The sequence below is a fragment of the Euprymna scolopes genome, chromosome 46 (genome assembly GCF_053919585.1).
Source record: "Euprymna scolopes isolate OS-2025 chromosome 46, ASM5391958v1, whole genome shotgun sequence".
NCBI classification, from domain to species: domain Eukaryota; kingdom Metazoa; phylum Mollusca; class Cephalopoda; order Sepiida; family Sepiolidae; genus Euprymna; species Euprymna scolopes.
The window spans coordinates 70,535,558-70,607,646 of NC_136527.1; the positions used below are offsets into that span (position 1 = coordinate 70,535,558).

Consider the following 72,089-nt stretch of genomic DNA (forward strand, 5'->3'; position numbering starts at 1 on the left):
TAGGCTCAACACCTTAAATATACATTTGCTGGCAAAGAACATTTAAAAAAATCAACATGTTTACATAGGCTCAACATCTTAAATATACATTTGCTTGCAAAGAACATTTAAAAAAATCAACATGTTTACATAGGCTCAACATCTTAAATATACATTTGCTTGCAAAGAACATTTAAAAAAATCAACATGTTTACATAGGCTCAACATCTTAAATATACATTTGCTTGCAAAGAACATTTAAAAAAATCAACATGTTTACATAGGCTCAACATCTTAAATATACATTTGCTTGCAAAGAACATTTAAAAAAATCAACATGTTTACATAGTCTCAACATCTTAAATATACATTTGCTTGCAAAGAACATTTAAAAAAATCAACATGTTTACATAGTCTCAACATCTTAAATATACATTTGCTTGCAAAGAACATTTAAAAAAATCAACATGTTTACATAGGCTCAACATCTTAAATATACATTTGCTTGCAAAGAACATTTAAAAAAATCAACATGTTTACATAGTCTCAACATCTTAAATATACATTTGCTTGCAAAGAACATTTAAAAAAATCAACATGTTTACATAGGCTCAACATCTTAAATATACATTTGCTTGCAAAGAACATTTAAAAAAATCAACATGTTTACATAGTCTCAACATCTTAAATATACATTTGCTTGCAAAGAACATTTAAAAAAATCAACATGTTTACATAGGCTCAACATCTTAAATATACATTTGCTTGCAAAGAACATTTAAAAAAAATCAACATGTTTACATAGGCTCAACATCTTAAATATACATTTGCTTGCAAAGAACATTTAAAAAAATCAACATGTTTACATAGGCTCAACATCTTAAATATACATTTGCTTGCAAAAGACATTTAAAAAAATCAACATGTTTACATTGGTTCAACATCTTAAATATACATTTGCTTGCAAAGAACATTTAAAAAAATCAACATGTTTACATAGTCTCAACATCTTAAATATACATTTGCTTGCAAAGAACATTTAAAAAAATCAACATGTTTACATAGGCTCAACATCTTAAATATACATTTGCTTGCAAAGAACATTTAAAAAAATCAACAAGTTTACATAGGCTCAACATCTTAAATATACATTTGCTGGCAAAGAACATTTAAAAAAATCAACATGTTTACATAGGCTCAACATCTTAAATATACATTTGCTGGCAAAGAACATTTAAAAAAATCAACAAGTTTACATAGGCTCAACATCTTAAATATACATTTGCTGGCAAAGAACATTTTAAAAAAATCAACATGTTTACATAGCCTCAACATCTTAAATATACATTTGCTGGCAAAGAACATTTAAAAAAATCAACATGTTTACATAGGCTCAACATCTTAAATATACATTTGCTTGCAAAGAACATTTAAAAAAATCAACATGTTTACATAGGCTCAACATCTTTAATATACATTTGCTTGCAAAGAACATTTAAAAAAATCAACATGTTTACATAGGCTCAACATCTTAAATATACATTTGCTTGCAAAGAACATTTAAAAAAATCAACATGTTTACATAGGCTCAACATCTTAAATATACATTTGCTTGCAAAGAACATTTAAAAAAAAATCAACATGTTTACATAGGCTCAACATCTTAAATATACATTTGCTGGCAAAGAACATTTAAAAAAATCAACATGTTTACATAGGCTCAACACCTTAAATATACATTTGCTTGCAAAGAACATTTAAAAAAATCAACATGTTTACATAGGCTCAACATCTTAAATATACATTTGCTTGCAAAGAACATTTAAAAAAATCAACATGTTTACATTGGCTCAACATCTTAAATATACATTTGCTGGCAAAGAACATTTAAAAAAATCAACATGTTTACATAGGTTCAACATCTTAAATATACATTTGCTGGCAAAGAACATTTAAAAAAATCAACATGTTTACATAGGCTCAACATCTTAAATATACATTTGCTTGCAAAGAACATTTAAAAAAATCAACATGTTTACATAGGCTCAACATCTTAAATATACATTTGCTTGCAAAGAACATTTAAAAAAATCAACATGTTTACATAGGCTCAACATCTTAAATATACATTTGCTTGCAAAGAACATTTAAAAAAATCAACATGTTTACATAGGCTCAACATCTTAAATATACATTTGCTTGCAAAGAACATTTAAAAAAATCAACATGTTTACATAGGCTCAACATCTTAAATATACATTTGCTGGCAAAGAACATTTAAAAAAATCAACATGTTTACATTGGCTCAACATCTTAAATATACATTTGCTGGCAAAGAACATTTAAAAAAATCAACATGTTTACATAGGCTCAACATCTTAAATATACATTTGCTGGCAAAGAACATTTAAAAAAATCAACATGTTTACATAGGCTCAACATCTTAAATATACATTTGCTTGCAAAGAACATTTAAAAAAATCAACAAGTTTACATAGGCTCAACATCTTAAATATACATTTGCTTGCAAAGAACATTTAAAAAAATCAACATGTTTACATAGGCTCAACATCTTAAATATACATTTGCTTGCAAAGAACATTTAAAAAAATCAACATGTTTACATAGGCTCAACATCTTAAATATACATTTGCTTGCAAAGAACATTTAAAAAAATCAACATGTTTACATAGGCTCAACATCTTAAATATACATTTGCTGGCAAAGAACATTTAAAAAAATCAACATGTTTACATTGGCTCAACATCTTAAATATACATTTGCTGGCAAAGAACATTTAAAAAAATCAACATGTTTACATAGGCTCAACATCTTAAATATACATTTGCTGGCAAAGAACATTTAAAAAAATCAACATGTTTACATAGGCTCAACATCTTAAATATACATTTGCTTGCAAAGAACATTTAAAAAAATCAACAAGTTTACATAGGCTCAACATCTTAAATATACATTTGCTTGCAAAGAACATTTAAAAAAATCAAAATGTTTACATAGGCTCAACATCTTAAATATACATTTGCTTGCAAAGAACATTAAAAAAAATCAACATGTTTACATAGGCTCAACATCTTAAATATACATTTGCTTGCAAAGAACATTTAAAAAAATCAACATGTTTACATAGGCTCAACATCCTTAATATACATTTGCTTGCAAAGAACATTTAAAAAAATCAACATGTTTACATAGGCTCAACATCTAAAATATGCATTTTCTTGCAAAGAACATTTAAAAAAATCAACAAGTTTACATAGGCTCAACATCTTAAATATACATTTGCTTGCAAAAGACATTTAAAAAAATCAACATGTTTACATAGGCTCAACATCTTAAATATACATTTGCTTGCAAAGAACATTTAAAAAAATCAACATGTTTACATTGGCTCAACATCTTAAATATACATTTTCTTGCAAAAGACATTTAAAAAAATCAACATGTTTACATAGGCTCAACATCTTAAATATACATTTGCTTGCAAAGAACATTTAAAAAAATCAACATGTTTACATTGGCTCAACATCTTAAATATACATTTGCTTGCAAAGAACATTTAAAAAAATCAACAAGTTTACATAGGCCCAACATCTTAAATATACATTTGCTTGCAAAGAACATTTAAAAAAATCAACATGTTTACATAGGCTCAACATCTTAAATATACATTTGCTTGCAAAGAACATTTAAAAAAATCAACATGTTTACATAGGCTCAACATCTTAAATATACATTTGCTTGCAAAGAACATTTAAAAAAATCAACATGTTTACATAGGCTCAACATCTTAAATATACATTTGCTTGCAAAGAACATTTAAAAAAATCAACAAGTTTACATTGGCTCAACATCTTAAATATACATTTGCTTGCAAAAGACATTTAAAAAAATCAACATGTTTACAAAAGCTCAACATCTTAAATATACATTTGCTGGCAAAGAACATTTAAAAAAATCAACAAGTTTACATTGGCTCAACATCTTAAATATACATTTGCTTGCAAAGAACATTTAAAAAAAATCAACATGTTTACATAGGCTCAACATCTTAAATATACATTTGCTTGCAAAGAACATTTAAAAAAATCAACAAGTTTACATTGGCTCAACATCTTAAATATACATTTGCTGGCAAAGAACATTTAAAAAAATCAACATGTTTACATTGGCTCAACATCTTAAATATACATTTGCTGGCAAAGAACATTTTAAAAAATCAACATGTTTACATAGGCTCAACATCTTAAATATACATTTGCTTGCAAAGAACATTTAAAAAAATCAACATGTTTACATAGGCTCAACATCTTAAATATACATTTGCTGGCAAAGAACATTTAAAAAAATCAACATGTTTACATAGGCTCAACATCTTAAATATACATTTGCTGGCAAAGAACATTTAAAAAAATCAACATGTTTACATAGGCTCAACATCTTAAATATACATTTGCTGGCAAAGAACATTTAAAAAAATCAACATGTTTACATTGGCTCAACATCTTAAATATACATTTGCTGGCAAAGAACATTTAAAAAAATCAACATGTTTACATAGGCTCAACATCTTAAATATACATTTGCTTGCAAAGAACATTTAAAAAAATCATCATGTTTACATAGGCTCAACATCTTAAATATACATTTGCTGGCAAAGAACATTTAAAAAAATCAACAAGTTTACATTGGCTCAACATCTTAAATATACATTTGCTTGCAAAGAACATTTAAAAAAATCAACAAGTTTACATAGGCTCAACATCTTAAATATACATTTGCTTGCAAAGGACATTTTAAAAAATCAACATGTTTACATTGGCTCAACATCTTAAATATACATTTGCTGGCAAAGAACATTTAAAAAAATCAACATGTTTACATAGGCTCAACATCTTAAATATACATTTGCTTGCAAAGAACATTTAAAAAAATCAACATGTTTACATAGGCTCAACATCTTAAATATACATTTGCTGGCAAAGAACATTTAAAAAAATCAACATGTTTACATAGGCTCAACATCTTAAATATACATTTGCTGGCAAAGAACATTTAAAAAAATCAACATGTTTACATAGGCTCAACATCTTAAATATACATTTGCTGGCAAAGAACATTTAAAAAAATCAACATGTTTACATAGGCTCAACATCTTAAATATACATTTGCTTGCAAAGAACATTTAAAAAAATCAACATGTTTACATAGGCTCAACATCTTAAATATACATTTGCTGGCAAAGAACATTTAAAAAAATCAACATGTTTACATAGTCTCAACATCTTAAATATACATTTGCTTGCAAAGAACATTTAAAAAAATCAACATGTTTACATAGTCTCAACATCTTAAATATACATTTGCTTGCAAAGAACATTTAAAAAAATCAACATGTTTACATAGTCTCAACATCTTAAATATACATTTGCTGGCAAAGAACATTTAAAAAAATCAACATGTTTACATAGTCTCAACATCTTAAATATACATTTGCTTGCAAAGAACATTTAAAAAAATCAACATGTTTACATAGGCTCAACATCTTAAATATACATTTGCTTGCAAAGAACATTTAAAAAAATCAACAAGTTTACATTGGCTCAACATCTTAAATATACATTTGCTTGCAAAGAACATTTAAAAAAAATCAACATGTTTACATAGGCTCAACATCTTAAATATACATTTGCTGGCAAAGAACATTTAAAAAAATCAACATGTTTACATAGGCTCAACATCTTAAATATACATTTGCTGGCAAAGAACATTTAAAAAAATCAACATGTTTACATAGGCTCAACATCTTAAATATACATTTGCTTGCAAAGAACATTTAAAAAAATCAACATGTTTACATAGGCTCAACATCTTAAATATACATTTACTTGCAAAGAACATTTAAAAAAATCAACATGTTTACATTGGCTCAACATCCTTAATATACATTTGCTTGCAAAGAACATTTAAAAAAATCAACATGTTTACATAGGCTCAACATCCTTAATATACATTTGCTTGCAAAGAACATTTAAAAAAATCAACATGTTTACATAGGCTCAACATCTTAAATATACATTTGCTTGCAAAGAACATTTAAAAAAATCAACATGTTTACATAGGCTCAACATCTTAAATATACATTTGCTGGCAAAGAACATTTAAAAAAATCAACATGTTTACATAGGCTCAACATCTTAAATATGCATTTGCTTGCAAAGAACATTTAAAAAAATCAACATGTTTACATTGGCTCAACATCTTAAATATACATTTGCTTGCAAAGAACATTTAAAAAAATCAACATGTTTACATAGGCTCAACATCTTAAATATGCATTTTCTTGCAAAGAACATTTAAAAAATCAACATGTTTACATAAGCTCAACATCTTAAATATACATTTGCTTGCAAAGAACATTTAAAAAATCAACAAGTTTACATAGGCTCAACATCTTAAATATACATTTGCTTGCAAAGAACATTTAAAAAAATCAACATGTTTACATTGGCTCAACATCTTAAATATACATTTGCTTGCAAAGAACATTTAAAAAAATCAACATGTTTACATAGGCTCAACATCTTAAATATACATTTGCTTGCAAAGAACATTTTAAAAAAATCAACATGTTTACATTGGCTCAACATCTTAAATATACATTTGCTTGCAAAGAACATTTAAAAAAATCAACATGTTTACATAGGCTCAACATCTTAAATATACATTTGCTTGCAAAGAACATTTTAAAAAAATCAACATGTTTACATAGGCTCAACATCTTAAATATACATTTGCTTGCAAAGAACATTTAAAAAAATCAACATGTTTACATAGGCTCAACATCTTAAATATACATTTGCTTGCAAAGAACATTTAAAAAAATCAACATGTTTACATAGGCTCAACATCTTAAATATACATTTGCTTGCAAAGAACATTTAAAAAAATCAACATGTTTACATTGGCTCAACATCTTAAATATGCATTTGCTTGCAAAGAACATTTAAAAAAATCAACATGTTTACATAGTCTCAACATCTTAAATATACATTTGCTTGCAAAGAACATTTAAAAAAATCAACATGTTTACATAGGCTCAACATCTTAAATATACATTTGCTTGCAAAGAACATTTAAAAAAATCAACAAGTTTACATAGGCTCAACATCTTAAATATACATTTGCTTGCAAAGAACATTTAAAAAAATCAACATGTTTACATAGGCTCAACATCTTAAATATACATTTGCTTGCAAAGAACATTTAAAAAAATCAACAAGTTTACATAGGCTCAACATCTTAAATATACATTTGCTTGCAAAGAACATTTAAAAAAATCAACATGTTTACATAGGCTCAACATCTTAAATATGCATTTGCTTGCAAAGAACATTTAAAAAAATCAACATGTTTACATAGGCTCAACATCTTAAATATACATTTGCTTGCAAAGAACATTTAAAAAAATCAACAAGTTTACATAGGCTCAACATCTTAAATACATTTGCTTGCAAAGAACATTTAAAAAAATCAACATGTTTACATAGGCTCAACATCTTAAATATACATTTGCTTGCAAAGAACATTTAAAAAAATCAACAAGTTTACATAGGCTCAACATCTTAAATATACATTTGCTTGCAAAGAACATTTAAAAAAATCAACATGTTTACATAGGCTCAACATCTTAAATATACATTTGCTTGCAAAGAACATTTAAAAAAATCAACATGTTTACATAGGCTCAACATCTTAAATATACATTTGCTTGCAAAGAACATTTAAAAAAATCAACAAGTTTACATAGGCTCAACATCTTAAATATACATTTGCTTGCAAAGAACATTTAAAAAAATCAACATGTTTACATAGGCTCAACATCTTAAATATACATTTGCTTGCAAAGAACATTTAAAAAAATCAACATGTTTACATAGGCTCAACATCTTAAATATACATTTGCTTGCAAAGAACATTTAAAAAAATCAACATGTTTACATAGGCTCAACATCTTAAATATACATTTGCTTGCAAAGAACATTTAAAAAAATCAACATGTTTACATAGGCTCAACATCTTAAATATACATTTGCTTGCAAAGAACATTTAAAAAAATCAACATGTTTACATAGGCTCAACATCTTAAATATACATTTGCTTGCAAAGAACATTTAAAAAAATCAACATGTTTACATAGGCTCAACATCTTAAATATACATTTGCTTGCAAAGAACATTTAAAAAAATCAACAAGTTTACATAGGCTCAACATCTTAAATATACATTTGCTTGCAAAGAACATTTAAAAAAATCAACATGTTTACATAGGCTCAACATCTTAAATATACATTTGCTTGCAAAGAACATTTAAAAAAATCAACATGTTTACATAGGCTCAACATCTTAAATATACATTTGCTTGCAAAGAACATTTAAAAAAATCAACATGTTTACATAGGCTCAACATCTTAAATATACATTTGCTTGCAAAGAACATTTAAAAAAATCAACATGTTTACATAGGCTCAACATCTTAAATATACATTTGCTTGCAAAGAACATTTAAAAAAATCAACATGTTTACATAGGCTCAACATCTTAAATATACATTTGCTGGCAAAGAACATTTAAAAAAATCAACATGTTTACATAGGCTCAACATCTTAAATATGCATTTGCTTGCAAAGAACATTTAAAAAAATCAACATGTTTACATAGGCTCAACATATTAAATATACATTTGCTTTCAAAAGACATTTAAAAAAATCAACATGTTTACATAGGCTCAACATCTTAAATATACATTTGCTGGCAAAGAACATTTAAAAAATCAACATGTTTACATAGGCTCAACATCTTAAATATACATTTGCTGGCCAAGAACATTTAAAAAAATCAACATGTTTACATAGGCTCAACATCTTAAATATACATTTGCTGGCAAAGAACATTTAAAAAAAATCAACATGTTTACATAGGCTCAAGATCTTAAATATACATTTACTTGTTAAGAACATTTAAAAAAATCAACATGTTTACATTGGCTCAACATCTTAAATATACATTTGCTTGCAAAGAACATTTAAAAAAATCAACATGTTTACATAGGCTCAACATCTTAAATATACATTTGCTTGCAAAGAACATTTAAAAAAATCAACATGTTTACATAGTCTCAACATCTTAAATATACATTTGCTTGCAAAGAACATTTAAAAAAATCAACATGTTTACATAGTCTCAACATCTTAAATATACACTTGCTTGCAAAGAATATTTATAACTATATCTCTTGGTTTGATTCTTCTATTTATAAACACTAATAATCAAGCATTATTATGATTGAATATGTATACGGTCCTTTAACTTTTTTGAGAATTAAAATTTTTACATTTATCTTGTTTGTATAAAAAGGCATTCCTGTTTTTCATGGAGAATTATTGGAATAAATACATAAAATAAGAATCCAATTAGGTAGAAAAGTAACTTATCTTGCCTTTGATGACATTTATCTTTTATATATTTGTTTTTTGAAAACTTTTTAGAATCGATTTGTACAGTAATACCAACCCAAAATTTATCTTGTTTAATATATGCTTCAATGGTATGATGAATAGAATGGGAGGTAGTTACTTGTGTCTTACGAAAAATATGAAATGTACAAGATAAAACTGAATGCTTTTACACTATATGTAGCATGATAATATGCTCGACTTAAAAAAAGCAAACAGTTCAGGTCAAATCTGCTCGGAAAAACTGATTTGTTTTTAATATTAAATAAAGAGCAATAAAAACTACTTGAAAACCAAAACAAATGTGCCAGGTAAATAATATTTATTATATATATATTTTTTTGACAACATCGGTTCAACATCTTAAATATGCATTTGCTTGCAAAGAAGATTTTGCAAAGAATATTTATCTGTTGGTCTGATTTTTCTCCTTGCAAAAACTCTAACATTATTAGGATTGAATATGTATACGGTCCTTTAACTTTTCTTGAGAATTAAATTTTTTACATTTTTCTTATTTGTATAAAAAGAATTCCTGTTTTTCATGAACATTGAAACAATTATATAAAATAAGTCATTAATTAATTTGGGTAATTTTTATAGAAGTATACATAACTTGAATTTTGTCTCATAGTTCAAAATGATAAAACCTATTTCTAATTTAAAAAATCAACATGTTAACACCAGCTCAATATATTAAATGTACATTTGTTTTCAACAAACATTTATAGAACATTTTGCAAAGAATACTTATACCAATATGTCTGTTGGTCTGATTTTTATATTTACAAAAACTCCAACAACCAAGCAATAATACATTATTACGATTGCATATGTCTACGGCCCTTCAACTTGTCTTGAGAATTCAAATTTTTACATTTTTTTCTTATTTGCAGAATATCGAACATTCATAGGAAACCAAAAATTATTGGATTGGAATTGATTTACCTTGGCTTAGTGATGTGAAAATGAAAATGTCCTAAGAGAATTACCTGTAACATGGAATACAAAACAAAATTGAAACAAAGAATGTGATTTGTTTTTATAATTCATACCTTTTTATGCACAATGTAAGAATCTAAACAAATTGTACTAAAATATAACGTATTTCAACTTCGAAAATGGACTATAAATCTGATCCTGGAGAGAGACCATATGTTTGTGAAGTATGTGGCTTGTCTTTTACAACAAAATCAAATGTTTTACGACATATGCGAACGCATACTGGAGAGAAGCCATATTCTTGTGAAGTATGTGGGTCTTGTTTTAAAATGAAACAACATATGATGCTACATATGCGAACACATACGGGAGAAAAACCATATTGTTGTAAAGTATGCGGCTCTTCTTTTACACAGAAACAACATATGCTACGACATATGCGAACACATACAGGAGAGAAACCATATTCTTGTGAAATATGTGGATCTTCTTTTACACAGAAACAGTATATAATCCAACATATGCGAACACATACTGGAGAAAAACCATATTCTTGTGAAATATGTGGTTCTATTTTTGCAAAGAGACAAGTCATGCTGCGACATATGCGAATACATACTGGAGAGAAACCATATTCTTGTGAAGTATGTGGTTGTTCTTTTACACAAAAACCACATTTGTTGAGACATATACTAACACACACTGGAGAGAAACCATATTCTTGTGAAGTATGTGGCTCTGCTTTTACAGAGAAAAGAGATATGTTGCAACATATGCAAACACATAACCCGACATTGTAATATGGGACAAGAAGGAGAAGGAAGCAACCTTGGTGGAAGTTAGTGTCCCGAATGATGCTGGGTTAAACAGAGCTGAGAGGGAAAAGATTACTAAATACCAGGGTCTTATGTATGACATGAAAAGAAACTGGAACCTTAAGAAGATCTCTATCATTCCAGTAATTATAGGAGCAACCGGACTTATGAAAAAGAATTTTACAAACTATCTTACAAATATACCAGGTAAACCAAGTGCAAAGGAGATTCAAACAATTGCACTTAAAGGGACGGTTAGAATCTTAAAACGATCTCTCGGTTGGAGTGTCTAAAATAGCAGGTGTATGTTTGGCATCTGGTAGGATGCCCCATCCCTGGCTTAAACAAAATGATAAGAAAAATGAAAAAATAGAGAGCAAACATATTCTTGTTAATGATATTACCTTCAATACATTGAATCCGAACACACTATAAAGAAAACAATTGTATTTTACACATATTATGTAAAACACCCAATCACACATTATATATAAACCATATTACTATGAAGTATATGGATCTTCAATTTCAGACAAATCTAGTTTTCTAATGTCTAAGAGACCCTATATTTTTATAGAGTATCTATTTCATTTAGAATGAAACAGTAAATTCTGCAACACATACATAAGTTATACTATGTGTGGCTCATTTACTGAGAGGACGTACATGGTGCATCATTAGCAAATACTTATTATTGATTAGCTATACTTTTATCTCTTACACAAATGAAGTAAATTATATTACACAAACATTCATGTGAGAATTAGTCAATTTCTTGTGAAATATGTGGTTTGTTTCAAAGAAATCCAAAATCTTGCAGCATATAATGAGATAGAAAATATTCTTGTGAAGTATATTTACACACAGATCTACTATGTCCATACAAAAGATAGAAACATAATGTGAAGTATCTTGCTTTTAGTGAAAAATATATACAAACAAAATATCATAAGCCTGTTCCGATATTAAAATTTAAAAAAATCGGGGGATACCCGGGTGTTTTGGGGTGCCGCTAAGAATAAGCGAAGTAAAAAAAAACCAAAAAAAAAACAGGAAAACGAACGTTACGTGAAAAATTGCTTAAATAACGCAGGGTTCAATATTTACATTTAAAAAATCGAAAAAAAAAATCTCACACCACGATTCGAACCCAAAACATTTAGATAATGAACAAACGCGCTAATCAACTGCACTAAAGCAACGTAGATGAAATGTGTTCGGTTTTTCAACTATTTCAAGTAAATCAGGTCATAACGTCATCTGACGCATGCGTAGAATCGGTCATCGTTACAAGAAACCCGTTTTTCTTGACCTCCCTTTCGAAAATTGTTGATTTCGGGGTGAAAAATTTAACGTTTTTGGCCAATATTTCTATATTTTTCAAGTGAAGGATGGGGCTTCGATATGATACCGAGTTTGAATTTTCGTCGCATCTCTCGAAAGAAACAGAATATCATTGTAAAGGATCAGTTTTATCTTACACAGAAGCAAGTTCGTTGCAACAGAGGATGATCAAGTTATCATGCAAGCAGAAAATTTGCACTGAACAAGCTTGCCACATGTATTGTGTATCAACAAGATTATAAACCATGATGCATAAACATGATCATTTCACCTGAACTGCAGAACACACATACATTCCTCAACATGCTTTCTTAGAACTGCACACTCTGGAACTGTCTTCTGTTTGCCTGCTTTCTAACTGACTACAATATGGTCGTCTTCAAGTCCAATGTAAACAAGTTCTTGATGAGCCTTTCTCCTTAAGTAATCCAATTTACCAAATTTACACTACTAACGATTACTATGATATTGTCCCATTGACTACTGTATATTTTTTACCCTTATTCTCGAGTTGCCTCTGGGTCTTGATAACATGTGGCTCCTATGTAAAAAAAATACATAAAAATTGATTCTGGAGTATCAAGCAAGACACTCTTAGCAAAAATATTCTGACAGATATATAGAGCATCACTAAATATCCTCTCAATTCTGTGACCCTGAACATATGTGAAACTCATTTCCTACAATAGCGACTGAATTTGATATCTTGGACATATCAGCTTTCCAAGCAAATATATGAACTCTAAATACAACATTTTATGTTGTAGAATAGTAGCAATTGCATCGTAGCGTTCCTAGCATGTGAAAAGTTGAAACCTTTAAAACATGTTAAACAACTGATTTAAAAATACCCCAATTAGTTTGATAGAATTATAAATTTTATCAAGACCGCCGAAGTCCTTCTAAAGAAAGAAGTACAACCGCCAAAGTCCTTCTAAAGAAAGAAGTACAACCGTTCATTGACAACCCACACAAATGCAGGATTCACCTAAAAGATTGAAGAAAGAAATTAACTGACTTTGCAAGGAAGATGTGCCCCGGAAAGTTGATGAACATACAGACTTACGCTCCAGTTTTAAACACGGTACAAAGAAAGGTAGTCTCTTCAAATACGCATGACTCAAGACATGTCCGCACAATATACCAAGGAAAGCGTTCTGCATCATTACATACCATACACCGCTGGTCAGAATATATGCTAAACCATTGCAGTCAGTATAACACTGGCTACTGCGGATGCCCTGAAGATACAGGGGTACTAATAGCAAGTACCATACAGATTAGACAGCGAAATGATCCTTGCCGACACCGTAAGTCAATTGCTTAGCCCCTGATACAATAAACCAATTGACCTAGATTAGACACTGAAGTTGATGATCAGTTCATATCAGCCATAAACTTCTCATGAGAAAAGGAGAAACACTACAAAATGAAATAATGAAGTATCAACCATGAATCTTCCTAAGAAAATCATATGGTAGATATATCCAGATAATATTTTTGAATTACCTACCGACATCCAATCATATTATGTACGGCGCAATCATGTTGACACACCGATTCTTGCCAGATCACCGAAGTTAACCAACGTTGAGCCTGGCCAGTACCAGATGGGTGACCATTTGGGAAGGCTAGGTGCTGTATATACCTTCTGGGAAGGTTGGGCATGGGGCCAGCACCCTCAGCCCGTAAAAAAGAACTTCGTCGCTACAAAAGCATCTACAAAGTTGTTAGGGGCTCAAGGCTATGGATGGATCCAATCATATTGGTAATTTTGCAGTAAACATGCTGTCAAATTCGAAAATATGTTCAAAGGTCACCAAGTACCTATCCCGATGTCATGAGTGCATAGATTCTATAACAGTTCCACGCAACTAATCAAAGCATAGAGAAACATGCAAAATTTAGCAAAATAAGGAAATTACCACCATTCTACCCAGATCAGTGTACATGGATACTAAATATACTCGATAATACATGAAGCCCTGAAACTATCGGTGAGAATGACGAATGACTAAGAAGCTACCTAATAGAGACTCCCAGTAGAACTAAACTCCACTGCAGTTGCATTCATTCTCACTCCATTACGTGGTACAATGGGGAAAGCAGTGGCTGGTAACTTTTAATACATCGAAAACCGAGCTTCTTTCTTTACATCATCTACATTCTTATACTCATCTGGCGTCAATTGAAATGAATGGTTCTTGTCTTGGTGAGGATCCATGTGTTAGCAAGCTTCTGGGCCTGAGTTTTACTTGTGATCTGAAATGAAACACGTACATCAAATCCGTTGCCAACGCCACTGGAAAAATGGTAGTATCTTTTTACTGTTCCAGTAGATATCTCACTCCTGATACAATTCTCTACCTATATAAAAGCCAGGTACAACCAATGATGGTGTACTGTTGCCATATCTGGGTAGGAGCTGCGGGAAGCAGCTTATCCTGCCTTGACATAATTCAAAATAGTCTTAGTAGGGGATGCCCTTTTCTCTTCCCTGCAACCTCTTTCTCACAGAAGAGATGTTGCGAGCCTGTTTCTACTTTTTTTCATGGCAATTCCTCATCTGAACCTCAATCTATAGTCCCCCCTCGCCACACTTTCACGAAAAACACTCGTCTAGCCAAAACAACTATCAATAATTTCCCACTTTTAATCCGTGCCTAAACCTAAACGTAAATTCCATGAACAAAGCTTCTTTCTTAGAACTGTATGCCTGTGGAACTCTCTTCGGTTTGCCTGCTTTCCAGCTGACTATAATTTGATGGTCTTCAATGTAAACAAGTTCTTGCTGAACAGTCGCCCTAAGTAATCCAATTTACAAAATTCCCACTACTTATGATTACTACGCTTAATCCCATTGACTAACATATACCCATTAACCCTTATCCTCGAGTGGCCACCGGGCCTTGATAAGTGGTGATTCCTTTGTAAAAAAAAATGTGAGGCAACAAGGTTCACCTACATATTCCTGAACCTGACACCATACAGAACAGAAATAAACCAAAGGAAATGACAAAACTCAACATCACCGGACATACATTGGACAAAACAAATATAGCTTAAAATAAAATAGGCATCAAGTGTGCTTGAAAGCCAAATCAGAATGTAATATTAGCAAGATAAACAAATATTTTATTTGTTTGAAATATATAACACAAATATTGGAGATAAACTCCATCCTCAGTATTTTGTTTTATTTCTTTTATTTCTTTTCTTCTTTCTTGCCATGCTGTAAAGTTGGAGAAAGAGAGGTCTGTTTGTAAAGAGACGCATGTTGTATCTCAGCAGTTGTATTTTGAAATGTTGGAACTGTGTGTAGTCAATGCGAGATTAACGTCAGGAGTGTGAGTTCCGTATAGAAACGTTCATTTAATTTGAATAAAATAAAATATGCATCAAGTGCGCTTGAAAGCCAAATCACAAAGTAATATTAGGAAAATAAACAACTATTTTACTTTATTAGTTGTTGTTTTTCCTCTTTTATTTGTTTGTTTATTCACAATGCAGTTAGGAGATTTGAAGTTCCTATCCGTTGCGGTTACCACTTGACGAAGGCCAGAGGAATTAGTTGGCCGAAATGTTGTGAATAAACAAACCAATAAAAGATGAAAAACAACAACTAGTAAAGATGAGACTAGTAGTCCGAAATAAAAATAAATTAATATATATAATGCTCATCTCAAAAAAATGAATTCCAATTAAGGAATAATATATATACCAATCGGTACGGACCCGACTATGGAAGATCAGATAATAAATAAAAGTGGATTTATAAGATCAAAGAATCCAACCTTGATCGCCCTTCGGGGCCCGTGGCGCAGTTGATAGAGACGTTAAATCTCTACGGTTCCAGATGAACATTGTCTGAAGATAGCAGTTTCAATCCCACCCAAAGCGTGCCAGAGGTTAATTGGCCAAAATGTGGTGAGACGACAACAACTACGGATGGCAGTGATGGCTGAGAATGCAGTTAGGAGATTCGAAGTTCCTATCCGTCGCGGTTACCACCTGACGAAGGCCAGTGGAATTAGTTGGCCGAAACGTTGTGAATAAACAATCCAATAAAAAAAAATGGAAAACAACAACTAATAAAGATGAGAATAGTGTGGCAATGAGACAACTGAATGGTGTAAAGCAGACATTGAAGCACATGTCCCTGCAAGGAAGTATTATAGCAAGCTAAGATAAGATAGAAACTTCATAACTGCATTCTCAGCAATCACTGCCATCCATAGTTGTTGTCGTCTCACCACGTTTTGGTCAAGTAAGCCTCTGGCTGACTTTGAGTAGGATTGAAACCCCAGATGAGCATTGTCTGAAGATAGCGGTTTCAATCCTATGCAACAACCACGGATGGCAGTGATTGCTGAGAATGCAGTTAGGAGATTCTAAGTTCCTATCTGTCATGGTTACCACCTGACGGAGGTCAGAGGAATAGTTGGCCGAAACACGTGAATAAACAAACCAATAAAAGATGAAAAACAACTAATAAAGATGAGACTAGTAGTCCGAAATAAAAATAAATTAATATATATAATGCTCATCTCAAAAAAATGAATTCCAATTAAGGAATAATATATAAACTATTTTACTTGTTTGAAATTTATAACCTAAATATATTTCAGAGCTAAACTCCATCATCAGTATGTTGTTTTCTTCCTTTTTTCTTTTCTTCTTTCTTGCCACGTTGAAAAGATGGAGAAAGAAGTCTGTTTGTAAAGAGCCGTACATTGTATCTCATCCAATTTTCTGAACTAAATTTTTTCACATCATAACACAGTTGCTGTATCCAATCATTTAACCATTAAACATGCATGATGTAAAGGTTTGTTACATAGTCGTGTGTATATATATCGAAGCATGTACATTGGGTGATGACAGATGGCGTAGGTGTATATCGTATGTTTATATAGGATGAGTGAATATCGAGTGGCTGAGACATTTATATTCTTTGTGTTATATCACATATCCCTCTATATTTACACGAATAAGTCACAAACCAGCAGGAACAGTGACGGTGATAATAATAGTGATGCTAAGACGCCCCCCCCCGTTCATCGATACATCATAAATGATCACACATGACAACATCAAAACCCATTTCTTTATATACACACATGAACGGAATAACTCGCAACTCACATCAACAAAGAAAACCGCCAGACGAAGCGGTACATTGAAAGAAAAATCAAAATACAAAACACAAACATCATAGCAGACACAACTCCAGTTACTTATAAACACAAATAATTATCCCATAAAACACTGTAACATTACAATTCCTGTGTAGAAGACTAGGATATATATACCCTAAACTCGCTACAAGAAAAAATAATGAAACAAATTGAATGAAGGAAACAAAGAACTCAAATGCTGGAATAAAATAAACATGTTGTTTATTTTATGTTGAGAAATGAAAGTCTTGGGTGTACACGTGTTCATTCAGCCGTTGACGACTACGTGCGTGGAAGGAAAGGGAATGCAATAGAGAAACGCAAAGTGGCAAGCCAACCTGTAGAAAGAGAGGGTTAAGCTCAGTAGAGAGTCGCGTACATGTCTGTATTGATGGACCAAGACGAAGGGGAGATAGAGTGAGAATGTCAATCCAGTTAATGGAGAGAGAAAGCGTATAAAGTGTACGTACGGTCTGTCAGCTTTTTGTCCCACATAGTAGCAAGTGGTGTGAGGCATGCGCACACATGCCAAAAAAGCACGCTGTCGGTCTGTAGACCGTCAAGCTAGGAGGCTGGTCTGAAAAAGGGGCTGGAAACAGCTTGTCTCTTCCTTTTATGGGTGTTTCCGGTGTGTCGTTTGTGCATGTGTGGATTTCCTTTGAAAGGCAAAGTGACGTCGTCCATCTGTGCATGTTAGCGTGTGTATGTATACACGTGAATGTGAGTGTATGTACGCGAACGTGAATATATGTATGTGTGTGGACGTGGGTGTGTATGTTTGTGTGCGTGTATGTATATGACAAGTAATATAGCTTGAAATGTGAATGCATGTTTTTGTGTGAGACTAGAAAAGGCTCGCGCACCTGCTAGAATATTCACAACTTTCTTAACAACATTGATACAACACACAAATATAAAGCTCAAAGAGATGACTTCCTACAGTACATTCAAACACAAATAAAAACGAAAACGACGACCAGCGCTGCAAGCCACCTTTGTCTATAACTACGTCCACAATATGAGTATAAATGCAACAGCTTTTTCGACAAGCAGGCAGATCGGCTCAGCATGTCAAGCTCTGAACTTCGTTGTGTCAGCAGCCAGTAGTTATTAAGCCCTTTGTCAGAGACAACAGCTATTAAGATTACTATGCTGCCACCACTGCTGCCACCCCACTCGAGATACCGGACAGCAGCCTTTAAGACTACCCCCTTTCGCCGCCGTCACCAGATCACCACAGCTCATCAGACAGCAAGATTTGTCCAGCCAGTAGCAGCAGTAGCTACCATCAACCCTCCATCAGCAACAGCAGCTATCAAGATTAGTCCTCTTCGGCTGTTGGTGACAACCCCTCTTGTGCTACTAAACAGCAGCCTTTAAGACCACTTCTCCTTCGCCATTGCCATAGTCGCCGCCACCGCACCCATATTCCAGACACCAGAACACTAAAGCCACATTCTCGTCACCTCTGCCTCCCCTTCCACAGACTGACAATAACACCACATCGTCGCCCAGCATTCATATGTAGAATCGTCTTTGTTATGTGTATAGATTTGTTTATGGTGTGCACGTAAAAACAATGGCCGCAAAGAATACAATGCATAATACATTTTTTTATATCTCGATAACTACTTATCTCTGCAAGATTTCAATGCGATTTCCGTATTTAGCATAGTAGAAAAATGATAAAAGTCGTCATTTAAAAGAAAATTGTGGAGGTGGACCTAATCTAAAAAAATACCAAAGCTTTTTTTTTTTATTATTCTGCTTGAAAGTCTTTTTTATAATAAAGCGGTCAACAGTAAGATTTAATGTGTCTATTGCTTCAGTAGTAACACTGGTGTCTTCGGGTTTGTATTACTGTACACATAGATTCGAAAAAGTTGTCAAAAAACAAATATATAACAAATAAATGCTATCAAAAGCAAGATAAGTTACTTTTCTACCAAACTGGATATATTTTTCGTGTTTTTATTCAATGTAACATGTTTATTCATCTCAAAAAACATAGTGTTTACCGATGTATTGGAAAATTCAAGATAGCGTCTGATTCTCTCTTTAACACGGTAAGTTTGGGAAAAGATGTTATAAATAAAAACCCAGATAAAATACTGTTAAAAACTCGCTCAATATATGTTACTGTGACATAGGTTGGTTTGCTCAGTAGGTTGTTATGTCCAAGCATCTCAAAAATACAGACAATTGCTATGTATTTTTCAGTCGCCCACACTGATGATTGAAGCTCCAACCTTCAGGAGAATATCACTTTTACAATTGATTTATCCCAGTACTCTAACCACTGTGCCATGGATCCTTGCAGATAATTCTAGTATGAATTTTAGGAGCTTTAAACCTACGTTTATCCATTCATGGCTGACGGAACAAGAACACGCTACCCTCGTGAAGTAAATAAAGGGTTCTGCTTGAAGTTCTGTCCAAAATTCCCAAGTTTGACCAGAAAGATTCCCAAGTTTGACATGGTACACCTGAAGAAGGTCGAAGATTATATCGACCAAAACGTTGTGAAAATCACTCAAGATGAGAACAGTAATCCGATAATTATTCAAATAACCAATCCTCATCTCAAAAATTCAGAAAAACCATAACTTGTTTTAAAAAAGATTTTAGATTGTGCATCTAATACTGGAAGACAAGTCACATCTAAGCTTCAGCCTCTGTCCCATCGATGAAACGTTGCATCCCTCTGCCTGTTCTACAAGTATTTTAATGGGGAATGCTCTGATGAACTCCAAGCACTTGTGCCCCCATGACGTGAACACCCTCGACAAACCCGGCTAGCTGCAAAATCCCACCCCCACACTGTAGAGATCCCTAGATGTAAAAGATCTTTCTACTCCAGTAGTTTCTTCCCCAGAACTGCTAGACTTTGGAATTCCATTCCAGGTCACTGCTTCCCCAACTCTACTGACGTGCAGAAGTCCAAGTGCAACGTGAACTAACATCTTGCTGCCAAAATCCCTACATAGTACCCCAGTAGATGTTTAGTATACCTATTTACTATGCCTCCCCACGGGACAGAGTTAGACACCAGGGTCGTTTTTTAACGTGGAGAAAAGGTACAAAAATAAAAATTGTTTCAGTCATGAAGGATTTCTCCTCCACCGAAAGAGAACAAGAAATAGAAATGAAGCATCTGAAGAACAGATACTACACTTTGATCTTAACCAAAAGGCCAAGTCTCCTTACACCAAAGTGGCAATGTGCCTTGTTTGGGGTGAAAATGTAATAAAAAAATTTAAAAAAACAAAACAAAAAATCCGAATAAAAGGTATGTAAATAATTATCTTTAACACAGACATGGAGCTCCGTTTATATTCACGTTTGAGACTATATAATGTAATTGCTGTGACAATTAAGGAGTAGAGTATCCTAATATTAATGAAAAAAAGGTCGAAAAATACATGGCTAGGGAAATATCTTTTACCAGTATTGTATAAATAATGCAAGAAAGACAACTCTAACAACATAAATAATTTCAACAAATAGGAATTTATTTGTATTGTTTTGGTTGTTCATGCAATTATTCTCATCTTGGGTGTTATAGGCATAACATTTCCATTGTTGAAAACTATGACCATCATCGAGTGTGAAATTCATTTCATTTTCAACAAAGAAAAAGAGGTTAGCTCAGCATTGCAAGATTTCAGACCGTGAGTTTGAGGGTGTGTCCGTAAATTATAAAACAAATGGGTAATGCTGAATAAAGGGAAACCCTAACTTTTAAACACCCCAGAAGTTGTCACCCGAACTGAACTATGGAAGCACGGAATCGATACAATTTTCAATTATATTTTATGTTTATGTTTTTCACGCCCTTCTAATAAAATATATAAAATACGTAAACTTTTTTTATCAATTTAAAAAAATTTTAATCGCGCAACTTTTCAAATAATTATGCTTATTTAAGTTAATATATTATATATTTTGTCGAACTATTTAGATATTTATAAAATATATTTATTTACAGAACATGAAAGAAAATTATGAATGTGTCATACTTTTTTACAGTTTTAAAGCATCTCTATTAAGTTGTAAATTGGGATCCATGTGCGTTTCTTTAGTGTCAGTCTTTCCCATACAAGCGTTAAAGTCCCTATTTACTATGCCTCTCCACGGGACAGAGTTAGACACCAGGGTTGTTTTTTAACGTGGAGAAAAGGAACAAAAATTTAAAATTGTCTCGGTCATGAAGGACTTCTCTTCCACTGACAGAAAACAAGAAATTGAAGTGCAGCATCTGAAGAACAGATACTACACTTTGATCTCGGTCCAAAGGCCAGATCATTAGAGTCTCATCAGTGGGGAATTTTGCGAATAGACTCTGAAATTGATGGGTTGGTTGGTTGTTTTTGTTTTACGGCATATCAACCCTTTTTAAGTCATTTAATGCCGATCCAGTGATTTTGAAGAAAACGTTTTTAATAGAATATTTTTATTTGTTTTTTAAGTTTCTATTTAACCCATAGTTGGGACCCGAACAGGTACTACCACTCTGGGTCAGAATGGACCTGGGAACAATGGCAATTAAGAGGTGGCTCCACACTCCCCAAAGCCCACAAGCTGGGGCCTCACCATCGGATATAGTTTAAGGTCATATCCAGGACCGTAATTGATGGGAGTATCGTTGATTTATCTCAATGAAATATGCTGAGTTCTGAAAGTATGATATGAATTTGCCCACAAATGGGGTTATTATCCTCACCAAGAATGGCATGCTGAGCCTCTGGCAATGTGTCTTAGTGCAATGCTGTCTTTATAGATCTTGAGTAGGCTGTATAGACGTTGTAGCCTGCTGTGGTGTAGAGTCAGTTCTCCATATTTTGCATGCGGCATTAGATGTCTGATCCTGCTAAGGGTCTGTTAGAGATTACTCTCCTGTTCATTTCAACAGTAGCATTACCTTTGTCAGTGGGCAGTATTATGATGTTATCATTACTGTGTAGTGACTTGATGGTTGATATTTCTTCTTTTCAGAAGTTGGGTTTGGGGGATTTTGATTTTTATAGTGCTTGTCTCACTTTCCATCTTAGTTCATCTCCTTGTGTCTTAGCTAAGTTCAGGGCTGCCTCCTCTATTGGAGCTATTATGTCCACGAATAGAATTCGTTTAGTGGTTATGGCGAAGTTGAGTCCTTTATTTAGCACTGATCCTTCAGGGATATAGGGTTAGGGTTATTTGTCGTTTAATTATGTTGCCAATGGCTCTTATTGATGGATGATGGACTTGGGATTTTTTATCATTAGCTTTTAAATTTTCCAGTTTTTTTTATTTGTCATAATTTGAACTTCTTAAATTCTTTCTTGTATGAAAGATCTAGTCAGAGATATATTTTTTAAGAGGGGTGTAAAGGTGTTTGAGACTTTTGCTTGTAACTGATACGTTCCACCGGCAGTTGTGGAATCTGTCTTATAAAAGTTTGTGTCTCACTTGACTTATGATCTTATGTATTCTCCTGGAGTTGGCTGTGAGTTTTAAAGTTAAGCCTGATGGTACTAGTTAAAGATCATGGCACCAGCAAATGAATGTTAAGTGCTTCCTCATTCTTGCTAGTTTTTGGTAAAGCTGTTCAAGTCTTTTAAATTTTTGTATTATTTTGGGGCCACATTGATTTTTAATGCAATTCTGAATTTTTGAGATGATGCTAAATAAGAATTTAGTTTCCATGCAGTATCTATTCAGGTCTGCAACATCATGGCATATTTGTGTAAAAGCTACACACAACGTAATTTACAGGAAAATCATTTTGCTGACAGTATGTTTGCATGAAATATATTTTAAAAAGCAAACATTTAATGAGAATATTGCTTCTTTGTCGTATGCATCTGCATATGTTGCAACATATGATATTTTCTTGTAAAAGCCGATTTACATACTTCACAAGAATATGGTTTCTCTCCAGTATGGGTCCGCACATGTCGCACCATAATTTGTTTGCTTGTAAAAGCAGATCCACATAATTCACAACAATATGGTTTCTCTCCAGTATGTTTTTTCATATGTTGGAACATCTCTTCTTTCCTTGTAAAAGAAGAGTCACATACTTCACAAGAATATGGTTTTTCTCCAGTATGTGTTCGCATATGTTGTAGCATATGATTTTTCTGTGTAAAAGAAGCGCCACATACTTCACAAGTATATGGTTTCTCTCCAGTATGTGTACGCATATGTACAAACATATGTTGCTTCATTGTAAAAGAAGAGCCACATAATTTACAAGAATATGGTTTTTCTCCAGTATGTGTACGCATATGTCGCAACACATCATGTTTCTGTGTAAAATGAGAGCCACAAACTACACAAGAATATGGTTTCTCTCTGGTATGTGTTTTCATATGTTGCAACATATGTTGTTTCCTTGTAAAAGAAGAGCCACAAACTTCACAGGAATATGGTTTTTCTCCAGTATGTGTTCGCACATGTTCCAACATATTATGTTTCCTTGAAAAAGAAGAGCCACATACTTCACAAGAATATGGTTTCTCTCCAGTATGTGTTCGCATATGTCGCAACATATAATCTTTCCTTGTAAAAGTAGAGTCACATACTTTACAAGAATATGGCTTTTCTCCAGTATGTGTTCGCATATGTTGTAACATAGCTTGTTTTATTGTAAAAGAGGAGCCACATATTTCACAAGAATATGGTTTCTCTCCAGTATGTATTCGCAAATGTTGTATCATATGTTGTTTCATAGCGAAAGAAGAGCCACATACTTCACAAGAATATGGTTTCTCTCCAGTATGAATTTTTATATGGCGCAACATAGTATGTTTGTGTGTAAAAGAAGAGCCACATACTTCACAAGAATATGGTTTCTCTTTGATATCAGATTCATAGTTCATTTTGGAAGTCAAAATATTTAAAATGTATCTTTCTCTGTACTTTTTCTTTACGTGCTTTTGTGCAAAATTTAAAGTTTCATTTATTTGTAATTTTTTATGTATCTAAAACTAGGTAAATCCTTGAGTAGTTAACTATCATAATGCATTGTTTTTAATTGTAAGTAATAATAATTTATATAAAAAATTATGGGTGTCATTTTGGTAAACTAGTACATGTCTGAATGTTAATTTAGTAATAATGATTTTCTATCCATGCAGTCTGATGAAAACAGATCACAAATGATATATTGAATTGATATTTATACATCTTATATAGATGATATTCAAAACACCACATAAATAACGATACATGGAGATTCTCAAATATCAGTCAAGTATCATTAATTTTCGACATATTTTAAGTGATGATTCTGAAAGACTGTTTTGCAATATTATATATAATTTCAGTTTTTACAATCAGCTGTATGTTTTACTTCAGTTTATTTTAAATGACTGGAATTAAAGGGCCTTCAAAAAGGTATGCATCATAATTGCAATTGTAAAATGTATTCTAGTAACATTTCTGATGAACAAAACTGAGAATAAATGACATATATTCACAATTAATAGGAAAACGTTTCTTTAAAAAATAACATGAAAAACGCAATGTATGATACATAATATTGTATAGTTTACGAGGTTATGTTGTCTCAAGTTTCCCTCGTTTAACTTTCCTCAATTTGCGTTTGTTTCCTGCAATGATTTCTGGATATTCTGTAAAATTAAAAAGAAGTAAATGTTAAATTTCAAGAAAATCTGGTCATTAATTAATACATGTTTATTGCAAACCAACTTATTTTTTTATGACGTTAAAGTGCAGAAACGTTTATTTTAATACAATAATTATAATGATACCGATTCTTACCCAACCACACCAGGGGTCTTTAACCTCGTCGGACTCAACCTGATGTGACAGTGTTCTTTTGATCGTACATTGTCCCGTTACAAGATTGTCCTTACCCGCTGTGTTTTCATGGTGGGGCGCTTTGCCTCTCGATTGAATCGTCTCCTACCCTGTGTAGGTAGTTTCCGGGTACATCAATCACTCTGCTGGTCCTTGAGGCTTGCTGCAAAATGAAGAGTCCTCACCACAAACAAACAGAACTCCGGTTTATGACAATAACAAACTATTTATTAATTTCATTACTTCATAACAGCTACTGTCCAAATTGAGGTGACTGACTATAGCAGTGAAACGATGCAAGACCAGACCAGTAAAGTCACAGATTTCCCATTAACACAGGCTAGTTAACATCTTGGAAGCTCCTGGCCAGCCTAGCCATTCCGTTTGCTGGCTATGACTCTTCTCTTTAGAACTCCTTTTTCTAAATCCAACCCTTTTTCCCACCTCTTCTTCAGAGAGCGATTACAAATACCCTTTCTTTCTTCCTCTTAGAGCTTACCTTTCGTCTTGTCCACTCAGCACCTCTCTCTCTTTTATCCTATTAATTTGTACTCCTTTTTTCTTTTCTTTCTTTTGAACCTATCTCTCCCAAACCTCAACCCCCCACCTGCACCGAGGCCTTCACTTATTATCAAATTAGGAGTGATTAGGCATTCCAAGTCGAACAATGCTTGGCGCCGATCTTTACCCTTGACCCTCATTCTAAGTTGTCAGCCTTAATCAGCCAAGGGTCTCGATCTCTTCAGACCTCTCAACAGAGGTTTTAAAAACAACATTTCATGTTAACAGATATATAACGACAATTATTCTTTGTTTTTTTACTCCTTTCTTGTCAAAATCCCATAGACATTTCTGCCCTGTCCCAATCAGACATCAACACCCCCTCTTCTGCCCTCTCTTCCTCTATCCCGTCCGGTCAAACGCCCCTCTCATCACAATATGCACCTCGCTGCGTGCATTCCTGACACCAATTAGCGCCATATAATTAGAAAAATAGGTTTAAGCATTGTATGTTGAAGATATCATGTGAAATTTAGGTTTGTTTTACGGTAGTGGTTGAATATATGCTTAAGTCCGAAATTGAATGAATCGAGACACATTCAAACCTCCACCACTAATTCCGTTCGCAACCAAATTTCAAACAGGTTATATAGTTGGATAGAACACCTCATTAGCTACATTTTGAAAAAAAAAATTTCGAAAATTGGTTCAGCAGAAAAAAAAGTTACAACAAAATATATGGGTTCACAAACAGGAGAGTAAGTACATAAGTGACTAACGCTTTTTTTATTTTGCATAACTTTTTTTGTATATAAATTTTTTTATTGCGATTTTGCCAATATGACATGTTAGTGTAACGGTTAGAGTAGCGGGGGTTGGTGGAAAGATTTTAGGTTCAATCCCGTGTATCGTTTTTTTTAATAATTAAAAAACCGAACTTTTTTTTAATAACTAATTTTTTTTAACTCTCCTTATGATTTTATAGCAAAAAATGGTGAATTTATCGATTAAAAATATTAGTGAATTCTATGATATACATATTCTTTGAATGAACTCAAATTTTTCATACTGTACAGACAGATTCGAAAAAGTAGTCAAAAAACAAATATATAACAAATAAATGTTATCAAAGACAAGATAAGTTACTTTTCTACTTAACTGGATGATTTTTATTCAATGTATCATGTTTATTCAGCTCGAAAAACATATAGTGTCTACCGATGTATTGGAAAATTCAAAATGGCGCCCGACTCTCTCTTTGACACGGTAAGTTTGGGAAAATGAGTAAAAAAAAACTATACAAAATACTGTTACAAACCCACCGAATATATGTTAGCCTATATCACAGTAACATATATTGAGTTAGTTTCTAACAATATTTTGTCTAGTTTTTGTATTTTTAACTCCTTTTCCCAAACTTACCATGTCAAAAAGAGCATCAGACGCTATTTAAAATTTTCTAATACATCGGTAAACACTGTATGTTTTTCTGAGCTGAATAAGCATGTTATACTAAATAAAAACACTAAAAACGTATCCAGTTAGGTAGAAAAGTAACTTATCTTTCCTTTGATTACATTTATTTGTTATATATTTGTTTTTGACAACTTTTTCGAAGCTATGTGTACAGTAATACAAACCCAAAATATTATTATGAAGTTCCTAAATTCATGCTTGATTTTAACAGCAATATAACAATTAATTAAATGTATTCTATTTCTATAGATAATATTTAACAAAGTTTTCACAGATCCTTCATTAATGAGATAAAAATGTAATAATTTTGAGACACATTTTTTTAGTGTACAAATGAAAGAAATTCCTTTTAATAATATTTCAGAACCATTTATTGATGATCTTTACAAAACTTATATTTTATTTGCAATACTGTTCAAATAATGTTTTTCAATGCAAGTAATAGAGAGTTCCCCAGGTGTGCAGTTCTAAGAAAGAAGCTTTGTTTATGGAATCTACATTTTCATTTAGGCACAGATAAAGAGTGGGAAAATTACTGACAGTGGTTTCAGCTAGACGGGTGTTTATCATGAAAGATTAGTGAGGGGGAAACCAGAAATTGGAGCTCAGACGAGCACCTGCCATGGAAATAATGATAAAAGAAAGATAGGCTCACAACGTCTCTCCTGTGGGAGAGAAGTTGCAGGGAAGAGAAAAGGGCATCCCCCACTAAACCACAAAGGCTATTTTGTACTCTGTCAAAGCAGGATAGGCTGGGTTTTTTTTTCATGGGGTCACCACTTATCAAAGCCCGGAGGCCACTCAGGGATAAGGGTTATTGCGTGTAAAGTAATCAATGGGATAGTATTGTAGTAATCATTAGTATTGGTGGTTTTGATAGACTGTCTTACTTAAGGGGTGGTTTGTCAGGACTTTGTTTATGTTGGACTTAAAGACGTCCAAGTTGTAGTCAGGTGGGAAACAGGCAAGCGGCAGAGAGTTCCACTGGCGTGCAGTTCTAAGAAAGAAGCTCTGCTCATGGAATCTACGTTTGGATTTAGGCACAGATAAAGAGTGGGGAAAATTATTGACAGTAGTTTCAGCCAGACGGGTGTTTCCCGTGAAAGATTGGCGAGGAGGGGGATGAGGGATTGGAGCTCAGACGAGCACATGCCATGGAAATAACAATAAAAAAAGACAGGATAGCAACGTCTCTTCTGTGGGAGAGAGGTTGCAGCGAAGAGAAAAGGGCATCCCTCACTAAACCGTGAAGTCTATATTGTACTCTGTCAAGGCAGGATAGGCTGTTTTTAGCAGCTTCTGCCCAGATGTGGCAGCAGTACTCCATCCTTGGACGTACTTGGCTTTTATACAGATAGAGAATTGCATCAGTAGTGAAACATCTTCTGGAGCGGTAGAAGGATCCCACCATTTTCCCAGCGTCCCTGGCAACAGATTTGATGTATGTGTTCCATTTCAGATCAGGAGTAAAGGTCAAACCCAGAAGCTTGTCAAAACATGGAGCCTCTCCAAGACGAGATCCATCTATTTCAATTGATGCCAGATGGGGATCAGAGCGTTGATGATGTAAAGATAGAAGCTTGGTTTTGGATGCATTAAAAGTGACCAGCCACCTCTTCCCCCCATAGTACCACACACTCAAAATCAGAGGAGAGAGAATTAGAGAGAACTTTGTCATTTATGACCTTTGATGTGTTGCCATAGATGGTCGTGTCATCAGCATAGATGTCAACAAATGATGTAAGTATGTGTTTTGGGAGATCATTGATGTAAATCAGGAAGAGAGTTGGGCCCAGGATGGAACCCTTGGGGGACTCCAGCATTAATACTGTGGGCCTCTGATTTCTGCCCATCAACCACTACTCTTATGAACCTATCTGAGAGAAATGATTTAATGATTGAGAAAACATTTCCAGTAATACCGTAGCTGGAAATCTTGTGAAGTAGGCCCTTATGCCATACCTTATTGAAGGCCTTCGATATGTCAAGAGCAATTGCCCTGGAATGGAAACCTTTGTCAAGAGATTCACTAATCATATGTGATATAACCGTTAGCACATCTGCTGTAGATCTTGCAGAGCGGAAACCATATTGCATGTCACTAAGAAGGTTGTTTCTGTTGAGGTGGTTGACTACTTCTTTATTTAATATGAATTCCAACAACTTACTCATGACACACAGGAGACTTATTGGTCTGTACTGAGAGGGAGATGACTTTTCACCTGAATTCTTAAATACAGGGCATACTGATGAGGTTTTCCAGGGTGTAGGAAAGCACTTCTCCTTAAGGCAACGCTTAAACAGTTTTGTAAGTATGGGAGCAAGTTCTGGTTGGAGCTTTTTCAGCATTATAACTGGAATGCCGTCAGGGCCAGTTGCCTTACTGGAATCAAGATTCTTGATTAGTTTGGCAACTTCATTCACAGATATTTGTATGTTGCATAGCGTGTTCTGTGTTATAGGAGGAAATATGGGGAGTTGATGGTCATTGTCGCATAGGGTAGAATTAGCTGCAAAGTTCTTGGCAAATAGTCTGGCCTTGTCTGATTCTGACAAGATGACCTCAGGTCCATTGATGATAGTTGGGATAGAATACACGCTTCTGTTCAAAATCCTATTTGCTATTTGCCAGAAATGGTGGGAACCAAGCTGTTGCTCAGCTGCTTTGGATTTAACAGACTGAGCTTATAGATCTCTTGCATCTTTTATTACTCTTTTACAGGGGTTGCTGGCAGTCCTGAAAGCAGCTTTAGTCTCAGTACATCTATTACGTTGGTAGCTATGGAAAAAGTGATTTCTGTGTGCATTCAGGGGAGAACCATGGCTAGCTCTTAGGTTTTTGTTGGAATTTTTTGGATGGTATGAATCGGTCTATGCCTACAATGAACCATTTGGTCAGGTCTGATACTATAGAGGACACATCCTTTTTAAACATTGAATGCAGATGTAGGTCAGATATGAATGTACGGAAGCTATCCCAGTCAGCCATAGAGTATCGATATACAGTACGGTGGCAGCTCCTGCCCAGATGTGGCAGCAGTATTCCATCCTTGGACGTACTTGGCTTTTATATAGATAGAGAATTGCATCAGTAGTGAGATATCTTCTGGAGCGGTAGAAGCGTCCCACCATTTTTCCAGCGACCTTGGCAACAGACTTGATGTACGTGTTCCATTTCAGATCAAGAGTAAAGGTCAAGCCCAAAAATTAATGTATGAAAATTTAAAGATGCAAGAAAATTAGAGAATATATATAAATCAACTAACATTACAACGAAGAGTTGATATGACATATAAATAAACAACTCTTCATTTTAACGCATATAGAATATTTCATTTCATATATATATATTTAAAATTTGACCCATTAACAGTTATTGTTTTGGGCTTAAATCAAATTAAAAAGTTTGATCCATGTCCAAATAACGTAAATCTAAAATTTTAAGTGCTTAGACCCAAAAATTGGCCGAGGGGTTTGGTAGAGTTTTTAAGGATCAAATCCTTGAATTTTCACCCCTTAACAGCAAAATTTCTGGTTGAAAACCGATTAAAAAGATTTTCCTTAATCTTAATATACGTTATGTCAAATATCAAGTCTTTAGACGGAAAATTGACAGAGTAGTTTGGTAGGAAAATGTACACAAACAGACACACAGACATTTTACTTTTTTATATATATTTTATATTTTATATACATTTGGATTAACAATTTTCCTCTTTCTTATTTTAAAGAAGATGTTTTAATACAGGATGACCAAAAAAAAAACAGAGGACATTTAATTGTTTTTCTGAGCATTTTACAGTCAACAGAGAAAAAAAGGCCAAAGACCCTAGTGTTTTTATGTGATGTTTTGAATATAATAAACTAGTTATGACCAACGTTTCATTTAATTCGGACAAAACACTAAGAAACGAGGCCTAAATAGAGTTGGGGCCCGTTTTTTTTTGTCGCCCTATATGTTTTTAAAAAGCCATGGTATAATGAATTAAGTACTGAGTAAATTTAAATTGCTAACCAGAATAAAATATTGAGTTTTCTCATTTTTCCCCCTGTTTAAGTGTAATATGAAAAATCAGACAGGATAACTTTATATATTAGATTTAATTATTTCTTATGCGATTACTTAATGAATCAAGGACAATGGTATTGTGGCGGAATCTAATTAACATCTGCTTTTGATTTGCGTTAACTCCTTCCCCACACCTCCCCCCTTTTTGTTCTGTTCTTTTCATTAATTCATCTCACACTTCGTTAGACGATTCTAATAGATTGTCTAATGGAACACAGACGCCCACGAATACAATAACATTAAAATACAAAAAAAAAAAAAGACAAAGAAAAAATTCGACCCTTAGCATGGATGATACTAAGAATACAATTGTGAATTTCTTAAGATACTAAATGATAAGGCAGAGGACAGAGGCATGAAATAAAAACTGCAGCATTCAAATCTAGTGACCAATATGACACGCATATAAACTGATTAAACATTAAAAATAAACGAAGATGACTGTACAAAATGTATAACAATTTTTTAAATTTTGACCCATTTTTAACCCCTTAATAACTATTTTAATTGGCTAAACACCCGTTAGTTTTACATTATTATTTTTTTTGGCTAAATAAAATTATAATTTTTTAATATACTAGCGGAGCGCGATTTCGCCTGGGCATAAAATACGCTTAAATATGATATTGTAATTTGTCCAGATTTGAATATATATTATTATAGAGTCGTGATTTCAAAAGTAAAAGAAGTATTTCGGTGTCATTAGCTAAAATCGAAACCAAAACAGTGGCATTCAAAGCTGGTGACGTTACCACTGTACCAATATGACACGCATATAAACTGATTAAACATTAAAAATAAACAAAGATGACTGTACAAAATGTATAACAATTTTTTAAATTTTGACCCATTTTTAACCCCTTAATAACTATTTTAATTGGCTAAACACCCGTTAGTTTTACATTATGATTTTTTTTGGCTAAATAAAATTATAATTTTTTAATATACTAGCGGAGCGCGATTTCGCCTGGGCATAAAATACGCTTAAATATGATATTGTAATTTGTCCAGATTTGAATATATATTATTATAGAGTCGTGATTTGAAAAGTAAAAGAAGTATTTCGGTGTCATTAGCTAAAATCGAAACCAAAACAGTGGCATTCAAAGCTGGTGACGTTACCACTGTACCAATATGACACGCATATAAACTGATTAAACATTAAAAATAAACAAAGATGACTGTACAAAATGTATAACAATTTTTTAAATTTTGACCCATTTTTAACCCCTTAATAACTATTTTAATTGGCTAAACACCCGTTAGTTTTACATTATGATTTTTTTTGGGCTAAATAAAATTATAATTTTTTAATATACTAGCGGAGCGCGATTTCGCCTGGGCATAAAATACGCTTGAATATGATATTGTAATTTGTCCAGATTTGAATATATATTATTATAGAGTCGTGATTTCAAAAGTAAAAGAAGTATTTCGGTGTCATTAGCTAAAATCGAAACCAAAACAGTGGCATTCAAAGCTGGTGACGTTACCACTGTACCAATATGACACGCATATAAACTGATTAAACATTAAAAATAAACAAAGATGACTGTACAAAATGTATAACAATTTTTTAAATTTTGACCCATTTTTAACCCCTTAATAACTATTTTAATTGGCTAAACACCCGTTAGTTTTACATTATGATTTTTTTTGGGCTAAATAAAATTATAATTTTTTAATATACTAGCGGAGCGCGATTTCGCCTGGGCATAAAATACGCTTGAATATGATATTGTAATTTGTCCAGATTTGAATATATATTATTATAGAGTCGTGATTTCAAAAGTAAAAGAAGTATTTCGGTGTCATTAGCTAAAATCGAAACCAAAACAGTGGCATTCAAAGCTGGTGACGTTACCACTGTACCAATATGACACGCATATAAACTGATTAAACATTAAAAATAAACAAAGATGACTGTACAAAATGTATAACAATTTTTTAAATTTTGACCCATTTTTAACCCCTTAATAACTATTTTAATTGGCTAAACACCCGTTAGTTTTACATTATGATTTTTTTTGGGCTAAATAAAATTATAATTTTTTAATATACTAGCGGAGCGCGATTTCGCCTGGGCATAAAATACGCTTGAATATGATATTGTAATTTGTCCAGATTTGAATATATATTATTATAGAGTCGTGATTTCAAAAGTAAAAGAAGTATTTCGGTGTCATTAGCTAAAATCGAAACCAAAACAGTGGCATTCAAAGCTGGTGACGTTACCACTGTACCAATATGACACGCATATAAACTGATTAAACATTAAAAATAAACGAAGATGACTGTACAAAATGTATAACAATTTTTAAAATTTTGACCCATTTTTAACCCCTTAATAACTATTTTAATTGGCTAAACACCCGTTAGTTTTACATTATGATATTTTTTGGCTAAATAAAATTATAATTTTTTAATATACTAGCAGAGCGCGATTTCGCCTGGGCATAAAATACGCTTAAATATGATATTGTAATTTGTCCAGATTTGAATATATATTATTATAGAGTCGTGATTTGAAAAGTAAAAGAAGTATTTCGGTGTCATTAGCTAAAATCGAAACCAAAACAGTGGCATTCAAAGCTGGTGACGTTACCACTGTACCAATATGACACGCATATAAACTGATTAAACATTAAAAATAAACGAAGATGACTGTACAAAATGTATAACAATTTTTTTAATTTTTGACCCATTTTTGACCCCTTAATAACTATTTTAATTGGCTAAACACCCGTTAGTTTTACATTATGATTTTTTATGGCTAATAAAATTATATGTGAATTTCTTAAGATACTAAATGATAAGACAGAGGACAGAGGCTATTCAATGCCTTAAATAAAGCATTGTATACGAAATTAAAATTTCCGAGTTTAACAGGAAGATACTCAAGTGCAACAACATACATCCAAAAAAAGTGATGGTAACATCTTCTGAAATGTTGCAAAAATAATATTCAAGATAAGTCCTAATAATAAAGATAATATGTATTGTCCCCATCTTAAAATTCAGAAACATAATGCTATTTGAAGTCCATATATTGTGTTTATCTAAAAAATGAGAAACATAATGCTATTTGAAGTACATATATTGTGCCCATCTAAAAAATAAAAAACATAATGCTATTTGAAGTACATATATTGTGCCCATCTCAAAAATAAAAAACATAATGCTATTTGAAGTACATATATTGTGCCCATCTCAAAAATCAGAAACACAATACTATTTGAAGTCAATATATGGTGCCCATCTTAAAAATGAGAAACATAATGCTATTTGAAGCCCACCTTAAAAATTAGAAACATGTTATTTGAAGTCCATATATTGTGCCCATCTCAAAAATTAAAAACATAATGCTATTTGAAGTCAATATATTGCACCCATCTTAAAAATCAGAAACATAATTCTATTTGAAGTACATAAATATTATTATTTTTATATAATTTTAAAGATAAGGTGCTTTTTGATAACATTAATGCATAATAAATCTATAAAAAAATTATCTTATTAAAATTTACAGTTTTTTCTCTTGAATTTCATAAATTCTATGGGCAATATTATTATTTCTTAGAACATTAATAAAAGTTGTAGTGTTCAAATTAATTGACGATTTTAGAAATAAAATAAACTTATACAATAACAATAATCCTTAAATAAATAATTAACATGAAACAGTTTTACATGTAGATATAATTACCTGTTATTCCAAAACTATTTCAACATCAGACCATCTTTTTTCTTAAACACACAAAGACAGAACAGAACTTGAATATAGCCAGGGGAAGCTGTGAGAAAAAGGTCTAGAAGGCTAGCATACTGACTGGAAGTATTGGACACTCGGGTGGGTTCGTGGACAATCTGGGTGAGGTCATATGCAATGGCAAAATCATGACAGAACCTCCCCTCATCATCTGTCTTGTTTGAGTGGGTCAGCCATTCCGCATTGTGGACATTGAAGTCACCACAAATGTGGATGTTAGCTGAAGGGTGAGTAGACAGGATGTGGTCAATTTTTTCAGATATGCTCTTAAGGATAGTAACTCCGCTATTGTGGGGGAGATAGAGGGTAAATAAAAATGCAGTGGTGTAAGCAAGTGTAACCTAGAAGCACATATAAGGTAAATTAGGGTCTTCTCTGGAGGATTTTGGTGATACACATATGCAGCTCGGATTTTCTGGTATGTCTGAAATCATAAATCAAATAACTTTACTTTTGCATTATAATTTTTTTAATTTCTTATGGTTAGGGTTAGGGTTCATGAAATTATAATTCGTTAATATACTAGTGGAGGGCGGTTTGCTCTGGATGTAAAATACACTTAAATATGATATTTTCATTTGTCCAGATTTCGTATATATTATTATAGAGTCGTGATTTCAAAAGTAAGTAGTATTTAAGTGTCATCAGCTAAAATCGAAATAAAAACTGCGGCATTCAAATCTAGTGACCAACGTGACATGCATATAAACTGATTAAACATTAAAAATAAACGAAATTATAATTCGTTAATATACTAGCGGAGGGCGGTTTTCCCGGGATGTAAAATAGACTTAAATTTGATATCTTAATTTGTTCAGATTTCGTATATATTATTATAGAGTCGTGATTTCAAAAGTAAGTAGTATTTAGGTGTCATCAGCCAGAATCGAAATAAAAACTGCAGCATTCAAATCTAGTGACCAATATTACACGCATATAAACTGATTAAACATTAAAAATAAACGAAATTATAATTCGTTAATATACTAGCGGAGGGCGGTTTTCCCGGGATGTAAAATAGACTTAAATATGATATTTTAATTTGTCCAGATTTCGTATATATTATTATAGAGTTATGATTTCAAAAGTAAGTAGTATTTAAGTGTCATCAGCTAAAATCGAAATAAAAACTGCGGCATTCAAATCTAGTGACCAACGTGACACGCATATAAACTGATTAAAAATTAAAAATAAACGAAGATGACTGTACAAAATGTATAACGATTTTTTTAATTTTGACCCATTTTTAACCCCTTAAAAACTATTTTAATTGGTTAAACACTCATTAGTTTTACATTATGATTTTTTATTGCTAAATATGTATTCATAAAGTTATAATTTTTAATATACTAATGGAGGGCGATTTTGCCTGGGCGTAAAATACGCTTAAATATGATATTTTAATTTGTCCAGATTTGCGTATATATTATTGTAGAGTCGTGATTTCAAAAGTAAAAAATGTATTTAGGTGTCATTAGCTAGAATCGAAACCAAAACAGTGGCATTCAAAGCTGGTGACGTTACCACTGTACAAACGTGACACGCATATGAACTGATTAAAATTTAAAAATAAAATAAGATGAATGTACAAAATGTATAGCAATTTTTTTTATTTTGACCCATTTTTACTCCTTAAAAACAATTTTAATCTGTTAAACACCCATAAAACCGACGAAAAAGGCATCATGTATGTTTGCATTATATTGTTTGCATATACACATCTCAGAAACTTCCCAAGCACCACTTAATTTAGAAATCAACCAGACTGCAAACATCTTGCCCTCCATCATCGACAGGTAATAAAAAGCTGAAATAGCTTCTAAATTTTGAATGTTTATTACTGTTGTAGTATTGGGAATCCCAGTTTAATTGCTGTCTAGGTAGTTTTCGAAATAGAAAGTTATATAAGCATATTTTGATCTCTCATCAGCGATTTAGCAGAGTCAGAAAGGTTGGGTTTGACAAGCATCAAACCCAAGTCACCTTGAACGACCTAAATTAGATGTACCAGAAATTAAGGGGTGACATGGAATTGTGGTCGTAGGTCTTCCGGTTGACGACCACATGGGCAGAGTTGGTCTTAGCAGCAGAGAAATGCAAACGGGAGATTTTGGGTCACTCCCAACAATTAGGGTCCGAGATGTTAGGCTTGCCTTGAATAAAAAAGATTGAAGCTTCAAATTCCATCTTGTTGTTCATTGATGAGTCTGTTGGCAGCACTCCACTCCCCAGCAAGATGGAAGTCCAGCGACCAAGAAGGCATCATCTGTTGGCCAAGGTAATCAGTTATGTTTGCATTATATTGTTGCACATCTTTGACCCCTTAAAAACATTTTTAACTGGCTAACCACCCATAAAAGAATGGTCCGTAAAAAATCCAATCATTTGAGGCTCGTAGCACCGCTCTGCATCTTTTAGTTTTGGAGGAGATAGAGTTTGAAAATATGGAGACAAACAGAAAGACAGAACGACAAACTGACAGATAGATATACAGCCGTTTATATATTAATTTTTTACACAAGAAAATCAAATTTCACGGCTTTTACAAGAATTTGAAAATAAATCTGAAAATAAAAGGATATAATTAAAAAACAAATAATCTGAAAGTAGGGTTAAATTATTAATCTAAACAGAATGCAAAACTACTGAATTCCGTCAAAACAAACATTGATGTTCAATAAATAACAAAAAATGAGCAGGTAATAGAAAAAGTTTGTTGGAAGGTAAAATAATGTAATTAAATCATTTGAAGACAAAATTAAACTACTTCTTCCAAATTTTAGTGAAAAATTACTGGATTACTGCAAAACAAAGATGGTTTTCAAAATTACAGGAAATGAGCAGGTAAGTGTTTATTGGAAAGTAAAATTGGATAATTAAATAATTTGAAGTTAAGATTAAATTACTTCTTCGTGAAGTATAAATTACTGAAATTCAGCAAAACAAAGTTGTTTCAAAACACAAAACTGAGTAGATGTATTGGAGATTATAGTTACAATTTTTATGTATTTGTTGTAGACCAGTGCTAGGGGTCACAAATGAAAGAAACCAAAAGTAGTGTAAAGTGTATAAAATATATGTATTTATAATAAAGAAGACAGGAGCCAATAAAGTGGTATGAGAGGAATGTGTTCCTAACATGCGGTTAAACATGGTATGAATATCTCCATTTAGTCTTTGAAACCAGTGCTATTCATAAGACTGGTTGATTCAAATTTCACGGCTTTTACAAGAATTTGAAAATAAATCTGAAAATAAAAGGATATAATTAAAAAACAAATAATCTGAAATTAGGGTTAAATTATTAATATAAACGGAATGCAAAACTACTGAATGCAAAACTACTTAAAAACTATTTAATTGGCTAAACACCCATTAGTTTTACATTATGATTTTTTATGGCTAAATAAAATTATAATAAATCTGAAAATAAAAGGATATAATTAAAAAACAAATAATCTGAAATTAGGGTTAAATTATTAACATAAACGGAATGCAAAACTACTGAATTCGGTCAAAACACACATTGATTTTCAATAAATACAAAAAATGAGCAGGTAAGTTTGTAAACTTCCAAGGCAAAAGAAACTGAAGAAGAATAAGAACACCCACACCCACATATAACAGTGAACTGCATGTAAGATACATAAAAACACACACACCCACACATATATATAACAGTGAACTACACACACATATAACAGTGAACTGCATGTAAGATACATAAAAACACACACACCCACACATATATATAACAGTGAACTACACACACATATAACAGTGAACTGCATGTAAGATACATAAGAACACACACACCCACACATATATATAACAGTGAACTACACACACATATAACAGTGAACTGCATGTAAGATACATAAGAACACACACACCCACACATATATATAACAGTGAACTACACACACATATAACAGTGAACTGCATGTAAGATACATAAGAACACACACACCCACACATATATATAACAGTGAACTACACACACATATAACAGTGAACTGCATGTAAGATACATAAAAACACACACACCCACACATATATATAACAGTGAACTACACACACATATAACAGTGAACTGCATGTAAGATACATAAAAACACACACACCCACACATATATATAACAGTGAACTACACACACATATAACAGTGAACTGCATGTAAGATACATAAGAACACACACACCCACACATATATATAACAGTGAACTACACACACATATAACAGTGAACTGCATGTAAGATACATAAAAACACACACACCCACACATATATATAACAGTGAACTACACACACATATAACAGTGAACTGCATGTAAGATACATAAGAACACACACACCCACACATATATATAACAGTGAACTACACACACATATAACAGTGAACTGCATGTAAGATACATAAGAACACACACACCCACACATATATATAACAGTGAACTACACACACATATAACAGTGAACTGCATGTAAGATACATAAAAACACACACACCCACACATATATATAACAGTGAACTACACACACATATAACAGTGAACTGCATGTAAGATACATAAGAACACACACACCCACACATATATATAACAGTGAACTACACCCACATATAACAGTGAACTGCATGTAAGATACATAAAAACACACACACCCACACATATATATAACAGTGAACTACACACACATATAACAGTGAACTGCATGTAAGATACATAAAAACACACACACCCACACATATATATAACAGTGAACTACACACACATATAACAGTGAACTGCATGTAAGATACATAAAAACACACACACCCACACATATATATAACAGTGAACTACACACACATATAACAGTGAACTGCATGTAAGATACATAAAAACACACACACCCACACATATATATAACAGTGAACTACACACACATATAACAGTGAACTGCATGTAAGATACGTAAGAACACCCACACCCACACACACATATAACAGTGAACTGCATGTAAGATACATAAAAACACACACACCCACACATATATATAACAGTGAACTACACACACATATAACAGTGAACTGCATGTAAGATACATAAGAACACACACACCCACACACACATATAACAGTGAACTACACACACATATAACAGTGAACTGCATGTAAGATACATAAGAACACACACACCCACACACACATATAACAGTGAACTACACACACATATAACAGTGAACTGCATGTAAGATACATAAGAACACACACACCCACACACACATATAACAGTGAACTACACACACATATAACAGTGAACTGCATGTAAGATACATAAGAACACACACACCCACACACACATATAACAGTGAACTACACACACATATAACAGTGAACTGCATGTAAGATACATAAGAACACCCACACCCACACACACATATAACAGTGAACTGCATGTAAGATACATAAAAACACACACACCCACACATATATATAACAGTGAACTACACACACATATAACAGTGAACTGCATGTAAGATACATAAGAACACACACACCCACACACACATATAACAGTGAACTACACACACATATAACAGTGAACTGCATGTAAGATACATAAGAACACACACACCCACACACACATATAACAGTGAACTACACACACATATAACAGTGAACTGCATGTAAGATACATAAGAACACCCACACCCACACACACATATAACAGTGAACTGCATGTAAGATACATAAAAACACACACACCCACACATATATATAACAGTGAACTACACACACATATAACAGTGAACTGCATGTAAGATACATAAGAACACACACACCCACACACACATATAACAGTGAACTACACACACATATAACAGTGAACTGCATGTAAGATACATAAGAACACACACACCCACACACACATATAACAGTGAACTACACACACATATAACAGTGAACTGCATGTAAGATACATAAGAACACCCACACCCACACACACATATAACAGTGAACTGCATGTAAGATACATAAAAACACACACACCCACACATATATATAACAGTGAACTACACACACATATAACAGTGAACTGCATGTAAGATACATAAGAACACACACACCCACACACACATATAACAGTGAACTACACACACATATAACAGTGAACTGCATGTAAGATACATAAGAACACACACACCCACACACACATATAACAGTGAACTACACACACATATAACAGTGAACTGCATGTAAGATACATAAGAACACACACACCCACACATATATATAACAGTGAACTACGCACACATATAACAGTGAACTGCATGTAAGATACATAAAAACACACACACCCACACATATATATAACAGTGAACTACACACACATATAACAGTGAACTGCATGTAAGATACGTAAGAACACACACACCCACACATATATATAACAGTGAACTGCACACACATATAACAGTGAACTGCATGTAAGATACGTAAGAACACACACACCCACACATATATATAACAGTGAACTACACACACATATAACAGTGAACTGCATGTAAGATACGTAAGAACACCCACACCCACACACACATATAACAGTGAACTGCATGTAAGATACATAAGAACACACACACCCACACACACATATAACAGTGAACTTTAGACCTTTATGCATCGTTAAGTGTAAGGGTTACAACACATGGAGCGTACTTTTTAACTCCCCAGAAGATTGCATAACTATCTCACAAAAAGAGATAATCACTCAGCACTTTATACTAAGATCAGAATATATGGGAAAACGTCGGACTACGGTGTCCGTTTTTAATGTACCTCACCACATTGAAGGAGAACACATCGGCGCCTTCCTTCTAAAATATGGCGAAATGGTTTCAGTGCAGGTGGACGATTTCCATGGCATATGGTCATATGACATCCTCCTCGATAAGGTAAACTTCGATGCGATCCCTTTCTTCCTCGAGGCAGGAGAAGAAAAACTACCTATAATAGTAGCTGGCAGAAGACCGACCTGCTGGAATTGCAGCAAGATTTGCCACCTTACATCAGAGTGCCCCTTAAAGAAACCTCCACCAAACACCCAAAAATCCAACGGACAACACTTGGGATCCGCATCAAAAAGCGTTCCCAAGCCTCCTACCAACGAAACAAACAAAACAAACTAGGACAAAATCCTCAGAGGAGAACCCTGGCAGATCGCCCCTGGGAGAAAAACCCCTGGACGCCTGAGCCTTGACCAAATGAAAGAACAGGCAATGCTGCAAAACGACCCCGGAAAAGAGAAATACCTGGAAATTGTTAAACTAAAAAAGAAATTAGACGCTCAACGCCCATCACCCAAATCCCCATGTAAACCCACTTCTCCGAAACCAAGCCCCAAATCTTTAACCAACCCTATCACCCAGTCTCCTACAAAGCCAAAAACTCCTTCCCCCTTCAAAATGCCTCCTCCAGTCACAACTCCGGTCCCTCATAAACAGCCTAAACTAATACCCTTAAGCACTTCAAAAAAACACAAACCCTCCTCTCCCATTCCATCCACCTCTGCGACCACTCACAACACTCCCCTTGCATCTCCTTCTAAAACATTTTCTAACACACATTCTGCTATGGACATTACCCCCTCGCCTGAACACAAGAAAAAGACTCTCTACCTCCCTAGCAAAGACATTTGCATACTAAATCAAGCCGCCATTAACAATCATAAGAACTTCAAAGGAACTGACCTCACAAAACTAATTGAGTTCAAGGAGGTGGGGGGGGGGGAAACTAGTAGATACCCCTGTTAATTTTCCAAATGCTAAAAGAATCCTAACCGTCGTTCAGAAAAAAGAAGAAGCCAAGGACCTTTGGCAAATGTTAGAAGAGGCAAATAAAGCCTTCAACCTTCCCACTCCCCTTGTTGTGTTTAAAGATTCTGACATAAGAAACCTTAAAAAATGTTGTGTTGGGAGGGTCCCGGTAAAAATGCACCCCTCCCTATATAGGATAGCAAAACTAACCTATCCTTTGCATGGCGGTGGTATCTCTCATGACGGCCTCATCAATACTCCGATGGGTACCTATTCCCTCACGAGAGCCGTCGGCATGCTCACGACCGCGATGTTCGTTCCTGGTTCCCAACCCTAAGGCACCACCATGGATCTCAAGCTTGCTAGTTTAAATATCCGAGGGTTAAGGGCCGACTCGCGCAAATGGCGCTTGAGTTTGGACCTGCAGCACCTCAGAGTGGATATCTGTTGTGTGCAGGAAACCCACCTTATTCCTGGTGACCATTTGCGTGCACTGTCTAAGACCTTTGAGGCTTACTCAGCGCACTATAATTCTCGCTCGAGAGGGGTTTCCTGGCTAGTTAAAAGGTCTCTAGATGCGTCGTGTGACCCGTGTTATTTGGATCCGGAGGGAAGACTATGTGTTTTGGATGTTACCATAAAGGGTAGGGCATTACGTCTTATTGGGGTTTATGCGCCCAATAGCCATACTGGGCTGGCTGGCTTTTTTCGGCAGATCGAGCAGTTCATAGATGTTTCCAGAACGGTTATCTTAGCGGGAGACTGGAACGCCGTCCTGGATCCCTAGTTAGATCGATTTGGGTTAACATCTAAGGGAACTAACAGAGATCGGGATGCTGTTTTATTTCGTGAATTTGTGGATAAGTTTGATCTTATCGACAAATTCCGAAATGAAAAGCCCCGTGACTTGGACAGGTAGAGGCGGCTCCGATTCGATACAGCTCTTGAGCTATATCGACCGGTTCTTAGTTAGGCGAGTCGACGTAGGAGTATTGGATTGTCCAAGTTTCCACAATATAGTTTACTCGGATCACAGACTTGTTTGTGTATGGGTAAACTTAGATAGACCTAAGCCTAGATTAGCCGGTTACTGGAAGCTCAACACGTCGTTGTTCAATGTGAAGGGCTTCCGTGACGGGCTATTACTAACCCTACAGCGGGAATTGACGGGGGCAATTATTGGGAATAAGTGGTGGGTAAAAATTAAGGAAGCCATTAGGTCCTTTGCTGCTGACTTTAGCAAAAGACTCAAACTAGATTCTAGGGCAGCTAAAGTGATACTAGAGTCTAGACTAGATCAGGCGGTGGAGGAGGGGGATAGTGCTAGCGTTAATATAATTAGGGCTCGGCTTGCCTCCCTTGCTGAAAAGAAGCACCAAGCTTTAGTGATTAGGGCTAGGTTAAAAAGAATGCCCCAGGAAGCAATAAACATGGCCGCTGAACTGCGTGCAGAGGAGCTTAGGCAAGTGGCTGATAGGCACATCGCTCGTGTCACATTGCCGGACGGGCGTACCATGACCACAAACCAGGGTGTGCTGGAGGCGTTTAGATCTCATTTCCAGGAGCTTTTTTCCATGGAACCCGGTCTGTCATTAGAACAGTTCGACACCTATTTGGCTGACTTTTCTCATCTTTCGATGACCGAAGCGGCTAGGTGCGAAGGTGGCATAACAGAGGATGAAGTCATTGAAGCCTTAAAGCGGGTCGGCCTTAATAAGTCACCGGGGATCAATGGTCTTCCCTACGAAGTGCATTTAAGGTTGTCGCACATCTTTGTCCCTTTACTGACGGTTTTGTTTAACTCATGGTTTAGGAACTGCTCAATCCCCAAGTACTTTACCATGGGTGTGATAAAGCTTGTTCGTAAAAGCAAAGATGGTGGGGATTTAAGGCCCTTAACGATGCTTAACGCTGAGTTAAAGATTTTGGCCAAGATTCTCGCAAATCGTCTGCAGCTTGTCCTGGCTCGTCTTATTAGCCTCAAGCAAACATGTGCCGTGAAGGGCAGGACAATCCAGGATAACTTGCCCTCGATACGCCTGATGATAGAAAAAGTCGACATTGAGGCCGCGCTGATCAATTTAGATCAGTCCAAAGCCTTCGATAGGGTTGACCATCGGTACTTGGGGGCTGTTTTATCGGCGGCCGGTTTTGGCCCGCAATTTCGCTCTTGGGTTCATCTTCTCTATGCTAACCCCACGGTGATGGTAGAAGTAAATGGGAAGAGGTCGAGACCCTTCAGTTTGTCACGTTCCATTCGTCAAGGGTGCCCGTTATCACCCATGCTATATGTGCTTGCGATCGAGCCATTTTTGCGCAGGCTAAGGGTGAATCACTTTTCCAGGTGTGGATGCCCAGGCGAAGTACTCCGCCTATGCCGACGACGTAACTGTGCTTGTAACGAGCAGTGCTGAGATTAGTGTCGTCGGTGTAGAAATCAGATTGTATGAAACGGTAACAGGGGCCAAAATTAACTGCGACAAGTCTTCGGGTTTGCGCATTGGTGCCTGGAGGGGTATGCCCCTTCAGGGGCCCTTTAGTTGGAGCGATGGGCCTTGCAAGATACTCGGCGTCTGGTTTGGTCCTGACCTCCAGCTGGAGAAAAATTGGTCGGAGGTTCTGAAAGCGGTACGGTCTGCAGCTTCACGGTGGATCAGTATAAACCTTTCATTAAAGGGGCGAGCGGAGGTGTGTAATACCCACATCTATCCGATCGCTATTTATCGTCTATCAGTGCTTCCAATCCCGTCAGATACACTGTTATATTTGCAGAGGGCTCTTTTCAACTTCTTATGGCTTGGAAAGGCCCCTAAGGTCTGTCGCGATGTCTGCTACCTACATCCTTCTGAAGGCGGTCTAGGTATGCCAAACGTGGAGATTCGGCTACACACGCTACGGCTCTACTACCTAGATCGAATGTGCACACAAGATAGGGAAAACGGTGGCCTCTGGATGGAGGACACCAAGAAAGCCTTCCCAGCTTTGAGAGGGGTGCATGACTCCGAGGGGGAGGCACACAGGTTGCCTTGAGGTGAATGTCCCTTCTATCGCGAGTGCCGGCGCGCACTGAAGTCCCTCTTAAGAGTGAAGGAAAGCCTCTCTAACACTCTGCTGTTGTCCTAAAAGGCATTATATCGGGTTTTAGTGAGGGGATCCGTAACGGATGTCATCGGTGAGAGGCTCCCTTTGACGAAGGAGCAGCTCCACTCAATCTGGCCTTGGGCGCCTGGGTCAGGATGCCTCACTAACGATGAGGCTTCCTTGACCTGGCTGGTAATTCGGGATGCTCTCTGGGTCGGTAAGAGACTCCACTCAGCTGACTTGGTGGACTCGCCTATTTGTAAACGGTGCGGCGATGAGGACGAGACTTTATGTCACGCCTTCGTTTATTGTCGCATCGTGGCGCCGCTGATTGAGTTTGTTACAGGTCTCATGGTCCGCATACTGAACACATCCTCATTAACCTTAGTTCCTATTAATGTCTGTAGCAATTGGGCTCCGACAACGGATAGGCTCAGAAAAGAATTGTGTTTGACCTTGCTAGCAGTGATGAGAGGTGTTATCGGGAACACATGTATGAAAGTGGTCTATGGATCTGAGGACTTCGCTCCCCTTGACCTTATACGACTCTTCCGTCATTATTTGAAGGATCGTATCAAGGCCGAGAGAGTTAGACTCTCTTCGTCAGACTTTGTTGAAAGGTGGGTGTCAGTTGCGCGTGTGTGTCGGGTGAGAGAAGCAAGTCTTGACTGGTTCTTGGATGTTCCTTAGGAAAAAGAATTTTGGGTAACAGAAACGAACGTCAGCTCTGACTCGTTTTTAGTCCAGAGTAGGTCACGATATAGGCAAGAGTAGGACCATTATTTAGGCTTCTGTGTTCATAACCTAGCTAGTGTGTGATAGCGATCATTAGGCCGCTTTTTAAGTTTGTCCCTGCGTTTTTTGTTTTTTTTTAACCCCACTCCCCTCCCCAATTAGGTGACAGATCGCTTGATTCGCCAGAGATGCGGGTTCCCTTTCGAAGTTTTCGTAAGAGGTGTTTTATAAATAAAGCGTTCGGACCCGCATCACCCTTTCGACTGGCGAATCGGTGTATCTGCCATAGTTTAACAACGGGGGGGGGGGGTCTTTTGTTACTAACATTGTAAATATTTCATTTTTATTTTGTATATAAAATTTTTATCTTCCCAAACCCCCCTTTCTTATGGGTTTTAATTAGGTTATCATGGTATGATGTTCTTATGGTGATTGATGAAGGATGTATACGCTGATGGATGTATAGTATGAATGTGGTATTATGGTGTAAGTAGAGTGAAAGTAGGAACCAGTTAGGTTAGATTAGTAAGCACTAGTCAGAGAAGACCGTCCTTTCCCCTCCCCCATCTTCGGCCTTGTGTCAAATTTTTCTGATTTTTTTACCTTGTAAATTTTCTGAAAATAAATATCAGTGTGCAAAGTGCAGAGAGAAGAGAACAGTTAGAGTTGGAGTTCAAATTTAATGGCAGTTGCCAATGCCAGTATTATCACCTTTTCAGATATAAAAAAAAAAACAACCTAAAAGAAAATGAAAAACGGTGATGCAGTCACAATGTGGTTACATATCATATCGAGGACCTGTACGTCAAACTTGGGATTAGCATCAACAGCCAATAAAGATGCCTCTGCAAGAAGCTAAGATCCTCTGGTGCCAATGTTTCTACACAACCATTAAAGTAAGTTGAAGAATGCCAAACTAAACGAAAGAGTTTAAATGGTGTCATCCCAAATAGTCTTGGCATCATGCCTCGTAGTAAAAATATAAAAAATAAAATAAATAAACAAAAGGGCTTGTATTACTGTACACATAGATTCGAAAAACTTGTCAAAAATATATAACAAATAAATGTTATCAAAGGCAAGATAAGTTACTTTTCTAACAAACTGGATATATTTTTTGTGTTTTTATTCAATGTAACATGTTTATTCAGCTCGAAAACCATATAGTGTTTACCGATGTATTCGAAAATTCAAAATGGCGCTCGACTCTCTCTTTAACACGGTGAGTTTTGGAAAAGGTATTATAAATAATAAACTAGACAAAATTTTATTAAAACCCCACCGAATATATGTTAACCTATGTCACGGTAACATATATTGAGCGAGTTTATAACAGTATTTTGTCTAGTTTTTTTATTTATAACACCTTTTCCCAAACTTACCGTATTAAAGAGAGAGTCGGGCGCCATTTTTAATTTTGAACACTGTATGTTTTTCGAGCTGCATAAACATGTTACATTGAATAAAAACACGAAAAATATATCCAGTTTGGTAGAAAAAGTAACTTATCTTGCGTTTGATAACATTTATTTGTTATATATTTGTTTTTCGACAACTTTTTCGAATCTATGTGTACAGTAATACAAACCCCCAACTAAAACGTATATACATAAAAAGCAATTAAATGCAAAACTTACATTTTTGGACAATCTTCTTTTAACAAAGAAACTATTAAAACGAGAAGAATTTGAAGAATAGAGGTCGACATTCATGATGGCGACCGACCGGAAAAACAAGTTCGCAGAAAATTAAAATAATTATTTTCATTTATTGTGATTGGAAAATCTAAGCTTCTTTTTTTATTACATTGTAATAAATTTTTAAAAAAATATATTTTATTTGATTGTTAAAAATTATACCAAAATTATTTCTGATTTGGCATCTTAACTTACTCGAGACATTGTTTTGTGAGTACGTCATGCCACGTGGCCCACGCGATAGGAAATACATGGTGTTAATCAATTTAGCGATATTCCACATGTAGGGAGAAGGGGTATCGATTGGTCTACGAATTAATGACGGTTACGGGAGCATAGATCGAAACTCCCACCGTATTTTCACGATATTACTAATTTGAGTTTGATTAAATAAAATTAAACGAACAACATATAAGTTTATATATACAAAAAAAAACAAATTTGAAAATCAAACAATTGATACTTGGGTACTTGTACAGTTTAGTCAAGACATTAAAAAAATGAAAATATCGAAAAAAAAGTTTAAATTGTATGTATCCGTTATAGAACGAAGTTCTCAGAAAAAAAAATCACTTAATTTCATCAAGTAGTTTTTTTGTTTTTTTACAGCGGAAAAAAAAACACGTTTTTATGAGAGCGCGTTGAAGGCGGCCATCTTGGATTTAAAAAATTGTTTGAATTTTAGAAATGACACAGGGAGATAACTCCAGTTAAAGCGCTGACCCCCCTCCCCATCTCTAAATACTAGCTTTTCTTCCTAATAATCAAACATTTTGCTCGGTATCATAAGAAATTGTTTTTTCGCTGTAAAAAAAAAAAAAAAAAAAAAAAAACTACTTGATGAAATCAGTGAATTTTTTTTTTCAGGGAACTTCGTCCCATAAGGGATACATACAATATAAATTTTTTTCGATATTTTCATTTTTTTTTTTTTTTTTAATGTCTTGATTAAACTGTACAAGTACCGGTTTCGATATTTTCATTTTTTTTTTTTTTTAATGTCTTGATTAATATCGAAAAAAGTTTAAATTGTACGTATCCCTTATGAAATGGAATTCTCCGGAAAAAAAAAAAATTCGCTTAAATTCATTAAGTAGTTTTTGTTTTACAGCAAAAAAAAAAAAAAAAAAAACAACTTGTTATGATACCGAGCATAATGTTCGGATTTTAGGAAGAAAAGCTAGTATTTAACATGTGGAGGGAGTGTTGACGCTTTAAACTGAGTTATCTCCCCATCGTGTTTCTAAAATCCAAACAAAAATTTTAAAAATTCAAAGATGGCTGCCTTCAACGTGCTGTCATAAAAACGTGTTTTTCCGCTGTAAAAAAAAAAAAAACAAAAACAAAAAAAAAAGTGATTTTTTTTAGATCTTCAGTTCAAAACAACTACGTACAATATAACATTTTTTTCGATATTTTCTTTTTTTTAATGTCTTGATTAAACTGTACAAGTGCCAAAAAACTTTTAGAAAATGTATTGTTTTCTTATGCTTTTTTTAAGAATTTCAGATTTATAGAAAAAAATGGTAAATTTTTAGATTAGGTCCACCTCCACAATTTTCTTTTAAATGGCGACTTTGGTATGTTTTCGGCTATGCTGAATACGGAAATCGCATTGAAATAAGTAGTTATCGAGATATAAAAAGTTGTATTATGCATTGTATTCTTTGGCGGCCATCTTTGTTACGCGCGTGCGCACGCCATAAACAGCTCTACGCTCGTAACAAAGATGGCCGCCAAAGAATACAATGCATAAAACAACTTTTTATATCTCGATAACTACTTATTTCTCTAAAATTTTAATGCAATTTCCGTATAGTCGAACATTTTTAAAAGTCGTCATTTAAAAGAAATTTGTGGAGGTGGGCCTAATCTAAAAAATATACCGAAAAAATAAATAAATATTTAAAAAAAAAAAAAAAAAACGCGTGAAACTTTGCCGTCGTGCGTAAAACTTAAAATATTGAACTATTTAATATTAAAAAAATGTCGCATTTCTGTATGACAGTGACATATTAGCACCAGAGACGAGTTATCGACCCCTGTTCTTAGAAATAGAACTGCCATTATATAAACCTCAAATATAAACACGTGTTTACGATAACACAAAAATATATAATAACAAAATAAATAACAAAAAATATATGAAAATCGAAACATTTATTGTATAAAACATTTATCAAAATATAATTTTAATGTATTAACATAATTTTTTTTTCAATTAGTGATTTATAACTGAAAATAAAATAATAAATTTTATAAAAACATGAAACATTTATAGATTGTTTTTAGAATTTATTTTTTTCCGGTAAGGTTGTATAAAAATGTAACAAAATATAATTTTTAAAAACATTAAATATTTATAATGTTTTAAGAATATATATATATATATATATATATATATATATATATATATATATATATATATATATATATATATATATATATATATATATAGTAAGTTATAAAATGTATATGGCGACACTGAATATTCCGCGTTTCATCCACTCTAGGATTTCTTAGGCTTATGCATAAGCCTGAAGAATCCTAGTAACTGGCTCTACCTATGTATTGAGCACTTTTGAAGTAAATACTTAAAGTTTACGCATAAATCTATACTTTCGTATATTAATTTTATGTGAGTAAATTAAGTAGTTATATATATATATATATATATATATATATATATATATATATATATATAGAGAGAGAGAGAGAGAGAGAGAGAGAGAGAGAGAGAATAAAAAGGAACAAACCGTATTTTGTGTTCATCAACGTTTCGTCTTTATTTCGAAACTTCCTCTGGATGAATGAGATTAAGAAACAAAAAATACCAGTACAAAATATTTGAAAATGTTTCACGTGCACAGTGTGACGCAGTTCTATTTCAGAGAAACGGAAAAAGACGTTGGAAATTCAAAAAGGAGGGGTGAGGGCTGGCGCTGTTAAAGAGAAGGAAATTTTAGTGACGTCATATCGTCGTTAATGTAATTTTAAAACTATGAAGCGCAGTTAATATTCTTATTGGAAAAAGATATATCTGTTGAAATTCAAATATAGGTTTGTAACAGAAATGAAATGAGTGTTTTTTATGTAATTTATTGATTGAGAGTATGTGTTAATTATTACAGGGGGTGTTTGAATGGTGTGAGAAAGTTAACCTGTGTCTTCAGTTAAATAATGTTCTTTTAATAAAAGTTTACTTATTAATGGCACTATGTTATAGAAACCTCCACGTTGTTTAATAATGCTTGAAAATTGCGATAAGCGCAGATTCAAGAAGTCTCTGGCACGGTTTATTTGAAATAAATTTAACTACTTTTGCTTGTTTAAAATCAAAGGTGTGGTTATGTTGCAATGAATGAGAGAATAATGCACTTAGAGAATTGCTATTTTTTATATCTCTTTTATGTTCATTGAGCCTTTTTTCCAATTTACGCTGAGTTTCACCAACGTATTTATGATGACAATTATGGCAAGGAATAGTGTATATACCTCCATCGGAAACTGGTTTGTTATGGAGATGTTTCGTAGTTTTTAATATATATCTTATGGTTAGTGATGTGGTTTGTACGATAGGAATTTTTAGTTTGTTTAGTGTGTTACAGATTATTGTATTGTCGGTGTGTGTAGGTAAAAGAAGATGTCTGTTTATGAGAGAAAGGTTTGGTGTGTATGATTTTTTATTATTATTTATTCTGGAAAATATTTGTGTGGCTTTTCTCTTAGCATTCAATATGAAATATGTCGGATATTGCAAGGTTTTCAAAATGTTTGTGAGGTATTTGAATTCTTCGTCCAGATATTCAGAACTGCAAATTCTGAAAGCGCGTAAGAAGAAACCAATTATCATCCCTGTTTTTATTTTATTATTATGGTGTGAATAGAAATGTAGGTAATCGTTTTTGTGTGTGGTTTTGCGGTGAACTTTGAAGGATAGGATATTATTGGATTTTATAATAAGTATGTCAAGAAAAGGTAATGAGTTATTGTTTTCTGTTTCATAGGTAAACTTTGTGGAAGGTTCGACTGAGTCTAATTTGTCTCTAATGATATTTATGCGCGTATTTTCAGGAAGAAAAATTAAAATGTCGTCAATGTATCTGAAATACTCTGTGGTTGGAGGTAATCTGAATTTGAAAGGACCAGATTCTAGGAATTCTAAGAAAAGGCAAGGTAATACTCCACTAAAAGGGTTACCCATAGGAAGACCAAAATTTTGTTTAAAGAAATTGTTATTGAAGTGAAAATAAGTCATGTTAGTTATAAGTCTAATGATTTTTATAAGAGTGTCGGGAGGAAAAGGTAAGCAAATGTTAGATTTTTAAAAAATGTTTAAGGAGTAAATTCAAGCATTTTTAATGGGGGCATTAGTATATAATGATGTTATATCTAAGCTGTGTATAGTTTTGTTTTGTACGTTAATATTTTTTATTTTGTTCAGTAAATCTCCGGAGTTCTTTTTCTGTTTCTCTGAAATAGAACTGCGTCACACTGTGCACGTGAAACATTTTCAAATATTTTGTACTGGTATTTTTTGTTTCTTAATCTCATTCATCCAGAGGAAGTCTCGAAATAAAGACGAAACGTTGATGAACACATAATACGGGTTGTTCCTTTTATTTTCTCTATTTTGTCGGAATCCTATTTCCATTATTTTCATCATATATATATATATATATATATATATATATATATATATATATACACTATCAAAAGTACCCGTCGTTGACTGGGTTCATAAACAGCCAACAGAAAATGGACTCGGATTTATTAAAGTATGATAGGTTATGAAAAGGAAGGGTTGTAAAGAGATAGCTTCGAATTTGAGGGTATCAAAACCAAAGCAAAATATGATGAAAGTAAAAATAAAATAGATAAACCCCATAATTTATTATACCATACCTGTTCACACTGAAACACTTATCACAATATTCTGTGGATCTATATTAAAAAACTTTGTTAAACTTTGTGACATATTTTCCTTATATGGAGGTCAGGCACGAGCGAACACCTCATAATTTTATTATACCATATTTCTTCAAACTGAAACATAATTATTAAAGTATACTTATACAGATATATATGAAAAATCTTGATTAAAGTTTGTGTCTATTTCCATTTTAATGGAGGCCAGGCACGAAGGCAAACCCCACAATTTTATTATACCATCCCTATTTAAGTTAAAACATACTTATCAAAGTATTATTATGTACATCTATATCAAAAACACTTATAAACGTTTTTTTTTTTATTTTTAAATTTTTTATTTCCATACTTTGTGGACCAGGTGCGTACGCAGACTCCACAATTTTAATGAACCATCATTATGCCAGATCAAACATACCCATTCCTGTGTCTTGATACATCTTCTATCATTATATGTGATCAGTTTTCTATAATAGTCAACAATATAGGAGCCTATTCATGACTAGACACACACACAGACGTTCAGCTTTATATCATAGATATATATTGTACAGAAAGATTGGATAAAAATATATCAAACTAATTGTAATTTGCACTAACTTTTAGAAAAGGAAGAGTTATCGACCCCTGACAAGCGACATCTGTCGACGGTTCTTGAAACTAAAATACAAACAATATACATGTATAAGTACCAAAAATTTTAATTTTTTAAATTATTTTTAAGTTTTAAAACTTTAATAATTCATAATATCGTGATAAAACTTTAATAATTTGTAATATCGTGCTTTGGCGGTGTAAAATACTGACATGACCCTTCTAGAGTTATCAAACTTACTTTCGACTTTGCCAGGCGTAACTGCAAAATTGTCAAAAAACAAAACAAATTATCAGCAAATAGCAACGACTCGGGGACAAATACAAACATTTAAAATTCTAATCTTTTCATTTAACCAGAATGGATTTTTTTTTAAGAGGTGGGTGTAGTCTGCTTACAACAGCACGTTTGTCAAAGTCAAGTAAATCAAGTAAATATCTGACGAAGAGATCTTTCTCGAAATATTATATTACACGGACATACCACCAGACCAACTTTCCCAGGTGACCACTGTGCAAATATAAATATACTGCGTATATGAAATATGAATATGTACACATGTATTTATAAGTTGTATTAATAAAATTCTCACCTGCTGCAGCTTGTGTCTTTCCGTTATTTCTGCATTGTACCGCCTTCTACAATTCGATTTTTTTTTTTGTGTGCGGGTGAGTGTGAAAAACGTGCATGTTATAGCCCTTGAATTTTCGATATCTCGCCATGAACATGAAACTAAAATGATTGAGGTCCATCAATAATGAAGGGAAATGTGTCTTTTAATAAGACGAAAGTTCAGCATCATCATTCAGATGGAAAAAAAATATTTGCATAATTGTAAAAGGTACTGCTGGAAATTTTTTGGTTGACAGATCCTCCATGACTGAGGAAATTATTAACGTCAGCATTTTTTTTACGAAGAAAACATTGTGAATGAAAAATTCCAGGAGAGTAAAAGTTTGTCAGCAAAGACTATTCATTTACTGCATTGTTGTTTGCATGAGCTTCATTAGTACTGGGATTGAGTTATTTATCCGTTTCAGTCTGCCACAAGCTTTCTGAAAATCATGGAATCGTTATTGAAACTTTGTGAAATTTTAATATCCTTGGACGGAGTCTGACGCGAGCAACAACTCGTTAACACAAGTGTCGCTGTACACCAATGTTAACAAGGGTTCTATAGTGAGGTTACGATCAGGATTCGGTTCTGGGATTCGGGAAGGAGTGAGTCACTTGCTCGACAACAGCACGTTTCTGGCCTCTTCTTTTCCAATCGACCACACTGGGCCTCTCACCACCAATGTCACACCGCACAATCTGAACGCCAGCAACACAAAATACTTTTCAAGAGATGTTCCCGATTCTTTTCTTTTTGTGTCCCTTGCATTATAACATTAATTTAGATTTTAAAAGTATCAAGAACGATATGTATCCAAAAATAACAATCACATTATTTGTGGCAAACTATCACACATTTCAAATAATGACCTTTTGACCAATGTTTCGATCAAACAGCTTAGAGCCAGCCTAGAATGAGCGAAAAGTAGTCATATTTTCTTTGGGCAACGGTTTTTTTTTTACTTCCGGTTTAATTAACAATGCATTTTTACTTCCGGTTAAATTAACAACGCTTTTAAAAATTCAGTTTAAATAATCCCTTTTGTTTTAAAATTCGGTTATATAATCAACGTTTTTTTACTTTCTGTTAATTAACAACGCCTTTTTACTTCCGGTTCAATTCACAGCGCTTTTTTTACTTGCGGTTGAATTAATTAGGCTTTTTAAAATTTTTATATCCTATCCAAAAAAAAAGGAGAGACAACAAAAATTTAAAAAAAAGCTTCTCCCATCATGTACTGCCTTCCCAAGATGCCCTTCGTATACATAAATGAGCTAGCCATCCTTTCCTTCTTCTTTCCCAAAGAGCGATGCAGATACGCCCGGTACGTCGTATATTACTTATTTTTTCTTGTTTTTGTTTCTAATCATAACCTAGCCTTATACTTTTGTTTTTCCATTCGCCTATACCCCACATCTATCCCTCTTCCCATTGAAAGTGACCACTATTTTAAGCAACAAGTTTTCACGCGCCTCTCCAAAAATAAATGGGCGACTACAGGCTCAATAGAAAAAAAAAAGTGCAATTCTTACTAAAGTTCCTAACCTGGTCTCACTGGAAACAAATAATGTCTGATCTAGGTTCTCAACAATCTCTCATCCTTGACACCTGAAGAATTTTCCAGTAAAACTTTTGTTCTGTCTCCTTACTGGGTTTTCCTCTGCGCTGGGTTTCTTTGCAGTAAAAGTTGCAACTGCCTGTAATTCATTTGGATGTTTTGCCAACACCTTGACATTCGTCAAAGTTTTCTCTACCTTCTTATTTCAGTCTGTCGCTCCAATTCCATAGAGATGGGATCAGGAAAACCACTCACAAAAACCAGTTAAACAGTCTTGTAAAGGCTTCGTTTAGTATATCCAGCCACTGCATTTATATTTGCCCTCTATCGCCCCCACAACAGCCGAGTTACTATCTTTAAGAGTATATAGGAGAAAATTGACCACATCATGCACTGCCTTCCCAAGATGCCTTTCGTGTATACAAATGAGCTAGCTATCCTTTCCTTCTTCTTTCCCAAAGAGCGATGCAGATACGCCCGGTACGTTGTATATTACTTATTTTTTCTTGGTTTTGTTTCTAATCATAACCTAGCCTTATACGATAACTTTTGTTTTTCCATTCGGGATCAGGAAAACCACTCACAAAAGCCAGTTAAACAGTCTTGTCAAGGCTTCGTTTAATATATCTAGCCAATCCTGCTAGTTGCTTTATTTCTGCTGAATATACATCCACTGATTATCCAGTGTAGGTAACTCTTCTGAGCTTATTACAGTCCTCAAAAACACCCTCCAAAAATTGTCTTCAATCTTCTCTCAATGCCCTTGTCATCAGCCTCGTCATTCTCTTCCACTTCTAGATAGAGGGCTAATGCATTCCTCTCCAGACACATCAGAATCAATGTTGTACGTTATCAATTTTTTTGCAGCTTTGCAACCAAGTTTAACTTATTAAACCATGCAACCAATTCACCTTCTCCAGTAAAACAATTTCTGGATGTTACTGTTTAATTTTACATGTTCACCTATTTTCTCTGTTTTGCCGAAATAGCTTGTGGTTGTTATATATGTATGTTAATACGAGTTACTACACTTTGACTGTGATTACTCCCACTATCACCATTGCCTGCAACCTCCCATCACATAGTCACGTGGTACATCTTAGTAGTAAAAACTACATCCTTCTTCAGTTTTAATAACGATTTTGTTACATTCACACACGTCTCTCCTCTTAATGTTCTCACCGATCTTTTTCTTTTCTTTTACATAAGCACCACCACTTATCAAGGCCAAGCGGCCACTCGAGGATAAGAGTGTACAGTAGAAATTGGACAATATAGTAATCATTAGTAATGAAAATTCGGTAAATTTGATAACAAGTGGAAAGGCTCATCAGGAACTTGTTTACGTTAGACTTGAAGACAAAACCATATTGTAGTCAGCTGGAAAGCAGGAAAACGGAAGACAATTCCACAGGCGTGCAGTTCTAAGAAAGAAGCTTTGTTCATGGAATCTATGTTTAGGTTTAGGCACAGATAAAGAGTGGGGGGAATTATTGATAGTGTTTTCAGCTAGACGAGTATTTCTTGGGAAAGTTTGGTGAGGGGGAACCATAGACTGAAGCTCAGTCGAACACTTTCCATGAAAATAATGATACAGTAGAGACAAACTCGCAACATCTCTTCTGTGAGATAGAGGTTGCAAGGAAGAGAAAAAGATATCTCCTACGAGGCTACGAAGTCTATTTTGAACTCTATCAAGGCAGGACAAGTCCTTTCTAGCAGCTCCTGCCCAGATGTGGCAACAGTATTCCATCTTTAGACGTACCTCGCTTTATATAGATAGAGAATTGCATCAGCAGTGAGATATCTACTGAATCGATAGAAGGATCAGACCATTTTTCCATCGGCCTTGGCAACAGATTTGATGTACAATCTCTTACTAATGTTATTCTTCACTCACATACACCTGTATCTGCATTATATAAATGTGGTTAAGTAATAAAGTGTCAACTTTTTGACACTTCCTTTGATGGATTGTTAACTATTCTGTACTTCAAATTAACAATTTCTGGGGACAAATTCAACACACTACTGTTAAAACTCATTACTCTAAATTAGACAAACTTCTGCCAAAACTCACTACTTAAAAACTCAACACTGCTGTCCAAATTCGTTACTCCAACATATAGGTCCTGGATATGACCTTGAACTATATCCAGTGGTGAGGCCCCAGCTTGCGGGCTTTGGGGAGTGTGGAGCCACCCTTTAATTACCATTGCTCCCAGGTCCACTCTAGGGTCCCAACTATTGGTTGGGTTAAATAGAAACCGACTTGAAAACAACAAATATATTCTATTAAAAAATTTTCTTCAAAATCTTTGGATTCGGCATTAAATAACCTGAAAAGAGTTGATATGCCATAAAACAAGAAACAACCAACCAACATCCAAGTCCAAATCAAGCGAGTTTCTGAAGAATTAGGCATTTCTTTAATAGTAAATCGGAAGCATTTAATTTGCATATGTGGTGACACAATCGGCAGCATATAAAAAGAAGGAGCGACAATTTTTTTCTTTTTCATTCTTTTCCTCTCCACCGGATACTACGAGTGCTGAGAGAAAAGGTTAGTATTAATTTTTAAGGCATTTAATCACTTCCATGTAATGCTAGACTCTATTTGTTTTTCAAAACAAATAAACGGTTTAAAGTAAGAAAAACACTAAAAGAATTATCCAGCTAGGTAGAAGAGTAACATATATTGCCTTTAATAATATTTATTTGTTATGTATTATTATTCATCGGACTACTGTCTCATCTTGAGTGTGATTTTCACAACGTTTCGGTCGATGTAACCTCCGATCTTCTTCAGGTGTATCTTGTCAAGGCTTCGTTTCGCAAGGACCCGTGGCGCAGTGGTTAGTGTACTGGGAAAAATCAATTGTAAAAGTGATATTCTCCTGAAGGTTGAAGGTTCAATCCTCAGTGTGGGCGACCGAAATCTATATTTGTGAATTACTTAGGACCTCTATCCAGTCATGGCTGACGGAACAAGAGCATGCTACCCCCGTGAAGTAAATAAAAGGTTCCGCTCGAAATTCCGTCCAAATTCCCGAGATCGACAAAAACATTCCGGAGTTCGACACCCGAAGAAGGTCAGAGGTTATATCGACCGAAACGTTGTAAAAATCACACTCAAGATGAGAACAGTAGTCCAATGAATATATATATATATATATATATATATATATATATATAACCAATCCTCATCTCAAAAATTCAGAAACGTAATATGTATTTGTTATATATTTGTTTTTCGACCAATTTTTGTACCTCTGTCTATTGTAAAATAAATCCCATAAACTTTTAAAATATTGGAAAATGTTATAGTTAATTTTTGATTGATTGGTTGTTTTTGTTTTACGGCATATCAACCTTTTCGAGTTATTTAATGCCGAATCCAAAGATTTTGAAGAAAAAATTTTTTTAATAGAATATATGTGTTGTTTTCACGTCGGTTTCTATTTAACCCATAGTTGGGACCCTAACAGGTACTACCACTCCGGGTCAGAGTGGACCTGGGAGCAATGGTAATTAAAGGGTGGCTCTACACTCCCGAAAGCCCACAAGCTGGGGCCTCACCACTGGATATAGTTTAAGGTCATATCCAGGACCCCCATTGAGGGACTTTTACCCTCTGCAGGGGGGCAGTCGGCGTATTCTAATGCCCTACCGACAGGGCCATTAGAGTTAAATAATCATTGATAAACTCATGTACAGCATAATCACGTTGACAGACTGGTTCCCGCTGGACCACCGAAGTTAAGCAACATTGAACCTGATCAGTAATAAATGGGTGACCATTTGGAACTTCCAGGTGCTGTATGTGCTCTCCGCTTATCTCGGCATTGCTTCCAGACGTCCTGGTCTTCTCATTGCCACTGGGCTCAAACGGTGCCGATTCAGGAGAGGTGCGGTTGGGGATTGCACAACCCTTGCCTCACAGATGCACATGCAGCTGCCCCTACAGGGGGTATCCTTTGTCTTTTGAGACTGAACGGAGGCATTGAATAAATTTGTGGAGTACCCTAAGCTAAATCTCACTTCCCTCCACGATAAGGTTCTTCTTTTTTAGGCGATTACCTGCTGAAAAAAAAATTACTTTAGAACTGTGGGAGTAATTTTGTATATAAAGCCAAATTGTAAAAAAAAAAAAAAGCCAAATATAATTTTTGAATGCCAAACTACTTCAAAAAAAAAAAAAAAGCCATATTCGCGAAATTTGGAGTTAAAAAGGCAAACGTGTTAACCCTGGCATAACTCACAATTTGGAAATCTACTTTCATAAAAAATTAATTTTCTATTTTTTTTTCTTTTCGTTTCTTTTTTTTTTTTTTTAATATGTTACTAAATTCGATAAGATAATTTAGTAGGGACTACCATTTTTACGTGAACTTTTTTTCCAAAATGTACACATGATCTTGTGACGTCATCAATTAATGCGTTCGATGCGAGCAACAACGAACGATTTTTATTTTAAAATATTATTTACTACTGTAATTTAATTTAATAGGAATTTGTTTTACAATGAAATAGTTTACTTAAAGATTAAATTATAGGAATGTAAGAAAAAAATATTCATCATTATCGTTGGAAATAATTAAATAAAATCTCGTTTTTTTTTGTTTTGTTTTTTTTCCAGTGGGGTATGAAACCAAATTTTACGTGACTTTTTTGACATCTACGGAAGACCAGAAACGACGATAAAATACATCTTTAGTTCAGTACACATGTTGTGGATTCGTACTGTACAGACAGATTCGAAAAAGTTGTCAAAAAAACAAATATATAACAAATAAATGTTATCAAAGGTAAGATAAGTTACTTTTCTACCTAACTGGATATATTTTTTAGTGTTTTTATTTAATGTTACATGTTTATTCAGCTCGAAAAACATACTGTGCTTACCGATGTTGGAAAATTCAAAATGGCGCTCGACTCTCTCTTTAACACGGTAAGTTTTGGAAAAAGTGTTATAAATATAAAACTAGACAAAATACTGTTAGAAACTCGCTCAATATATGTTACTGTGACATAAGTTGACATATATTCGGTGTATTTTTAATAGTATTTTGTCTAGTTTATTATTTATAACACCTTTTCACAAAACTGTTACATTGAATAAAAACACGAAAAATATATCCAGTTTGGTATAAAAGTGACTTATCTTGCCTTTGATAACGTTTATTTGTTCTATATTTGTTTTTGACAACTTTTTCGAATCTATGTGTACAGTAATACAAACCCCATTTATTTGTTTATTTAGTTTTCAATAGTTTGGAACGATTTAAATTATTTATACGAAAGTGCATTTTTTTCCTGATTGCTAGTTGGGAATAATTTCAACTTGAATTCAATTTTTACGGTATATTTTGTTAAATTGTTAGGTGAAAATCAAGGCACCTCTCTTTTTTCCTGTTAAGAATGGTTTTCTAAATAACGTTATAATTTCAGCGCGGTCCTTTCTTTGCATAAGTTCTATAGTTTTATTTAACAACATAAAATATAATGAACCTTCTTGTTTTTCTTTTTTTTTAGGGGGGGGGTTAAATGTTTACTTTAACTACAACAGAATATATATATATTTTCAACTCGCTTTCTGAGCTAAGTGGTCGACGAACCATTCGCCCCTTTCAGTGCGCCCGCGTGCCACCTGTTACTGTGTGGGGCAAGAGTCAACAGATAGTACGTACACCTTATACGTTTTCTATCTCCATGGCCTGGATTGATTTTTTTCTCATTTTCTCTCTCTATACTACAATAGACTTTCCTTCTCTCCAGCTAACAGTGAGAGACGCACACCAAACTGGATTGACTTTCTCTCTTTCTCTCTCTACGACAATAGACTTTCCTTCTCACCAGTAAACAGCAAGAGACGCGAGCCAAACTAAACGCGTGCTGTACCCTTTTCTTCCATGTGTTTCTTCGCGAAATAAATTCTAGTTCGTTTACTTCAAATAAACGCATTGTTCGTTTCTTCCTCAAAGCAGTTCATTTTTCCTTTCTCAATTCAAATTATTTCTCATATTTTGTACGACTGGGGGATATATATAATATATCCCCCAGTCCACCACAAATTGGCGACACCCGAACGTGAGATGAACACACATTTCCTTCTATACCCTAGACTGCTACAAACACACCGACATACACCTAGCAAAAGAACTGCTAAATTTTTAACAAAAGTTCTGTTTACATTGGGGAGTGGGGCGGTGGAGAGGCAGAGGGGGACACGTTATATTTATGCAGAGAGAGGAGGACCGTGCTGATAACGTTATTATTTAGAAATTCATTTTAAACATGGAGAGGAGAGAGTGAATTTTAAATTTTCTGTACTTTTCACCAAACAATTTAATGAACTAAAGATACTATAATAATTGAATTTAACTTGAAAATTGTTGTCTTAAGTTAAGGAAGCAGAAGTCTTACCACGTGTTAGGTGTATCAGAATTTTTCGGGAATTTTTGATACCCTTAACAGAAAACTGCGAATAACATATAAAAACTCGTAATTTGTGATATATAAATCTGAGGTGAGAAAATTAATTATTTTCATTTTAATAGATAGTTCAAAATGGGGGGTGGGGATTTTGAAAGAAAAAAAACATTTGTCTAGAATATTATATTCTGTTTATTGGAAAGACCACATATTGTCTTCACATCCCTCGGCTAACATTCACATATGTGGTGACTTCAATGTCCATAACGTGGAATGGCTGACCCATTCAAATAAGACAGACGATGAGGGGTGGTTTTGTCATGATTTTGCCATTGCTTATGATCTCACTCAGATTGTTCGCGAACCCACCTGTGTGCCCGATACACCCGGTCAATATGCAAGCCTCTTAGACCTTTTTCTCTCAACTTCCCCTGAGCTATGTTCATATTCCGTTCATTCTCCTCTAGGATCCTCCGACCACTCCGTCGTATCAGTTAAGATAAAAACGAAATGTAAGAAGCCCCCAGATGTACCCCTCCACCGTACTGTATACCGATACTCTATGGCCGACTGGGATAGCTTCCGTACATTCATATCTGATTTACCTCTGCACTCCATGTTTAAAAAGGATGTGTCCTCTATAGTATCAGATCTGACCGAATGGTTAATTGCAGGCATAGACCAATTCATACCATCTAAAAAATTCCAACAAAAACCTAACAGCCAGCCATGGTTCTCCCCAGAATGTGCTGCTGCTATCGCGCACAGAAATCACTTTTTCCATAGCTACCAACATAATAGATGCACTGAGACTAAAGCTGCTTTTAGGTCTGCCAGCAACCACTGTAAAAGAGTAATAAAAAATGCAAGAGAGCTATATGCCCAGTCTGTTAAATCCAAGGTAGCTGATCAGCGGCTTGGTTCCCACCAGTTTTGTCAAATAACAGGTAGGATCCTGAACAGAAGTGTGCGTTCTATCCCAACCATTATCAATGGACCAGAGGTCATCTCATCAGCGTCAGACAAGGCCAAACTATTTGCAAAGAACTTTGCAGCTAATTCTACCCTATGCGACGAAGGCCATCAGCTCCCCATATTTCCTCCTATAACACAGAACAAGCTAGGTAACATACAAATATCCGTGCATGAGGTCGCCAAGCTAATAAAGAACCTAGATTCCAGTAAAGCAACTGGCCCTGATGGCATCCCAATTATAGTGTTAAAAAAGCTTCAACCAGAACTTGCTCCCATACTTACGAAACTATTTAAGCGCTGCCTTAAGGAGAAGTGCTTTCCGACTCCCTGGAAGACCTCATCAGTTTGCCCTGTATTTAAGAATTCAGGTGATAAGTCATCTCCCTCTCAATACAGACCAATAAGTCTCCTGTGTGTTATGAGTAAGTTGCTGGAATCCATATTAAATAGAGAAGTAGTCAACCACCTCAGCAGGAATAACCTTCTTAGTGACACACAATATGGTTTCCGCTCTGCAAGATCTACCGCAGATGTGCTGACGGTTATATCCCACAGGATTAGTGAATCTCTTGACAAAGGCTTCCTTTCTAGGGCAATTGCTCTCGACATATCAAAGGGCTTTCGACAAGGTATGGCATAAGGGTCTACTTCACAAGATTTCCAGCTACGGTATAACTGGAAATGTTTTCTCAATCATTAAATCATTTCTCTCCGATAGGCTCATAAGAGTAGTGGTAGATGGACAAAAATCGGAGGCCTGCAATATAAATGCTGGAGTCCCTCAGGGGTCAATCCTGGGCCAAACTCTCTTCCTGATCTACATCAATGACCTCCCTAAACACATACTTAAATCATTCGTTGACATCTATGCTGATGACACGACCATCTACGGTAACACATCAAACGCTGTAAATGACAAAGTTCTCTCTGATTCTCTCTCCTCTGATCTCGAGTGCGTGGTACAGTGGGGGAAGAGGTGGCTGGTTACCTTTAATGCATCCAAAACCAAACTGCTATCCTTACATCATCAACGCTCTGGTCCCCATCTGGCATCAATTGTGATGGATGGCTCTCGTCTGGGTGAGGCCCCGTGTTTTGACAAGCTTCTGGGTTTGACCTTTACTCCTGATCTGAAATGGAACACGTACATCAAGTCTGTTGCCAAGGTCGCTGGAAAGATGGTGGGATCCTTCTACCGCTCCAGAAGATATCTCACTACGGATGCAATTCTCTATCTATATAAAAGCCAAGTACGTCCAAGGATGGAATACTGTTGCCATATCTGGGCAGGAGCTGCTAAAAACAGCCTATCCTGCCTTGACAGAGTACAAAATAGACTTCGTGGCTTAGTGGGGGATGCCCTTTTCTCTACCCTGCAACCTCTCTCCCACAGAAGAGACGTTGCGAGCCTGTCCTTGTTTTATCGTTATTTCCATGGCAGATGCTCGTCTGAACTCCAATCTCTGGTCCCCCCACACCAATCTTTCACGAAAAACACCCGTCTAGCTGAATCCACTGTGAAAAATTTCCCCCACTCTATATCTGTGCCTAAATCAAAACGCAGATTTCATGAACAAAGCTTCTTTGTTAGAACTGCACGCCTGTGGAATTCTGTTCCGTCTGCCTGCTTCCCTCCGGACTACAACTTGGATGTCTTCAAGTCCAATGTTAACAAATTCCTAATGAACCGCCCCCTTAAGTAAACATTTCAGCAAATCTCCTCACTAACGTAATGTACTATCAATAACCCTTATCCCTGAGTGGCTTCCGGGCCTTGATAAGTGGTGATCACTGTGTAAAAAAAAAAAAAAAAAGTGCATAAAATTTCAATTTGAACCTGCAAATATTGAAAAACTGAATCAATAGAAAAATTTTGATAGATTTTTAAAGTGAAAAAATTGAAAAAAATTTAACTCGTAAAATTCAATTGATTTCATTACGTAGAAAAATGGTTGCATGAGCGCGCGCAGGCACTTTGTAAACACCGTTTTTTAAAAAAGAAAAAATAATATGTCTATTATTTTTCAAAAAACTTTAATAGTTTATTTTGGAAGTATATTCCATTAAGAAATTAAACAAACCACGTTAAAAAGAGTTTTGTATATTTTATTTGCAGTTTTGTATTAAGGGTGTCAAAAATTCCCCCAAAATTCTGACACGTCGTGACTCATATTTAACTAACTTTTGTTTACAGCAAACACATATCAGAAATAGAAAGGGGAGATTAATTCTGGCGCTTTTAGGCCACCGATGTTCTCAACTGGAAGAAAGGAAAACGTTTGTCTCCCTTTCTTCCAATTGTGACCATCTGATATCGCAGTATTTTTTAATCCTTGCTTAAAAAATTATTTTATTTAAAAAGTACATGGAATATAAAATAGATATATGGATAAATTCTTAACAATGAAGAATGGAAGTACACATTGATTAGTATTTTTTTATAGGTAAGTGATTTTTTGGAATTTATATATATTTATTATATTCGAAGTAAGTTAAAATTCATTGATTTTCTTGAAATCTGTTTTAAAAAAAAACGATTTAAAATAAATATTGGTCTTTGCACCCTTTTATTAGAAAAAAAATTAGGCTTTTAATTACATTTTTCAAGTAGTTATAAGCTTCGAAAGATACTAAGTCTAATTATTCAAGTTTTTATCATGCATTTTTAATGTCGATTTCTGACACTGTTAACCACGTGTGTGTGTGTGTGTGTGTGTGTGTGTGTGTGTGTGTGTGAGGTCAGGTGATAAAGAAAGATATCACAGATGGCACCTGTGGTTTAATAAGCTGTGGTCTCACGAAATGTCGCCACACACATGCAAATGGGGAAGCTAGGCTGTATAAAAGCAGCATGATTTGAGAAGTAGGATCGTGACGTCTGACGATTGTTTGACTTCTGGCCACGTGTTTAGAAAGACTGCTGTTACGACTTCTCATAACTTGATCAACAAAATAACAAACTATTTCTGGCTGTAGCCACTGGCCTCAACAATATGATAAAGCTTTTTAGTGGCGAAGGCAGTTGGGTGGCTTGGCTAAAGAAAGTGGACCCAGTGGCAAAGCTCCAAAAGATAGATGATGTTGCCATAGTGATACCCTTATTCCTGGAGGGGGATGCACTCGCCCTATACTTGAAGCTGAATGAGTGGGAACAAGATGATGCTGACGAAATTAAAATCAGATTGATCCAGGCATTTGCCGAGGGGCCGTTTGAGGCATTCAGTAGATTAAAAGAAATGAGGTGGATGGAGGAATCCATCTATGTGTATGCTAATGACATTAAAAGATTGGTGCAGCTATCAGGAATTAGGTTGGTTGGTTGGTTGCTTGTTTTTGTTTTACAGCATATCAACCTTTTTCAGGTTATTTAATGTCGAATCTAGTGATTTTGAGGAAAAATTTTTTAATGGAGTATATTTGTTTTTTAAGTCGGATTCTATTTAACCCATAGTTGGGACCCTAACAGGTACTACCCCTCCGGATCAGAGTGGACCTGGGAGCAATGGCAATTAAAGGCTGGCTCCACACTCCCCAAGGCCTGCAAGCTGGGGACTCACCATTGGATATAATTTTAGATCATATCCAGGACCCAGGAATTAGTAGGCAGGCAGTAAGTCACGTGGCCAAGATGGTGTTTGTCACCAGGTTCTCGGAGGAGATTTCCAAGAGATTACAGCAGGTTGCATGTGTTGAAACCTTGGAAGTGAGCGAGCTTCTCCCAACTGCGAAAATATTAGGAAGCACCCAACCCTCTGGGTCTGTAGGAACGGTGGCAACAGCGTGAACGGATGTGAGCAGAAGTTGGGCAAGACCACAAGGTGCACGTTTCGAATGTGGAGGCCCACACTTGCAGGAGGTTCCATGAAAAGATGGTGTGCCATAGGTGTAATTGGTGGTCACATTGCAGTGAACTGTATGAGTCCAGGAAACTGGCAAGGGGGAGCCAAAGTGCCGACTTGGAGGTGTCATAGTCAGCAGCAATGGCATAAGGTTTGGACCGACAGGGTGTGTAGTGGCAGAGCAGGTCAATGAAGGGCTCAAAGAGACTGGAGAAAAGAGATGGATATCGATCAGTGATCTGGATTTTCAAACGGAATTCAATGGGGATCAGTGGACAGTGGAGAGGACGTGGAAGAATAAACCATAAACGCTAACAAATAGGGTGGCAGGCTATGATAATTCATTCAAACAAGGAACAAGAAAGGATTTTGAACGAGAAGAGGACAGATTGATTGAGGATGGTATACTGTTGCCGTGAACGAATGATGTTGAATCAGGCATCTTGCCATTGATGTCTGTTCTGCAAGAAAAGGGAAGGTCAGACCAGTTCTAGATTTCCAAGAGTTGAACCAACATGGTGAGTGCCATATTGGGGGTGGCGCTGTAGATGTATGCAGTGAGACCATTAGAGAATGGAGGCAAATGAACGGTGCGACTACATTGGTTGATCTAAAATCTGCCTACTTGCAACTCTGTGTCACCAAGAAACTCTGGAAGTACCAGTTGGTCAGATAAAAAGGCAGAACCTACTGCCTTACGAGGGTGGGATTCGGGTTGAACTCAGCACTCTATATCCTGTCAACCATTCTGAGGAAGGTTCTGGAGAGAATGGGGGAAGCAGATGGTGCTGTGAGCTCATACATCGATGAAATTCTCGTAAATGAAACTCTAGTGACTGCAAAGGAAGTAGTGGGTCACTTGAAGAAGTTCGGGCTGGCCGCCAAGGTTCCCGAAGAAGTGGACAGGAGAGCGGTCTTAGGGCTAAAACTGAAACGAAATGCATCAGGAATTTCGAAGGGGGAATGAGATCCCACATATGAAAGAAGAGCTCGACAAGTGGAAGCTTTTTTCCATATGCGGCAGGTTGATCGGGTATTACACCATTGCTGACTGGCTTAGACCAGCATGCAGCTACTTCAAGAGGCATGCCGAAGGAAGAGGATGGGCGATTAAGTGGGAGGAAGAACATCCACTTTAATTGAAGAGGTTCTAAAAGAAGTGGAAAGGCAGAACTCAGTTCGGGCAAGATGGAATGTGCCGCGAACACTGGATGGAGTCGTGTGGTATGATGCAAGCAGCATTGCAACAGGTGTCATTTTGGAAGTGGGTGGAGTGGTTGCAGAGTATGCAGCCTGGCTGAGAAAGAAGGATGATGCTAGCTACATCAATGTTGCAGAATTGGATGCAGTTACCAAAGGAGTGAATCTGACCTTGAAATGGGGACTACACGATGTCTGTGTGAAAACAGACTCTGGCACTGATTTTGCCTGGTTAAAATCAATGATTTCAAATGATAAGACGGTAAAGATGAAAGAAGCAGCAGAGATGCTGGTGATGCGCAGGCTTGGGTGCTGGCTGAGCTGATGCAGAAGTTTTTTCTGAAGTTGTGTGTAATCAAGGTGGACTCTGTGAACAGAGCGGATGTTCTCACAAGAAAGAGGTGGCTTGTGTCCAAAAATGAGGATGTTGCTGCAGTGTCTGATCTAGATAATTCTGGGGGTTGAGAGTTGCACAATCTGCACCATTTGGGAGTAGAGAGGACGTACCTGGTGAGAAAAGACGACCCGAGTGTCACTAAGGAACAAGTAAGGCAAGTGCTCAGTCAATTGACCTTGTGCCAAGTATACACAATGCTGGAGAATTAAGTGTGACTGGGACCTGGGAAAGACTGGCAGTTTATGTAACCCATTACAGGGGTGGGCTTTACATGACAATGATCGACTGTGGCCCCGGGCACTCTGCCTTATGAAGAAGGCTGCAAGGTGAAACAGCCGGTGAAATAGCGGCAGCCCTTGACATGGTGTTTCTGGAGCAAGGTCCGTTGGGAGAGCAACGGTACTGCATTTAAATCGGTAGCAGTGGTGGATGTACTAAAGAAATGTAATATCTGTCAATTCTTCAGAGCTGCTTATAGACTCAGTGGCAATGGGATTGTGGAAAGAAACCACCGAACAATAATGGCGGTGGCAGAGAGAGGGAGCACCTCGCCTGAGTAAGCTGTCTGCTGGTACAATATGTTGCCTAGATCAGGACAAGTCCAAGAGACAGTTCAACACATGTCAATATTCACGTAGTCCTGGAGGCATCGCAGGATTCTTCCAGCAAGCAAGGAACCGGAGACAACAGGAATCATCAAACTTGGGGATGAAGTATGGGTGAAGCCCCCAGGGGCGCGATGTACCACACAGTGAAGCAGAGGACGCATAACCAGTACAAATTCAAAGATGGCTGCCTTCATTGCACTCTTATAAAAGTGTGTTTTTCCGCTGTAAAAAAAAAGAACTACTTGATCAAATTATGTGAAATATTTTTTTCAGAGAACTTCAGTCCAAAACGGATGCATACAATATAATCTTTTTTCGATATTTTTTTTTAATGCCTTGATTAAACTGCACAGTACCAATAAACTTTTAAATGAAACCTAAAACACAAGAAAGAAAATTTATAAAAATGATTCAAAATAAACAGTTCAAATTTTTGATAATTCAACAGTTCAAATAATTGGAATTTTACAAAATAAACAGTTCAAATAATTAGAATTTAAAAACAAAAAAACAGTCCACATGATTAGAATAGTTCCACGTGGTTAGTTAACCCTGTAAAATTCTGTGATTTGTTTCACAATATTTGTAAAAGCATCTGTCTGTGACATATCGTATATTTTAGGGTTAGGGTAATTTCCTGCCTCGACACCGCCTACGTCAGACGGCCTCTCCCCGAATTCAGAACGAGGCGGATGTCGGGACCATCTCCGTAAAGGATAACCTTTTTTTTGTTTTTACGTATTTGAACTCTTATGTGTTATAATAAATAGAAATTTCGATGAATTTGAATATATTTTGTTCAAATTTCGAAAAATAAATAAATAAATATAGGGCGAGGGATGCGCTAAAAAAATATATCCCCTCGTATATTTTACGGAAACTGCATTATACAATTTCATTCTAAAATGGATAAGTATTGAAAATTTCACGAAAATCTTACCATTATTGACTTTTGCTAGATTTATTAAACACAGGTATGTTTTCACGTTCGGAATGTTTACTACATGGGGACGCTATTTCAAAGCCTCAATTATGTAAACACGATTTTCGTCTCGAAGTTTCCTTATTTTCGTTCGATGAAAAAACATTTTTTTAAATAATTACTAGAGTATTTTGCCCTTCTTGTTTTAAATGGTACAAAAGTTATATTAATAATATTAATTTATAATAAAGTTACGTCGTTTTACAGGGGGCGGGGGTAATTCTGTGGTGAATTTTGGAGGTGCCTATAATTCAGTTGATATCATTTGTTTTACGTGAAATTCAATATTTCGATTGTCAAATTTCGTTGTAATTATAACGAAGAAACGCCAGATTATTTTTGTATTTTTGATAAGTGTAATTCTAAATAAAACACTGTATTTTCTGAATTTTTATTTTTAAACTTAATTATAAGAACCGAATTCCGTATGGCACTTATGTCAATGGAACCTTAAATCTAAGGGAGATAACCAGCATAAACATAGCAAAAAAAAAAAAAAAAGCATATTTTGCAAGATATAATTTAGGACGCTGAATAATCAGTAGAACAATGAAAGAATGTTAAATGGAAAAAAAAAGAAATATGATTACACGATTACTGTAGCCGAGTTCCGGAAATTACCAGAGTAGTTTACGAAAAGGAAACAAGTTAGCTAAGTTAATCAACGAACTAAAAAAATATAACAATGTTAACTTAACAATGTTAAGTAACAAAATAAACTTATTAATTAACGTATTACACAAAACACAAGTAAACTGTTACGTTACAATGCTTCGTCGTTAATTGCTTCTTCGATGTTAATTAATCCACAACAAAAATTAAATAAACTTGTTTGAAACGAAGGTAATTAACCAACCACAAAAATTAAATAAACTTGTTAAAATTAAATAAACTTGTTAATTAAATTTAAAATTGTAATAAACTTGTGGCGCTTATGTCAACGGATCATTAAATCTAAGGGAGATAACCAGCATGAACACAGCTAAAATAAGCATATTTTGCAAGATATAAATTGAGACGCAGAAATAATCAGTTTTACAAAGAAATAATGTTAAATTGGAAAAAAAAAAAAAATGATTGCACGAAAAAAAAAAAGAAGAAATTTGTTTTTCTTTGTTTTTGGTAATCAGTCAGCGTCAGGATGATTAAACCTTTTTTGAAGGAGATTTTGAAGTATTAAAACCGTCAATTTCTGGCTATGATTAAAGTTTAATTTAATTTTATTTATTTAT

The 72,089-nt window shown here is 34.7% G+C and overlaps 1 protein-coding gene across 1 annotated transcript; it reads right to left on the minus strand.

Moving 5' to 3' along the window:
- Positions 1-21,280: 21,280 nt before the first annotated feature.
- Positions 21,281-48,745, minus strand: LOC145271010 (uncharacterized). The gene is made up of 2 exons (XM_080126575.1): positions 48,664-48,745; positions 21,281-25,405 (listed from the first exon to the last, which is right to left on the minus strand). The coding sequence occupies exon 2, from the start codon at positions 24,650-24,652 to the stop codon at positions 23,600-23,602; it is 1,053 nt and encodes a 350-aa protein (XP_079982701.1). The 5' UTR covers positions 24,653-25,405; positions 48,664-48,745; the 3' UTR covers positions 21,281-23,599.
- Between the last annotated feature and the right edge of the window lie 23,344 nt (positions 48,746-72,089).

Excerpts from the sequence above, each read along its gene's own strand:
- LOC145271010 (XM_080126575.1), bottom strand. The coding sequence starts at position 24,652 with ATGAACTATGAATCTGATATCAAAGAGAAACCATATTCTTGTGAAGTA.